We start from the raw sequence: 68,845 nt of genomic DNA on the forward strand, positions 1-68,845 counted from the left end.
TTCTTTTTTCAACCAGAAGCCTCGAGCAGCTCGTTGCTGTCTGTGAGCCTTTTGTAAGCAATTCCAAAGCACCTTCAAAGCACACTCAAATCTTGTCAGCACCGCAGCTCTTTGTAAGGCACCCCAGGACAGGACAAAAGATGCTCATGCAGGAGTGCATGAGGTCATTTAATCAGCGTGCTGCCTTCTGAAGGGGTGGCGAGGTGTGAGTGCTTCCCAGCGAGGTTAAATTTCACTTTGTAACTCCTTAAGGATCTTTAGCTGCCCTCCCCTGCCTTGGGTATCCTGTCCAACGCTCTGTCTGCTTCTGCAGGGAACAAACCTGCTCCCAGTGCTCCTGCCATTGAGCAGGAAAAGCCAAGGGATGTGTGCAAGTACCTGCAGAGCAGGCGAATCTTTAGGCTGACCTGGGCTGCCTTTGAAATGGCTTCAACAGAATCAACCAGCTGCCACCTGAACATGTTGAATTCAATAGCATAAAGATACAGGAAAAATTCTGTCATTTAAAGGCAGCACAAGTTCAATAGCACAGACAAATTGCAGTGCCTAGAAAACGAACAGCTGATCTCCAGTAAACTGCTATGTGTTCAGCATCAGGAAAGAGAGGGAAAAAAAATCCAAATTAAACAGTAGCACGTTGCACATCCAGATTTCTTTTTATCTAGAAACACCACAAGCTGACTTTTTGAAACATCACCCCAAAGTACAGAGTTAAGTCTGCATGTAAGGCTCTGTCTGGGCCAAACTCCAAATTTCAGTAAATTCCATGTTAAATTGGGTAGTATTTGTCCAGAAGTTTTTCCCACATATTGAACTTGTGCTGCCTTTGAATTACAGAATTTTTACTGTATCTTTATTTATATAAGATTTATAAATATTATATACATAAATATAATATTAGATAAATAATTACAATATTATGCTTTGTAATATTTATTCATATTTATAATTATTACTATATTTTTTACTGTATCTTTAACTGGGAATTCTGTGACAGTAATAAATGGGTGGAAGTGGGAAGTTTGAGGACAACCTGCACCTAAAGAGGCACAGACACCTTCTGGCCCTCTTGAGGAAGCTCAGTCTTGTCTGGTACAATTTGGCTTTTTGAAACATTTTTCTGGTACTTGTAGGCTGAAAGGGATCTTGGTTTCCGTATCTGGAAAAGACTGGGATGAAAATTGCCCTGGAAAGTCCTTCTAAGACCTTTGCAAGTAAAGTTTTCCTTTGTCATATCATCAGAAACTGCTGTGTAAGAGAATGTTTGCACCTGCTGTGTCTCCCATAGCTATCCTGAGCTCAGCACAGGATTTTGTGTTCCTATTTTTAAAAGCCATCTTGCTAAAAAGGTACAGAGAATGTTCCCTCTGGAAGGGGAAGGGAACAGCAGGGCAGCGCTAGTGAACTTGGCATGCTTTGTATCAGCTGAGAGAGTGAAAGGAGGCAGATAAGAGAGCTGAATAAATTAACATGGGGTTTGTGTGCACCACACTGACTTGCAACTCTGAGGAAAAACTCTTTTTAAGTCTTTCATGTAGCTGTGAATCACCTGAGGGAGGGCTGGAATGCCTCTGAAGGAATTTATCTTGCCTACTGCTTAAGATGGAACAGATAAAGCTGAGGAGAATGCCTGGCTTGGCTTGCAAGGTTGGAGTAAGTGTCTGCAGCAAGAGATGGCAAAGCAGGGAGATTGCAAGCAGCCTTGAGCCTGCTGCTGCCAGCTCTGGAGTCCCTTTACAGAAGCGAGCAGCCTTGCCTGGAAAAAGAGCCAGGGAGTTGTTACAGCTTTCAGGAAGGCAGGGAAAACAAAGAGAAGGGAGAGCCACACAGAGCTCCTGTTTGGACAAACTGTGTTTGATTGGGCTGAGTGTGTCTGGGGAAAGAAGTGGGGAAAAGCAAAGTTACAGCTTAGTGCTTCCTCCCCCCTCCCCAGCCTTTTTTAATGTGTGTTCAGCAGCAACTCACTGCAGGGCTTGTCTGTGCTTAAACTTGCCTGCTTTAATTAAACTGATCATTTAAATTGATGTTAATACCTGAGTGTGTGCAAGCATTCAGTATTTTGTATGAGTTTTGTCTGCCTCTGTAAACTACAAAGCAGATTTAACCTGTTTGATTAATATTCTCCAAATATATTTGGAGTGTCTAAATTACCAGCAACCAGTTTTTCCCATTCTTTCACTTTGTGTGTGTGTAAATGTTCTGTTTTGGGAAGTGTGTTGTGCTGACAGTTCATTTGGGATTATTCATGGCTGCAGAGATTCTTTCTGAAACTCTGTAAGTAATAGGAAGTCTTTTTGTGTCTTGATCTTTGAGCCTTGTCTTGATTTATGTTGGCTTCTGGGAACTGGGCAAAGATACTGGACTGGAATTCCAGGGAAAAGGAATTGCTTGCTTACTTTTGTTTGACATTTTGTAGTCTGTGTGCATATGAAGGATCTGGAATCTGTCATTGATTTCTCCTCCAGCATGAGACTGGCAAAAGTGCAGCTTGCTGCTTGGCAAAATGCTGATCGTGATGTCAGAGCACGCACCCACCCCATTTCTATGTGTATTGAAAAATGGGAAGTGGTAGCTACATTAAATGAAGTGGCTTTTAAGGGAGAAAAGCAATAATGAATCTAAATAAATGATACAGAACTCCTCTAAAAGGATCATAAAAATATAAGAGGGTAGAAGCGTGGGCTGTTTCAGTGGTGTGATTTAAGAGTGAGAATCCATAGGAGATGAAATATTTAGAGAGAGATGAAAACTTGGAGTTGCAATGAATATAATCAGGTGAGAGCAAATGTGGAGAATGTGAAAAAGTTCTCTCCACTTGTATTTGTAATAACGTGGGGGAGTTTTAGGCCGTTTTATCCTGACACACGTTCGTGTATCCAGTGTTAACTCCCAGAAGTACATAAAAGTACTTTATAAAGTTCAGCTGCAGCGTGGCAGATGCACAAAAGAGCAGGGAAAAAGGAACAGTGGAAGGAAGTTCTGAGTGGTATGAGTGGAATCATTCCAATGTGCAGGTGAGAAACATCTTCATCTCCTCTATTAATTTGGCTGGAGGCTGTTATTTGCTTTTGTTTGTTGTACATTTAATGAGTATTTCAGGAGGGAAATTGAGAGGAAGGCAGCTGTGGAAACTATTTTGTTTTTTAATATGAGCTAACCCAAGTTGTAGTCTGTGTTACTCTGCTGTCACCATCAAAAATTACCATTTTTCTTATGAGTAAAGAAAATCCCCAGTGGGGCTGTGTTCCACAGGAGAGGTCTCATCCAGTGCAAGAAGCTTTAGAAAGGGTCTCCACGTTTTACTTCCACACGAGGTAACTCGAACATGCAGGGCTGGGAGCAGACCTCAGCCCGGATCCTGGAATGCACCAAGCAGCTGTTTTGCCTATAAATAAACCCAGAGCCTCTTCTCGAGCGAGGCTTTTCTCACAGATATGCCATGGAAATGAGCTGCCACTTTGGCTGCTGGTGTGTAGAGTTAAAGTATGTGGTAGTGGCAGGATTCGCATTCTGATGTGTGAAAGTCACGCTGGCATCAGCTTTCAGCCTTGTCGTGGTGGCACCGCGCTGCGGTGGAGCCGCTTGTGCTGCAGGAGTTAAATCTGTCAGCCCTTCTCTTCCCCGAGCGCCACAGCTTTGGATCTTCGCTAGAAAGCAAAACTCCGCTGCACTTAGTCAGAAACATCTCCATGCACCGCTGATTTTGCTTCCATCTCTTTGTAAATACCTACATATCTTTAACATTTTAACAGAGAATTTTACTGGGGGAGTATCTATTTGATCTCCTGGGCTGGTTGGCTTTTTTTTTTGCCTTTTTTTTTTTTTTCTCTCTTCGGTTTGTGGTTTGGTTTTGGTTTGCTTCGTGTGGCTTTTTCCTTCTCGGTTTTCACGTGAACCCAGGGAGAAGCAGCAGCAGGAATCGCACGGATCTTGCGGGCTGGCTCGGTGCCTGGGCACGGCGTCCCGGTGAGCGGCGGGTCCTGCTCAGAGGAGCCCCTGGCTGTCCGCAGGAGCTGGGGCTCTGGCACCGACCCCAGGGCTGTCCATCAGCCTTTGCTACCCCAGAGCAGAAGCGCTGCCCTCGCTCTCCCATCGCCTGTCCCGGGCGGGCAGCAGCCCATACCTGCCGGACCGTGCGGCTGGGAAACAAGCAGCGTTCCCGGGCAGCGCTCCTGGCCGGGCTCCCGCTGCCTGCCCAGCGCTGGGGCCGCGGCTGCAGCTTCGGGCAGAGCATCTCCTGTGCTCGCCTGGGAGGCAGGGAGGGAGCGGAGAAGCTGGCACCCGCAGCGTGTCTGTCCCTTCTCCTGAGCGGCAGCTGGACACCAGGGACAGCACAGCGCCTTTTAAAGGGGCTCTTACCCAGTTTCGGGCACAAGGCAGAGCTCCTCCTCAGAGGAGCTCGGTACTCCTTCACCCTCTCTTCCTCTCTTCACCCCTCTTCTCAACAAGATAGCCAATTCCAAACATAAAAAAAAAATAGTTCTATTTAATAGGTCTTGGCATTCTTGTATTTCCTTTGTGACTTCTGAGATTTTGCACCCACGTGGAGGAAATTTTAAGGGGTTGGAAGTAAATGATCCTTGGGATTCCTTTCAACCCAAAGCATTTTATATTTCTGTGATTTGTCTATCCACATCAGTAATCCAATTCTTCCTTTTCTGCCTTTAAAAAACCAACCAAAAAAATCCACAGCTGTTGTTTTTCTCAGTTACAAAACCCCAAACAAAAAAAAACCAAACAACCTCCAAACTACACTAAAATAAATACTTTAATAATAATGGCTGTTCACACAGGCAGTTCTAGCCAGGTATTAGTTCTAAATTTTATTCTATTAGCCCAAAGAATGTTCTTTAAGCTTTTCTTCTCAGTTTAGCCGCTCAGATCTCAGAATGCAGCTTTCATGCTGGCAGCCCTGTCCTCAGAGGAGTGATTTGTTAATTGAATAGTCAGTCTGTTATTTCTCTGACAAAAGAACCCCCCCTTCTCTGCCACAACCTCTTGTGTCAGGGGTGTTAATGGCGGTACTTTTCTGATTACAGTTCGGCATTGGTTAAAAAGGTCTTTCAAATAAGTCTGATCTCCTCCAATGAGGAGAGGATGAAATGGGCCAGGTTTCTGCCAGCACATTTTGCTGTGGAAAAGGGGATTTCTTTATTATCTTTGTCCAGCCAGGCCCCTCTCCAGGCCAGGTTTGCTGGGGCTGGCAGCTGTGGCTTCTCTTGTTGGCCAGGCAGAGGACTGAATGTTCTCCCTGCTGGTCCCTGCACGGAGGGAAACAGGCAGGGCCCAGGGCAGAAAGGATGCTCTGTTGATAAGGTAATGGGGTCTGCAGCCTCCAGGGAAACCTGCCAAAACCTTTCCCTAGTAACTGTGGGGATTAGCCAAAAATCAATAGTAAAGGCAGTCACCAGGGGAAGGGAAAATGCATCTTCAAGGGAAGCCAAATTCTGTCAATGCTCCATGAGAGCAATCATGGCAGGATTTAGGGTAATTGTGAGGCAAATCAGACTGAGGAAAATTGTTTTAAAAGAGACCCTGAGCCGGCAATAAGGACCATATGTTCTTTCTTATCTCTGCAGAAATGGCCTTCTTTTTTAGCATAGTGACCCATGTGAGTGGCTGCCACAGGCTTCATTTTTAGCATCTACAAACATAATTGTAGTGAAAATAATACATTGCCCTAAATGAATATGTTCCACCAGTTTTTGTGGCTTTTGCCTTGTTTCACCTCTACTTGACTGTGAAGTGTGTCATTTTAATCTGCAACATGCAGGAACATTGGGATAGATTTCCTGAAGCCAGTGGAACTTTCTCCCTTTTTGGCAGGAGGTGTTCTTTCTCCCAGGTGGACAGGAGTGATGATGTCATCTCGTCTTTTTTAAACACCAGTTAGGTTTGTCTGTGTTTTTACATTTTATCCTTCCAGAGAAGCAGTGATGGCTCAGAGCACTGAAATCTCACTTTGGCTGCTGTGCTCTTGCAGTCAGGAATATCAGCTACCAAAGGGAGCTCCTTAATGATGCCATTTAACACTGCCTTAACTGGATCTGGGTAGGACTTCAGAAACACTGACTTTTGTTTCATTTCTAGGGGCAGGATTTGGACTCAAGTTACTTCATTGTAGTGTGCAGGAGCATCAGCCTTCAGGCTGCCTTGTGTTTAGATTCACCATGAAAATGATAAGAACTACATCTACCTCCTCAAAACAAACTGGTGTCCTGTGAGGCATTTTTGTGACTTTTTAAAATGTCTGCTTCCACACAATGAATGGGACTTTATAGAAAGTAAAGCTTGGTGGTTTGGGAGACATCCACATGCTGTTAAAAACCCCTGTCAATTCATCTCAGAAGGGGCAAGGAATTGTGGTTTATTTTATTTTGTCATGACTGTATCAAATCCAAAAACTTAGCAGCCAGCAGTGTGTGAGGGGCAGCTGCTACATCCAGCTCTGAGCCTTCCCAGACCTGTGCCATTAGCACTCCTCCTTTCCTTTGCCTTTCCTCCCTTTCTCCAGTGTTCATTTCAAAGGTTATTAAATGAAATCAATTTCAGCCTTCCTTTAGCCTAATGCTTTCCAATTTTTCTCCTCCGTGGCTCATGTGTCTCATCCTACAGGGGTATTCTTGTCTCCATTTTAACCAGCTCCTCGTTTGAAGTGCTTTCCTGAAGTCCAGACTGATGAGAAAAGTGATTCTTCTAAATCTAGGTAATAAAATAAATCTAATCAAAGGCACATGCCTGGTTAGCTGAGAACTGTTACAAATTGGTGTTTTATTATATTGGATCAAGGTTCAATATTCATTTGCCTGGGACACTTACCTACATTTTTGTTCTGGTTTTGTTGAGGGTGCAAGCTTGAGAGAGCTAGGAATTTTTATTCAAGGGAATTCCAAGCTTTCTACTTCTGACTGTAGGAATTCTTTATGTTATATTATAAATATTAGGTGCATTAATTTCCTTCTTAATTGTGAAACTGTACCTCATGTATCCTTAATTTAATTTATTCAGATTCCTTAATTTCACATAGGCCTAAATTGCACCTGGATCTTGGCAGCCAGGCAGAAAATTACTGATACAATTTTAACACCTCAGTGTTTGACAGAGGATATTGCTGGCCCAAAGGGTGTATTTTTAAATTATATTAAAAGAAAATTGAAAATGCTTCTTTGTTTACTCAAAGCCATAAGGAGACCTGCAGGTAGGGTGTGAATCTGGGCTTTGCCATTTCCCTAATAGCAGCAGTTTTAATAAAACATTAAAGCATTGATTAAGAGCTACTGTTTCTATTGAAAGGGACTCTTCTTAATTCTTTTTCTTTTTCCCTGGGGGAATTAGTCACACTGTAGTATTTTTCTGAAGTAGAAGGCAAAAACATTGATAAAATCAGTTTGGAATCAAGGCTAGGTCATTATTTAAACATATGCTAATGTGCCTATGAGGCTTATTTTTACTAAGAATGTAGCTTTTTCTGCCTTAACCACTTAGATTGTCAACTCTTGGGAACTATTTTTGCACTGTAACTCTGAGCACAGCCTCGGGCTCAGTGGGCATGAGGTGCTGCTGCTCTGTGGTGTGATTAATCCTGGTGATTTTATCACATGCAAACCCCTTCCATGCAGCAAGGAGAGTTGGGATTAAGGTTCCAGAACCATTTAACTTGGCATCTTTTCTGGACAGAAGTGAGCAGGAGCCCCTCCTGCTCAGGGTGCTGTCAGCAGCAGTCCCAGGGAAATACAGGAGCCTTGGGGATCTCCTAATTAAGGAAGCAGAACTTGGTGCTTGGGGAGTGATCCACTTAGTGATCCTTTTTATTGAAGGATCCTCTTTATTGAAGTGCTCCATTCCTTGGCTGCCCAAAGCTCTTCTAGGAAGTGCTGTAGAAATTATCACTTCTACCTCTCCAGATGCTGCAGCATTCTCAGCTCCAGGTGGTTTTCCTTGTGTACTAATGCTGGCATTTCTGATGTGACCATCACTGCTGACACTGGGGTGGTTTCATGTGAGACAAACCCTTGGAGGGGATGTAAAGAGTGCAGGTGTCTTGCCCTGTATTCCCTGAAATGATGTTGAACAGCCTTGGTCAGTACCAAAACCTACATCTCTCTGTTTTTTCAGCTCCCCTGGAACCTTCTTTTTATCACTTCTGAGGGCAGAGGTGTGTCAGTAAAGTGAGGTGGATGAAAATCAGACTATGGAGTCCTTCCTATTTCAAGATAGTGCTTGTCAGGCATTATGTTTTGGGGGTTTTTCTGCGTTCCTGGCAATGTTTTTGTGGCAAATTGTGAAAACTAATAGGCTTGTGATGGACAGGTGGCTTTTCCAGGTGAGTTTACCCAATTCCCAACTGAAACTTAATCATGAAGAAAGTCTTAGTGACTTTACCAGTAGAAAATCACCTCTGTGGAGAGTATAAATTATGGTTCCGTGAGACATATTGGATTTTGTTGTTATTGTTCTGATGAAAACCTGTATTGATCTTCTGCTATTCCTGTTTTAACTGAAGAAAAACTGTGCACTTTATGCTCAGGAAAAAAGGGATTACTTGGAAATTCTAATGAAAGAAAGTTAATAAAGCCAAAGTTTTTGCCATTACATTAATTGTAATTGAATTGTGGTTGGTAAATCTGCCTTTAGTTCTTTCTAGAAACAGCAAGCAGGGGCACGTGCTGACATGCAGCTTGTGCTGCATCTGAAGAGTGAAATTCGGTTCATTTCAATCTGTTCTTCCTGACTTTAACTGGTGCAAAATGGGATTTATAAAAGCTCTGTAACACCAAAGTAATTTTGAGGCTGTTTGTTACTCATGAGGAACAAGACTGCATAAAAATTCACCTCAATTCTGCTGGTGCTTATTAATTTGATTTTGTTTTGCTTCTGGGGCCCATATTCATCTGTTACAAAAATCCTAGTGTTTCTTTCATCTTCTCCTCAAAAATTAAGAGTTATATTTCCTGTTCTGCTTTTAGACCTGCTACCTGTTGATGTATGAAAGAGAGAAAAAAAATCATTGTTTCTTCTGTTACTCTGTGAATGCTTCTCAGAGAAACAGGGTGACTGCATAAGTGAAGAGCTGTAACACTGTGTGTTTAGAAGTTTAACTTTTGATAGTATTAGAGAGAGCAAGCTGGAAAAAAAACCCCAATTGGTTACCCACTTCAAAAATCCCACTTTTTAACTATTTTTGAGAAGAGATGAAGGGTTAACAGAATATGGTATTGATGGTATGGATTATATCTGCAAGATATCTTTTGTTTTTTAATAGATGCTCTCAGAGAATGAAACATGGCAGCTTGCCAACATTTTCACTTCTTGATGACATCAGTGGTAACAAAAGGCTCACAGTTCATTATTTATTTGACCTGCTGAGAAAACTGATTACTTGGAATAATACCACTGAGTTTGTCTCGTGCTGTGAATCCCATCTTAATGAAATATCTGTTCAAGGGATAGGTGTAGTGAAAGTTAGGTGTTCCTTCTTGGAATATTGGTGAGCTTTTACATCCTTTAGAAAATATTTTCTCCATCACACCAAGTAAGTCTTTCTGCACAGTTGGTGCCAGCTTTGTACTTCTCAAAAAGAGAATAAATAAACAGCACAAAGCTGAAGCATTTTTATGCCCGCTGTGTGTTCCTCTTTAGCGCTGTGCTGTGCCTGTCCCAGGGCTGTCCCTGCACCTCCCTCAGGTGTGGCACTCAGCAGAGGAGAGCTCTGGGTGCCACAGGCTCAGGGCTGCTCTGTCCGCGTTTCAAGGGATTTGCTTTGGAGCAGCCCCTTAGTCCTTGGGACCAGCTTCCCCCTAGTGGCTGGGATGCATCTCTCGGTGGGCTTGATCCCAAAGAAATCCAGTTTGCGTTTTTCCAGAGTGCATGTGCAAGGCCTGTCTGCCCAGCAGCCTCAGTGGGTATTGGGAATGGCTGGACATTATTTCTACTTTAGGAGGGAGAAGCAGAAGGTCGCTGTCCTGCTACCCCACAGAGGGTCAGAAAGAGAAACCTGAATCCTGTTTTCCTGCTCAATGGATTCTATGTAGTCACTGTATCCACCACCTTAAACTTTGTATACCAGCTCCCTTCTCTTTATGGAGGCAATTCCTAACCCTTTTCCATGTCTCCCCTTTCCCTCATAGCTGTTAGACCCGTTCTTGAGAAGGAAACAGCAAAAGAAAGGAGCATTTAAAATCCTAAAACACTCTAGATGTCTGGCAGTGAGACAATATCAATTATACATGTAGCTGTGTGTTTAGGAACTCAATAAAACTCTGCCATTTCTCAATGATCCAGAAGAACAGCTTGTTCTGTAAAAGGCATTTTCTAACTATAGGCAGGTATCAATTCCTTTATTGACTGGATTGATCCCTTCCCCTGCTAATGCATCTGCTCTCCTGATAAAGTGACTCTGACCTGTAGCTTCACTTCTTTGGTGGAAAGGGGGGAAGAAAAGTGTTTGTTCCCAGTGCTATCAGTGTACAGCCACTGCTCACCAGTGCTCTGAAACATCACTTGTGAGAGCAGCTCACCATCCCCAGCGTGCCCTCACTGCTGCTCACTTAAGCAGCACACCACCCTATTCTAGTTTCTTCCATCACTCAAACACTTTAAGAAAGTGAAAGCAGTCAGTCTTGGATCCTCCCTGAGGTTCTTTTTGTCTCTGACCACAAATGCCATTTGTCCAAAAGCTGATGAGCTTTATGTCTTTGTGGGGATCCCCGCACTGCAATGAGCTCCAGGCTCCCTTGCATTTGCCAGAGCTGCTGATGTGATTAAGCAGCTGGGAGGAACTCCAGTGCAGGTGAATTCCAATCTTTGGAATTCCTTAAGGCAGTGGTTGGAGTGAATGTAAAGTCAGTCTTGATTTTTTAAAACATGGTTTCATTTTTTTTTTTTTAAGGATTCCAGAAGTCTGAAGATGCTTGTAAATCATCCCAGCAGGAAGACCAAGCATCATAGTATTCAGAGCATTCTCTTGGCCAGAATATTCCCCTACAGCTCTGGGGAAGGAGGGAGGCAGGTTGGGAAGGAATCCTAATGCAGAGACAAGAGGTGAAGAGCTACAGTTTCCAGCAGCCTCAGCTGAGGGTACAGAGAGCCCTGAGCATGAAACTGAGCTGCAGAGCTGGAGAAAGATGGATGTGTTCCATCTCCCACACAGCTGGGGAAGGGTGAGTGCCGTGGCTGCCAGCAGCCTGCTGCCTCAGAATGGAGTCAGCACTGCACTTGGCATGGGGAAACACAGAGGGGATTTCATTAGCATTAATGGACTGGCTAAGGAAGAGCTCTGCATGCTGACAAGATAATGTACAGCTTTAATATTGCAAATTTCTACTGCTGGTGGGGACTGCCCAGCTATAACATCCATTTTCACTGTTTAAAATGAGTCCTGAGGAAGATGTGGGTGAGATGCTGTTCCCTGTTTCCATCAAGGCACCCACTCCTCTGACAAGGACCAGACTTCCCACCTCACTTTTCCAAATGATTGCTCAGACTCCTGATGTTGAGGAGAAAATATTTAAGCTCTTTTTTCAAATGAACATTTATCAGGGGGTGTCTTTCCCTCTTTTCAGGGCAGAATATTAATTAAATTGGAGGATTCAAGAGCCTGTCTGGAAGGGATTCTGGATGGAGAAGAGCTGCAAACCCAGAGGACCAACATGAAATGCAACCAGATGTTCTTCTAAAATGGAAGAGTTAAAAATCCAAGCTCAAAAGGACAAAGAAAGGGAAAAAAGGAGAAATTTTGATTGTGGAATATGAGAAGCTGCTTCTCAGAGGTAATGTGGATGTGTGATGCCAGGGTGGGGCAGTTTTCTCTCCAGTTCTGTGCTTCCTCTTTGCAGGAGAAGAGGCATTCCCTTATGTCCTGCCTGTTGATATTGAAAACAACCTGAAATGGCTTTTTAGCTTTTTCCTGGGAAAAATAACAGGAATATTAAAGGATCATATTAGTTAGGAAAGAAGCAAGCAGCCTCAACATGAATTTTGTGTTTGCTGTGGTGTGAAGAGAGGCACTGTATTGGTGGTGGCAGTGAAGATGAATTCTGGGGATGCAGGTAAGATATCCTAATGCTTCCATGTTCTCCAGGGATGCAGTTTGCAGGTCACAATCCTGGTCTGGGGCTAAGGGGAATGGATAGATGAGAAAAACCCCAATCTCTAACAGGTCAGATCCTGAGAACTGAGTGGTAATTCCTGCAAAGTCAATGGTAGGGATCTCCCTGGGAATAAATGCTTGGAAATGTGCTGTTCAGTGCTTTCCTGCCACACATCCCTCCTTTATGAAGCTGGATCCAGGCTGATCAGCATTTGGCCACTGAGCACCTGCCCCAGTGCAAAATGGCCAAGTTTATCCAGAGAGCTGAGAAGCTGCAACAAATCATCCTCTCTTTCCTGAGCTGCAGAGTTTGCAGTGCTCTGGAGCACTGGGATATGGTTGGAATTGTGCTCCAGGAAAATGTTACCCCTGGAACAGCTCTGTTAACCTCTAGCAAGTCACTTGAAACCTGCAGTGCTGGCCCAGGCATTCAGTGCAAACAAAGCACAAGCTGCTGTAGCACATTTGTGCCAGTGTTTCCTGATTCCAAGTGCAGTCAGATATGGCCTAAAATGAACCATTGTTGTAACAACGACAAGAGAGGCTGGGGTGAAAATCATGTTATTTCCTTTGGAAAGAAAAGAGTTCTATTTTTAACTATTTTCCCCTTAATCTTACTATTTTGTTCTAGCAGTGTTTATAGCAGAGAGTACAATACTTCTTGTGTGATTGTTCTTTGTGTGACTGGGATATAAGTAGATGTTCTGCAGCAAATTCTCTGTCTGGGATACAGAGTCCAAAGAGATTATGCTGCAGGAAGTTCTAAAAAAAACCCCAAATCCTTACACAATCCCCCACTCACTCCCTCCAAAAAGCCATAACCCAAACAAATAAAAGCCCTGAAAGACTGTCATAGTTCCAAAATAACCACAAAAAATGTGTGCTAGGCTTAAAACAGAAGTCTGGGGGAAATGATTGTCAGATCCCTGGGTGCATTTGAGAGCTGATTTATGTACATGAAACAGAAAATAAGAAACACACTCTTGGGCTGTGCTCGTGCCTTCTCCCTGAGACAAATGAACACCTCCTCTCATTCTTTGCTTCCCCATCTTTATTAGCAGTCATCTGATCTTCCCTCCCCTTCTGCATCCCCTGATCCTCACCAAAATGGCTGGAAAGAACTTCTCTTGTGCTCTGGAGGGTTTTCCTGAGATTATTTCTACTACTTCAGCGAGCTCAGTAGAGTTACTGGATGCTCAGAAGGACTTTTTGACCTGGACTTTGCAAACCTTCGACCCTGTTCAACAGTAAGTAGCCAGGGGAGAGGAGAGGGACTGCTCCCTGCCACCTGAAGCAAACTTTTAATTCATTTCAAACAGCTCTTTGAAACCAGATATTGGTAAAAGATAAAAAAAAAATCACAGGTACTCTATCAAGATGTGCTTCTGCCTCAGCCCTTTGCTCTCATTTATGTATCCACAGCCATCTGTGCACAAATTACAAATAATTTACCAGGCTATGATCTTTTCCATTGTTTTGCAGGATGCTGCCTGAAGGAAAGAGCAGAGCTGGAGGCTTGTGTGGAGTGGGTGATGTATGAAAGGGGCTTGTGGCAGTGAGTGAGGATGGAGCACAACTCACAAATGAAAGGGAAGCAGACTTTCAGCATCTCTGTGCCATTGTTTAGATAATGTGTTTGAGGTTTTGATAAAACTGGTATTTAAAGAAAAATCCCCAAATCTAACCCCATCGTGGAAACTACCTGGTTATCACAAGATGATTTGTGTAAGTGGACAAATTAGGAGGTGCAGCTTCTTTAGATAATTTTGTGCTCTGATCTGAGAAACCTTCAGGCATCTCATCTACAGGCTTGGCTCTTTTATCCTAATATTCAGCCCTTCCAGAATTTCTTTTGCCTGAGGAGTTCAAAGCTTTTTGCAGACTTTGTAGAGTTTTCTTTGTCAAGACACAAGACCTGTGAGAAGGGGGTGGAAAGCAGGGAGGGTGCTGGAAGGTCCTGGATGTTCCCCTCTTGGTTTCCCTGCCAAGGAAAACCAGCAGCAGCAGGGAATGGAAATTCTTTTGGGATGTGGCAACTCTGACTCAAAAAGAAGAGTTCTATTCCACAGAACCATCTTCCAGGGTGAATTTTATTTTCATTTGGGGTTAAATCGAGTGCAGTCACAGGTAAGCAGGGCAGAGTTCAGCCGGGTGCCCTCAAATGGGATTTTGGGATTTTCCACATTTTGGAATTGCTGGCTCTGTGTGAGGGTGGGAGGGCAGGGAGCTGAGCTGGGTGTGGTGCTGCCTGTGAGGTGTCTGAGAGAGAATTGACTGTTGCATAAACCTGCACAGATTTTCCTAGTTACCCTTCACACAAAGTTGAATATTACCCAGGAGCTGTGTGGCTGGTTGGAAACTGAGGGCTTTTCTGGGCAACACTGAGCTGCCTTTCAGTGGGAAAGGGAGGAGAGGGAGCTGTGGGAACAGGAGGGGCTCTGTGCCAGTTCTCAGGGTCAGGAACAAGCTGGAGCAGGCAGACAGGTACCCAGCCAGCTCCACCAGCAGAGTTCAACTCAGCCTCAGCTTGCTGGGCCTGAATTAAATCAGCATGAACGGAGCACCAGGAGAAGGAAGGTTTCACCCAGGGATGAGCTGTGAGTCTGCTTGACAAGCAAGGGATACAGGAGCTCTCAGTGCCCTGGGAAGCCTGGCAGTTCTGCAGCACCACAGATTTCATGAAGCCATTGCTAGGTGTGTGTTGGGAGTGGGGACTTTGCAGTGGCACCGTGAGCAGCCCCTGTGTGTCAGTCAGGTGAACTGCAGCACTTTGGGCTGCAGTTCTGCTGAGCAATGGCTGCAGTTGCATTTTTGGTTAGAAAACTCAGAGGTCAAAGATATCCTAGTGCTTCCATGTTCTCCAGGGATGGCAGTTTGCTGGTCACAGTCCTGATCTGGGGCTAAGGGGAATGGAGACATTAAAAAACCCCAATCTCTAACGGGTTCAGATCCTGAGCACTGTAAAAAGGACCCCAAACTGGTCCTTCTCTAGTGCTGCTCCCTCACGCTCAGCTCTTTGTGTGGCTGATCTGAGAGCTCATCCCTGGAGTAGCTGGGATGGTGCCCTTGGCAATTCCAGTGCCTTGGGGATGAAGGTGTCACAGGATGGAACTCCCCAGAGCAGAGCTTGATCAGAATGTCCCACACCAAAAGCTGATTTTTGATGTTTTACTACTTATGACAAGCATCTTTTGTGTGTCTTTCACCCACCTCAGAAAAACATGGGATGGCATGGAACACACATTGCAAAGCACAGCAAGTTACCCTGAGCTGCAGGTGCACCTGCAGGTGTGCAAGGCTGGCTCTGAAATCATCTGAATAACGTGGTGTGTAGCAGCTCATTATCCTGGCAAGCAGAATTTCCTGCCTGTGTTGGTAGCCTGGTTGCTGCAGTTAATCAGCAACCTGCCTAATCTCACTAACCTTCTTTTTGTAACCTGCCTAACTCTTGTGTAATCTGCTTACAGCACTGAGCCCTGGCTATTAGGAGCAAGTTTGGAGCTGTGCAGGTGCAAATATTTTTATTTTCTGTCCTGTTGACAACTGACTTTCCAGGTGTTTGTGCTCGTGAAATTCAACCTGGTCTCATGGTGGTAATGAGCAGAAAATCAGGGGATTTGTGGCCTGTTAACATCTGCTCCTCTGTGCCACAGCCCTGGGCCTGGGGAGTGTCCCAGGGGCTGATCCTGGGCTGCAGCTCCGTGGGACAGGGATCATGGCTGGCCACAGCTGCTGGGGGACACCTGCTGGCCCTGTCACCTGCTGACCTTCACCCTGGGACTCTCTTCATCCGAGTGCCCTGCTGTGATTTTAGCAGACGGGAGAGACAGGAATTTGTCTGATACTATTTGTAAGTCTTAGTTCATTCCTCAAATTCCTGGAATTCCTATGAAGAAAGAAGCAATTTTGAGTTTTGCTGGAGTATGCAAGGGTGTTTGCTGTTTTTTTGGTTTTGGTTTTTTTTTTTCCCTAAAGCCAACTAATTACCAAAAGAGATGTAAAACTATAATACCATTGAAGGGTGAGGAGGACATGCACCAAACCATTTAAAATTGTATCCATTTTATTTATCTAATATCATTTATCTAATTTCATTAGTTTAATGAAATTAGCAGCTGCCATATCTTGCAATAATGGACTAAAGAGTACTCCTGGACAAATGTATTCTGTATAAAAAACTCATGTTTGACTTCAGCTTGTGTGCAATGGGGCAGACACACTGTTAAAAATAATTTTAAATAATCTATCTTTAGAGTGCCTGTTATCTGCCAAGCTCAGGCAAATGTTTTGCTTGCTGCCATTGAGGATTCTACATGAGAGCAGAATGAATTCCAAATCAGGGATGGCTTTAAACATTTGCTTCAAGAATTGGAATTCTTTTGTTACTCTCTTCATCTGGAGCAGCTGTAAAAGGTAATGCTGTAATAATTTCTTCCTCAGAGGAAAAGAGAACATAACCTGCTTGTTGTTGTGATAACCAAGGACAGGAGGGGATGGTTTCTAGAGGAAGCAATATTGTAAATACAGAAAGTCCCTCAAAAAGCACAATATCCCAAACTTCTGGCTTCTTGCTCCAGAATATAAATATAATTATTATATAGATACACTATTCTTGCACTGCAAAATAATTTCATACTACAGTTCACATGCAAAGTTACCTCCTTCTTCCCATGTGGTATTTTAAATCCTTTTTTTCAGATACACCTTCCTCATTTTCTTTGCAAATTTTTGAACATGTTCCTACTTTTGTGCTGTGGCCATTAATTAAGATATTAAAAACAGAATATTCAGTAATCTGTGAGAAACTTTCCTATTCCTCTCCCTCCTGCTAGGTGGCTTCCCTGAAAACATAACTCATCAGCATTTCTCCTCTAATGAGCTTGTGCCTTAAAATGCTTCTATTACATCACCTTTGGATTTTGATTTTCCTGTTGAAGTTATTGGGGTTTTTTCTTTAAATACAGTTTTGGGGTTTTTTCCAGTGCTCTTGTCCTGTTAGTTATTCTGCATTTTCTACATTTAAATCATTCTCCTTGCAAAAAGAAAAAAAAAAAAAGGTCAAATAATGACTTTGTTCTTAGGCCAGACTATTTTTCATCTCCTGACAGGTGTACATGCCTCTTCTTTGTTTAAAATATTTTTTACTGCTGTACTTTGCTTCATGAGGTTTAATTCACCCTGACCTGTGTGTCTCCATTTCTGTTCTGTCATCTCTGATTTTTCTTTGCTTTTTAATTCCTTATTGGAATGTTTATCCCTTGATGTTTGTAATGCAATTTCTGAACAGCTTTTTTGACTTTAATCTCATTATCCTCCCTGTTTGAAAACTCTGCTGCTCCAAGTGATTTCCATAAGTAGTTCCTTTAATACCTCAAGGTTTCTTCACCCATTCATGAGGATCTTTCTTTTCCTACAAAAAGGTTGGTCTCTCTGAGATATTTTGTAGCACTTTATTTCCTAGAAATGCTTCCTGGAAGTCTTGGGAAACCCTAATCAATTGGATCTCCTTAGTCCACACAATTCTGCTTTTCTTTTCCAGAAATCCTAAAAAAAGCTGAGGCATAACCTCCAAAATCTGTCCTAACCCTTCCTGGTTATATCATGTTTATCATGTTCATTAATCCTGTTCTTATTAAGGTTTATATTTAAAATATTTAAAAGCCAACGACAAACTCAATCTAAACACAGGTTCCCAACCCCTTCTAAAACCTTAAAAAACATTGGCTTTGCTACTTTCTCTCCATTCACAGGAATTTTAGTGCTATTTTTAATCCCCAGTTTAGTAGTTCAATAATTACATATTTGTGCTTTTAGAACACTTAGCTGAGTGCTGTCAAACCTTAGAAACAGATTTGACTTTTTTCCTTTGAAATCACTTCAAATCATCTGAGAAAAATAACATAATTTAGAGCTCCTCTGCCTTCTTTCAGAAAAGGATTTGATTTCCTAAAGGGAAAGTACCATCATTTGTGATTGGTAATTGCACAACTCCTCAGAGTTACAGAATATTGACAACCACAAGCAAGCTTCCTTGTGAAGCAAGGATTATAATTTCACAGATACTTTATTCAAGTTTTAAAAAAGTTTCAAATTTGCATTAGTTATGTTCACACAGGAAAAATAAATAAAAGTAAGAATGCTTAAAAAACCTCCAAACACAGAGAAGCTATGTAACAAAATAAGGAGGAAAAAAGAATGACAGCTATTTTAGCAAGAAAGTCAGTAGGGGAAGGGAGTACAGATACAAGAAAAAATCCAAATCCCAAACATTTTTTTTGGAGTTTTTTCTGGAGCAGCTGAAGTCCTGAGTAGCCAGTGTGTAAGAAGAGGCATTAAAGCACTCCCTGCACAGCTTCATACAACTGGAGTTCCCTGAGGTAAAAAGATTCCCCTTTTCCAGGGATAAAATGGCAATTCCTGCTCCAAAACCTGCCAGCCCCTGGGAAGAGCTGGATTGGAGCCTCAGCAGTTACACAGCACCCTGTAATTCATTATTAATTTATTGTGTAACTCAGAATTAAATAATGAGGCTGCAGCTCACTTTGGGAGCACAGGTGCACCAATATCACTGAAGAGTGCAGCAAAGAAGAGTAATACAAAAGTAAATTATTTTCTTGGTGAAAACTACCAACCTGAGCTTTCTGACTGGAAAACAAACAGAATTCCTGCACTGGCAGGTCTCTTAAACTAAGAGGTACAAATTCACAGAATTTTGGATGTGTAGCAAAGCCCCAAGTTTTTCTCTGGTGTCTGATACAATTTTTAATAATATATCTTGATCTTTAGGGTGCCTGTTATCTGCCAAGCTCAGGCAAATGTTTTGCTTGCTGCCATTGAGGATTCTACATGAGAGCAGAATGAATTCCAAACCAGGGATGGCTTTAAACATTTGCTTCAAGAATTGGAATTCTTTTGTTACTCTCTTCATCTGGAGCAGCTGTAAAAGGTAATGCTGTAATAATTCCTTCCTCAGAGGAAAAGAGAACATAACCTGCTTGTTGTTGTGATAACCAAGGACAGGAGGGGATGGTTTCTAGAGGAAGCAATGTTGTAAATACAGAAAGTGCTCCAAAAAGCACAGCCAGCAGTGCAAGAGGCTCCTGAGCCCCAGCCCTTCCTCAGTGCCCTTCCTCATCACTGGGCTCCTCCTCAGAACCATCACTCTCATACTCCTCATCCTCATACTGGAAGGCACCCTCAGCTTCGGGCTCAGACTGAGCTTCCTCTTCATGCTCAGGGGGCCTGTCAGACTGGGAGCTGGGTCTGGACTCATCCTCCTCTTCTTCCTCCTCCTGGGAATGGTCCAGAGATGGGCCTGCCTTGGCTTCCTCCTCCTGGGAATGGCCATGGGGTGGGCCTGCCTTGGCTTCCTCCTCCTCCTCTTCCTCCTCCTGGGAATGGCCATGGGGTGGGCCTGCCTTGGCTTCCTCCTCCTCCTCTTCCTCCTCCTGGGAATGGTCCAGAGATGGGCCTGCCTTGGCTTCCTCCTCCTCCTCTTCCTCCTCCTGGGAATGGTCCAGAGATGGGCCTGCCTTGGCTTCCTCCTCCTCCTCTTCCTCCTCCTGGGAATGGTCCAGAGATGGACCTGCCTTGGCTTCCTCTTCCTCCTCCTCCTCTTCCTCCTCCTCTTCCTCCTGGGAATGGCCAAGTGACAGGTCTGCCTTGGCTTCCTCCTCCTGTTCCTCCCCCTGCTCACTGTGCTGGCTGGATTCAGGCTCAAGGACACCAGGGCTGGCCCTGGCCTCACCCCCATCCTCCAGGTCACTGCACTGCTCATCTGGGGTGGAAGTTTTGACACCTTTTCCCTCCTCTTCCTCCTCTTCCTCCCAGGACTGCTCAGACTGGGGACTGTCACCAGCTAATTCCTCAAAGAATTCAATTTTTTTCATTTTAACCTTGGTGATTCTGAAAAGACAAATTGCATGTGGGGTTTTAGTCTCTGGGAATATGCTTTCCACCCTTCTGTAACCCAGGACAAAGCCTGGTAGCCCTGGCTGGGGGGTGGAACTGGGGAAGGGAAAAGGAAGGGGGGACACAAGAGTCTTTTTTTAATGCTAGAAATATCATTAAATAGTATTATTTATATATTCCTTTTGTTTTTTCCAATTTCTGCTTCCTTTCAAATGATAACACCCAATAGATACTAAAAAACTATTTTTAATAAGATTCCCTTTAAAAATTCAAAATTTAAAGGTAGTGACTTTTGGATGAAAGGAACAAACAAAGAATATTTTTCTTTTTTTTTTTCCTTTGAAGTGCATTACATAACAGTTTGGTTAAGCAGCTCTCCTCTGTTTTACAAAATAATATTTAATTCAGGAAAAACAATCAAAAATATATAGTAATGCTGACATACCACATAGTCATATAGTTCCCTGGAAAATCCTGAAAATCATTAAAAACCCTTAAACATACACATGGAAAACTTTCTAATTATTAGACACATAGTGGGTAAAAAGAAAAAGCTTTCAGTCATCTGTACCTTGCTCTGCCAGCAATGGAGGTGAAATCTCCAGCAGTGGAGAACTGCAGTGATTTAGCTGCTCCTCCTTTCTTTGAAACAAACTCTGGGCAGATCCCCAGTGCTCTCAGTCTGTTTGAATAATACTTTTCTGCAGCTATTCTGGCATTTTTCTGTAGAAAAACCACAGTGGTTAAATGTTATCTAATGCATTAAATGCCTGGCTTTTGATACTTTTATTTAGATCAATCCTCTGATTCATTAATTGCTGCTGACAAGTGGAAATGATTATTCACTGCAGGTAAGAATGACAAAACAATATCTGAAAATTTTATCCCAGACTTTACTTTTCTGTACCAGCAATGCTTGGTTGTGGTCAGAACTACTCATGTTGGAACTGAACCAGACACATTTACAACAGTTCTCAGTTCCCTGTGCAAGCACATCTCAAAAATGACTGATATTTACATGGAGATGGGGCAACAGAGACTGAAATGGGGAAACACTGCCCTGAAAAGTGCTTTTGAAGTATCTTCTAAAAATGTCAGGGCACAAATGTCTTATTCAGTATCAGTCAAGATTAATTAGCAGTTCAGAAACAAGGCAACCTGAGTGACTCTTTCAAAAAGCAATGGCATTTGTTTTACTCTTTCTTCCATTTCTTGCAATTCTTGCAAATATTCCTGCCTTCTCTGCTTCTCGTTGTTCCTAAGGGGAGCAGAGTACAAGAGAAATAATTATTAATTTATAGTACAAGGAGTCATTTTCTACAGCAGTTAAATTGCTCATAACAAATTAAATGTTGTCATACTTCAAGACACATTAGAGGTACTGAACAATTCATCTCTGAAGGAGTCACTTTGGCTGGGCAGAGACAGGTCCTGGCTACTGCACATAAACAGAGGCTGAGTTTGGATTCTTGGGGTTTTTTGTTAAAAAAAAAAAAGGGTATTTAGGATTTTTTATATGCTGATTTCATACAAATCTTCCAGTGGTTCTAAGCAAAATTAAACAGAATACACCAGAGGAAATGAGGAGCATTAAATAAAGATCAGTACTTTTCAAGTCTGAAGGTGAGAATCTTGCTGCTTCAGCAGCTGCTCACCCGAGAGAGGTGGGCACGGCCTGGATCATGGAACACCTTTATCCTGAATGGGTTTGTCAAGGGCCCAGTGAATAGAGCAGGAGAATGAAACTGTTGATTCATAACTGAAATGATGCCTGGGATCACAGGGAGCAGTGGACAATCCAGGTGGAATGGGTTGTAACCCTTCCTCAGAGCGGGACAGGCAGCTCTGAGACGTGCCTCTGAACTGGGCACATCTGCCACTGCAGCTCAGGCCCTTCAGGGCAAGGATGAGATCAAGGGGGGCCTTTACACCTCTGCTTCTTCCAGCCTCTCCCCCTGATCATCTCTAAACTCCTCACCACGCTGGGAAGTGAACTTCCATTCCTTGCTCTGAATGTCTGTCTGTCTGCCACTGACAGACAGCGTCAGTGTGACATTGCAGCTGGGCTGAAATGAGCACCATCAGGTTCAACACCTGCACCAGGGAAGTGATCTTGCTCTGCCACAGCAGCATTTTACACCCAGACAGGAGCTCCTGACATCTGACTAAGCTGAACACTGTAGTGTGAAATTTGCTGTTGAACAAACCCAAATCAGATCTACAATCACCTGTTGTGCCCCTTAACTCTCTGTCCCAGAGTCAGCAGATCACCTGCTCGAGGACACTCGGATTATAAAGCTCCTGTTATTAACAGCATGCCAGTTCACTGGAAATTGGGATTTGTGCTTGCTGCCCCAGAATCCTGCCCAGGCATGAAGCAACAGGGGCAGAGCAGCCAGTGCCTCTCACCATCCCCACATAACAGCACCTTAAATTGACAATACTGCAGCAGCACCACCGTGCCAGGCCAGACCACAAACCTCACTAAAGACTTGTTCAGACAGGAATTATTTTTCTTAGGATTAGAGAAGCAGAATGGGTTAAATTAGCCCAAAACACAAGGCCAAGCAGCAGTCATGGGGTTAGAGCTGTGTCAGAGCTGGAGCCATCTGGAGTGGCAGCTTACAGCACTCCAAGAAGGCCCTCGTGTTGTTCTCTGTGTCAGACACAAAGAGCCTGTGCATTGCATCTCTACTCCAGGGAACCTGAGATCCCATTCCTCCTGAGCACCAGCAGCTTCCTCACTTGCTGCTGTTACACTGGGAAGTTAAAATATTCCTGCTTTTATTTCCCTCTTCAGTGGGGACCTGCTGGGACAAAGAAGCGAATTGTGAAATGTTTGCTGCTGCACCAAAGTTGTACCAAAGGCAGCGCAGTATTCAGCTCTGCAAGGAGATTCTGATATTCTGCATCCACACTGTTCCCTTCTGATTTTTACAACCTTTTCCTCTTCAGCTGATACATCAATGGAGAAAGCACAGGAACTCTCCTGTTACTGAGGCTATAACAACCTAATGTGGAATATATATATATATATTTCTATATGCTATGTATTTCTATACTCTGAGTTCAATATAGGTTGGTGTCAATTTCTCAGCTGAAACACTAAATTTGGCCACTTTTTCACCAGCTGCTTGCACCATGTTAAATTTACCACTTGTAAGTATCTAAACTTAGACTATGCTATTTTTTTTTACACACTGTATGTTTAACATACAGTGCAATCCCAAACCTCTCCTCATTGTTGAATGAGGTGTTTGGGATTCAGGGGAATGCAACAAAATACCTGAATGTTTTTAATCTGGGTTTAGACATCTGAGCTAGGCTCTGATGTGGGTCATTGGCCTCAGCCCGAGCCATCACAATTTTCTGGAATTTTTTCGTTCTTTGTTTCTGCTTGTTTCTGTTCCTTTTTTGTTGTTCTTCCAGCTTTCTCTTTTCCTCAAGGGAATTCCTGGTGGGGAAAATAAACTAAGGCTGAATTCAGTTTAAACCTAGAGCAAGACTTCAAAGGAAGCTTTGGCAGAGATGATTCCAAAGAGAACGACAGGGTGAAAACAGGGTTGCTATGAGAGGACACAAGATATGTGCCATTTCAAGGGATTCAGGATATCCTGGGAAACCAGGGGCATTTGTCTTCTCCTTGGGGACATGCTGACAAAAATGCACTAGTGTTCCTCTAACAATAATAAATACTAATTAAATCCTATATTTAAATATTTGAAAAATTATATTATAAGCCCTTAAATTAACTACTATATTCACTGCATGGAAGAATTAATTACATATGTAGAAATACCAAAAATAACACCAAATAAAATATCAAATAATACTACTAATAAAAAAAAGTCTACTTTTCAAGTATACACAAATAGAACATCTCCAAGCAGTCACCTCAGGGCTTGCAGCCGTCGCCTGGTGGATTCTGTGGTTTTGGGAGGTTTGGATTTTCCCTCTCCCAGGAGATGAGGCTTTGCCCCTGACTGAGGCTTCCGTCTCGGAGAGGCAAATGGCCACCGTGTTTCCTTCAAGTTTTCCTCGTCCTCTCGCATGTCCTTCAAGATCTTGTCCTTTTTTGAGGGGATGTATGAAGTGCAAAGGTCAAAAGGCTCACAGACCGTGAGGGGTTTCACTTTTTTTTGTCGCAGGAGGCGTCTCTGGAATTTCTCGTGCAGGACTTCAAAATCGGGAACGCTCGATTTGACCCTGAGCTTGTGCTCCATTTGCTTTGGTTCAGTGCTCCTGTGTTTCTTCTTTTTGTTGGTCTCTTTTAAGGCCAGTCTGCTGTTGGGTACAGATGAATTTCGTAGCAGCTCCTCAGCTCTCATCCTGATCCTGATTTCCCTGCAGAGCTCCTCCTCCTTTACCTTGTCATGGAAATCTGCACTATAAACACATTTGGGGACTGGCTTGGCTCTGAACACTTTGGGTTTAATTTCAGGTGGGGAAAGGTCTTTGAGCTGCATTTTCCTGGCTTCAAGCCTTTGCCTCTCTCGCTCAATGAACTTAAAGGGCTTTTGGGTGGCCAGGAGCTGGAGCCTGCTCCTCTCCCTGACAGACCTCCTGCGCTCCTCGTTCCGCTGCACGATGTCCCGGTACAGCGGCAGGAAGACGGCGGCGGGCACGGGATTGGCTCGGAACTTCTTCTGACACTCCGCTTCCTCCTCCAGCTGCTTCTTCAGCAGGTGATTTTCCAGCTCAATCTGTGACTTGGATTTGACGTTCTGCTCTTTCTTCTGAGCTTCTCTGATGGTCATCTGGAAGGGCTTGGGCACGGTGACTCTGGGGGACCACACTTTCTCTTTCTTGTGCGCTTTCCTGCAGGCTGGTGAGCTGGGCAGGCTGTGCTTGGCATGGGAGATGTAGTCTTCCAGGCAGAACCCATCCCACATTTTTTCAATCTGCTGTTTAGCAAATGAGGATGATCCAGCTTCGCTGCCTTTCTCTTCAAACACTAACTCTTCATCAGACACGTCCGAAGCGCTTGAGCCCAAGGGATCGCTCAAGTCTGAGTCTGAAAAGGATTTGTGCAGGTTAAGAGGCTGATATGAACTCTTGTCCCAAGTTGGCCTTGAAAATAAAGGGGGGAAAAAAACAGCGTTGGTTTGAGCCAGTCCAACATTGATGCAAAGCCGGTGACTTCCACTCTAAGGAATCATCACTAGAAACAAAAACGAGTGCCTGAGGGGGAGAGAAGGGAAAAGAGCAGAGCTCAAAGCAGATCCTGGTTTTAGTGCTGATCACCAAGTCAGCACTTCCTGACTTGGGAAAGGTCCTGCGCTTTCCTAAATGTGCTGCCCAATCCCTGCTGCACACCCACCTCTACATCCCACAGACCATTAGCAAGGTAAGGAGCATTTCTGTCACCAAAACTGACTTTTCTCTGATTATCTGGTTCTGAGAGGTGGGGAGTGGAACACTTTCCAGCCCAGAAACACACCCTGCTGTTCTACAGCTGCCTGCAAAGCATTTGGGAATCTTCAGCTAAAATGTGCCCCCAAACTTACCTACAGCACTTTGAAGAGGTGTCGTTTCTCTTATCCAGGGCTTGTACTCCTTTTAAATACAGTTTGTTCTGATACATACTTTCCAGTTTTGCCATGGTCTCCATGTGGGCATTTTTCAACTCTTCCAGCTTCAAGTAATACTCTTGATTTGAATTGTACATTTTGGAAAAGTCTATCCACTTGTCACAGTCTCTCTTTGGAGGGGAGGCCTGCTCTCTGTTGGTATTTGAATCCAAGTCGAAGCCATCCTAGAAGAGATGTTTTTAAATTTTTTCTGCTAGAAGGAAGGGGAACAAGGTTAATATTGCTTTATCCTAATTAAGTCTAAGGAATGGTAAAGTAACACAAATAGAGACACCTAGATACGAATGCTAATGTAAAAGTACATGGAATAATCTTATTGCATATTAATTTTTATCCTGAGGCTCCTATTTAAAGCCTGTAAAAACTCCCAAGTCTGCCCTCTAATCAATATATTTATAACAGGAAATAAGATCAAAAGGACTTACCAAAAGAAAAAATTAACTATTTTGTAAAGTGTCATTTTTCCTTGATTATTCTGCAGCTCTAAAAATGCTTTTATTTACAAGCAAACAGAACCTTCTCTGCCTCCTAGTTCCATAACCACTCTAAAAATAAATCATTAGAGATGTGGTGCATAAATATTTAAGCCATTTCCATAACTTACTGTGAAATGACAGGGATTCTGCACAGCTTATATTTCCAATACTGTTTGTCAGCTTCAGATGTGCGCAGTTAATATTCTTTAAGCATTTTTAAAGCTTACACAAGTCAGAGAAGTTATTAAAGTCAGTCAGCATCACAAAAGCTTCATTTTGTTCTAAGCAAAAAAAAGTCATCGGCCAGTTTCTTTATAAATATAATTAGAGTATTACTTTTCTACACAGGGATATTTTAATAAGCCCTGACATTCCAACAAAAAAAAGAATCTTTTTTATGTTTTGTCAGGTTTTCACTGCAAAAATCCTGAAGCGCTGGGATCCAGCACCCTGCAGCTCCCGGAACCGGCGTGTACAAGCCCAGCTTGTTTTCTCGCCCCGCGGAGCGGCCCCAGCCCTCCCCGGGCAGTGCAGTGCAGGGCAGGCAGTGCTTCCATCTGCTCCGCAAGCGCATTAAAGGATCGGCGCTGCGCCCGGGCCGTCTGCCAGCTGTCCCCCGCCTGTGTCTGTCTGTCTGTGTGTGTGTCTGTCTGCGTGTCTGTGTGTGTCCCCCCGTGCTCGGGCGGCCCGCGCGGTGCCGGGGGAACACCGAGCCCCTGCGCAGCGCAGGCTCGGGTGCCCCGCGGAGCCCCGCAGCCCGGGCCGTGCCCGCGGTACCTGCGCGGCGGGCGGCGGCGGCCCCCGCTCGTAGAGCGCGGCGGGCGCCCGTGTGCGCGGGTCGAGCGGCGTGCGGAGGCAGGAGGCGGCCAGGCGGGCGGCCCGGTGCGCGTCCTCCATGCCGGCAGCGGGCCGGGAGCGCCGGGGGGCGGCCCCGCTGCGCTCCGCCTCGCGGGGGCGGCCCCGGGGCGGGGCGCGTTAACGCCCGGCCCGAGCGCCGCTGGGCTGGGCTGGGCTGGGCCGGGCCCCGCTCGCAGCCGCTGCCCGTGCGGAGTTGTAGGTGACTTCTCGCAGGATTCTACTGGGAACCTCCAATTCTCGCTGGCGAGCCCGCGGTTTTTGCGCCCTCAAGTTATTAAAGAAGCTTTTTCCGTCTTGATGTTTGTACTTCAGGTAAGTAATATCAGGGTAAACCAGGATTAGCAGGAGCATTCTGTCCTAGGAATATGCTATTCTAAACCAGGATAAACAGGAATATTCTGTCCTAAACGAGGAACATTCTGTCCTGGGAATATTCTATCCTAAACCAGGAGAAGCAGGAATATTCAGTCCTAGGAACATTCTGCCCTAGGAATATTTTATCTTCTGTCAGGACAAGCAGGATCATTCTTCTTCTACAAAGAGGAATAAATGTTGGATGGACCTGTTAAATGTAGTGAAATTACAAATACTTTTTCTGATGAAATCATACACAAGTGTTGCTGGAATTCTTGTCAAGAATTGTAACTCTGATAATGGGGGATGAAAGCTTTAATCATAGTACCCGAACTAAGATCATTGCTGGATGTGACCCTGTGGGGTAAGGCACTGTTTGCAATTTTAAACAGGCAATGAATAATTAATGCAGAGCATTAATGCCTAAATCGATTGTCTAATTTATTAATTAGTAGTTGAGTTATTCTGTTTGTTCTACTTGGCAAGTCACAACGGCAGGTCAACACCATGGTGGAAATTTACTCAAAAGCTCCAGCTCCAACCAGTCACGAATGGAAATGTGAGAAGAAATTGAACATTCTCCTTTGAATATTAAAAGGAATCATGTTGTTTCAATATAACAATAATGGAGATGAAAGGGTTAATTCAAAATGTCATGCTAAGAATTACAAGTTGGAAAGGTAATGTGCATTATTATAAACAGTGTAATTTTGACTTCTCAGCCAGCTTTGGGAAAGGCAATTATTCTGGGGGCAGGGGGAGGAAGGCCTGTGAAGAACAGCCTCTGCAGGGCTCTGGATCATGTGATAACACCAGGAATTGCTGCAGAGCTCAGGAGAGCAAGGAATGGGAGGTGCTCCCACTGCAAAGATCCTCCTAGAGGCATCACTGAGGGCAGTACCACCCCTCCCTTAGGGAAAGCTTTGGGAGAGGCAGCTCTAAGCCAGCTAAGTGTCACTAGAGTGCACTTCAAGGGTGCTTTTAAAATATATCACAAGAGGTGATCAGTCACCTTCAACTTTTCAGCCCTAAAGAGGAGCAGAAAAAAGCAAGTGTAACCAAATGTTACAAACCCCAACTAAATTGTACAGCAAAGAGTCAGGTAGACTACTGCGTGTTTATTGATAAAACAGCATTTTCCTTCTGAAAACCAACTGTTACTTAAGTTAAACCTGATCAAAGTACATCAGTCTTGGTGGAGTTTAAGACAATTCACACAGGCGCTTTTGGTGAGGAGTCCATATTCCAGCTACAGGGCAGGAGCTCGAGGCCTTGGTCCCCACCTGTGCTCAGCTTATCCTCGAGTGTTCACCTGCAGGGAGGACACACAGTCAGGCAGAAGAAAGCACAGGATACATCACAATTCCTCCTTTGATAAAGATGCTGGCCTCTTGGGGACTCTAATTCTTTGCTTTATGGTGCAGTATTTATAATTCATTAGCTGCACTTATTAGAAGGCTGAATGGCATTTAGCAGCACATGAACTGAGAATACACAGTAACTGCATTTTGAAGCACAGCAAGCGAATGACAAGGTGCTGGTGCTCGTGAAGGAAGGATAACCCAAACCACGATGCCAACACCACTCACCACATCATCAATCTTGAGAATGCTGCGCACGGTCTCTGTGGCAAGGGTCAGTGCACTCAAGGACACCAGCAGAGGCTGCACCACCAGCTCCTCCAGGATGTTGGAAATGCCACCCTAGGGGAACAAGGAGCCTTCACTTTGTGCAAGACACACTGCAGTCACATTTAGCACTTTTTCTTTTAGCAGAATTCTGAGGGCTATCAACTCCTGGACTATCACAGGGCTTTCACCTGCACCAGGGGCATTACAGCACACATCTTCTCTTCCCAAGCACTTAACATATCCAGTCAAAATTAGCCAAGAAAAAAGGTCAACAGTGCCAATTGAGACAGAGCTGTAGTGCTACTCCCAACTTACGACCACCTTCCACTGCAGATCCTACTGATGGATCTTTTATTGTAGCTGAAACGCTTTTGTGGAGACATGAGATGTTTCCTGTTGTATGCATAAAGCCTTTAATAGCTGCTATTATCAAAGCTCAGGGTGACCTCCTGAGAGAACAAGCTGTAAGCTCCCTCTGCTAATTTTAGGGAGGCTACCACTGTGAGATACCACCTTGCCCTGTTCCTAGTCCAACCCTTGGGTTAAGCATTTCCCCTTGTAACATCCAGCTAGTCCAACCCCTCATTACCTTCCTGACATTAATGCCAGCAGTTTTCTCTCCTTGGGCATGTCTGTTTCGGAGCTCTGTTACCGTGGAGATGGGGTTGAGCCCTGCGTTCTCAGCCAGGGTGGAGGGAATGACCTCGAGGGCATCCCCGTAGGCACGGACACAGTAGGAGTCCATCCCCTTCAGCGTCCGCGCGTACTCGTTCAGCCGCAGCGCCAGCTCGATCTCTGGGGCTCCACCGCCAGCAATCAAAGCCCTGAGGGCACAGGGATGCCCGTCAAACCTCACCTCACACCAGTGCACACACAGCCAGGCCCTGTGAGTTACTAATAACCCAAGGGAGAGTTACCTTTTCTTCACCAAGCACCTTATGACACACAGGGCATCGTGAATGGAGCGCTCGGCTTCCTCCAGCACCAGTTTGTTGGATCCGCGGACCACGATGCTCACGGTTTTCCCAGGGTTTGTGCAGCCTGTGATCTAAAACATAAAACCAGATACTGACACTGGGGAACAAACAAAAACTTGGGACAAAAAGACATAGCTATTGGCACTTTCAAATTCTCCAACAGCACTGATGTCTGCCCAAGCAAAACCACTGCACTGCTGAAGCTGGCGGCTACTCAGAGCTTAGAAATAGGTATTTAAATGTAATAACTTCCACAGTAAAGAACATCAAAGCTACCAGTTACTGAAATAACAGACAGATGTTAAGTAGGATTAACATTTTTGCCCCTCACTCACCTTTATTAGTTTCCCAGAACCGTTCAAGTTGACCTCCTCTGCCAGCTCAGCAGAGCCCAGCATGTCAGGGGTGAACTGGTCAATGTGAGCCACAGGCTTAGTTCCAATTGTCTGAAAAAATAATGGGAAAAAAAATTAATCCAGAGGCTGACTGCAGAGTCAGCAAGTACACTGCATGTTGTTGTTCTGCATATGACAGTAAAATGCAGAAGGGACTGTAGCTTTTACATCTGTCCTGAATCCTTCTATAGAAGTGTGGCTGCTCAGCAGAGCAGGAATGCTTTTTAGGGCAATGTCTGCTCTTGCATTATAGTCAAAACATGAAACTTGTGAAAATGTCACAATAAACTGGCCCTGGCTGGACAGTTAGTTTTGGGGTAGATTTTAAAACACTGCTGCTCATTTATATGATCCACCTTACCTTACATATAAACTCAATGTCCTCTCTTTCAATGTCTTTAACCACCATGATCTTAACTTTGTTCAGGAAATGGAGGGCCAGGTCACTGAGAGCATCCCTGAAAACAAGAGGGAAGGAGTTAGGTCCCAGTGCTCAAATTCTTCAAAACACAAAGTAAGGATGCCATCAAACTCAAAATACAGACAGTGCTGCTGCTTTTAAAGGCACAGCCACTGCTACTCTGCCGAGTGTGACTGTGTTTGGCTTCAGTTTTCCACACAATTCCAATGGTGCCTGGGTATTAGCATACCTCAGGATGGACTTCTGAATGAGCAGCACATTGCAGCCAGCCTTCTTGATCTGCTTCACCAGGTTCAGGATGTAGGCTCTCTCCTCACGCAGCACTCTGTCCATTTGAGCATAATCAGAAACAACAATCTGGTTGTCCATCTGTTTCAAATAAAAAAGAGAAAAGCGAGTGTCAAAATGTGTGTAAAATGCTGTAATTCTAAACAAATAAGCATAACAGCAAAATGCTATTAGAGACAGCTCAAGTAACTCTGAATTGAAGTTTAAGCAATTTTTAACGTAATTTAAACATAATTTATAATTTAAACAATTTTTTATACTAACTGTAATGTTTTTTAGGACCCAGCAGCCCATCAGTCTAGCTGTGGCATAGAGTTGACACCACAGCATCATAAAAAAACATCTGTTATTCTGTTAGCTTGTCCCAAGTCTTAAAGGATGAGGATTTGCTCTAGCCACAGCCTGACTTACATCTGTTTTAGGAGCAGACAAGCAGAACTGAATGAGGCCTATTTTGGCTTTTTCCACTCTGGTTACGCCAGTGTTTGCCACCTTCTGAGTCAGGACGAGTCCCTCAACCAGTTCACAATCATCAATTGTGCCCCTGGAAACAAACACAATCCGTGACTGCAGCACTCTGAAAAGTGAGTACACAGAGACAAAAGCTGTCTAATTACAAATTGTTTCTTACCCCAACTTCTTAACAATTTTAATATCTCTGAGGTCCACACTATTGGCTGTAGTTGGGTCAATCACCTTCATCACTGCATCCACACTCATTGGAGAAAGTAAACTGGAATACTGACACACAACCTAAGGGATTCAACAGTACAGAAACCATGGTGAGAGACTTCACACTGATGAACAGCAGTTTCACAACAATATTGTTATTTTGTTTCAGTATTTGAGGCCAGAATTTTGCAGCAAAGATGTCTTAACAAAGCATCTTCTTCATGGCTGCTCCATGGCAAGGACAGAGCAGTGATGCTGGGGGAAACCCACCCCAGGGTTGTGCAGAAAATGGAACTGCTCTTTCTTAGAGCTGAAAAGCTGCAGGGCCTGGCTGGGCTGGAGCTGCCAGTGCAAGTGCAGCTGTACCTTGGAGTTGAGGGAAGTGGTTGCACTGTTCAGCAGGGTCTCCCTGTCACTGAGCTCCACGGGCTGGGCCATGTTGGTCAGCACCTCGATCCCTTTATCCAGAGCCTTCTGGAACGACTCCGAAATGATGGTGGGGTGAATTCCTGTGCAGAGAACAACACGTGCCTGTTAGACACTCGACCCTTTTCAACACCTGTCTTGGTTTTTCTTCCCCATCTCCTTCCATTCTAAAGCTCAAGATGCTCAGGTCAGGATAAATAGAAGGCATTTCAGCAGAATGTTCTTCACCAGTGTATGACCTCCCTTCTTATTTCCTGCCATTAAGCCTGAAGGGGAAAGCTGTAACATTCCAAGTGACTTGTCCTCACAAACAAGTCCCCCGCAATCCCTGACATCCCAGAAGCACTTTCTCCAAGTTCTCTTGCCATTCCTAAAGCTGCTGCTGTTCAGCTGATGCCTGAGAGGAGGCTGACACTGATTAATCTTCAGATTTTCCAAAACTGCTTTTCCAGTCCTGTATGAAACTCCCCAATTTCCCTGGAGTGTGGGATCCACCCTTTATCCTTCCAACTGATTACAGCTGCTTTAAGCTTCACCCCACACATGCAAGAAGACAAAGTGACTGCAGTACCCACAGTCTCTGCATGTCACATGAATTTATTTACCTTTCTGAAGGAGTCTGGAACAGGCATCCAAGAGAGCTCCAGCAATGACCACAACAGAGGTGGTGCCATCACCAGCTTCAATGTCTTGTGCTTTTGACAGCTCTACTAACTAAGGGAGAAATTATGGCAAAAAAAACCAAACAAACAAACAAAAAAGAGAGCTGTTTACCCATACCAAGACACTTCTCTGGCCAAATACAGCTAGGGTACAGTGAGTCACTTGCAGAAGCAAAGCTTTTTTCCCCAAATTTAAAACTGAACACACCTATCTAACAGGTTTACCTTTTTCTTCCCTGGAGGAGGGTGACAGGAAGCTCATCTCCATCTCCAACCACAACCCAATCCATGAACACTGAACATCTCCAAGGACCAGCTACTGGATCCTCAGACCACCCGGTCATACCTTCACTGGTTCCCTTCTGTCCTAATGGTTTGGGACATTTATTTTTCCTTCTCAAATGACACATGAAGGTCTGGGCTACATTTTCTTAGTATTCTTTCTCAAAATTTCATTTTTCTTGTGTTTTAAAACACATCTAATTGTGCATAAGGCCCATGGGTAATAAATAATGGTTTTTAACTCTTAAGCACATGCCACAATCAAAATAAATGTTGCTGGAGCACAAGGCACAAAATCTCCTGCTCTGTCACTATCCTGGGTAATGCTCCTCAAATCCACACAAAATGCAAAAGAAACCACTCACCATTTTGGCTGCAGGGTGCAGAACCTGCATTTGTTTCAGGATGGTGGCACCATCGTTAGTGATTGTCACATCTCCCTTAGCATCCTGAATCTGGGAATAAAGGGCAGGAACACACTTCTGATCAGCAGCTGCAAATCTCTCATTTGAGGTTCAAAATATTTTTTAATATGGTTTTCAAAACCAAGATGTCCCACTTTCAGTTCCCACTTTCCCTTAAATACCTGGAACATGGGAAAGAATTGAGGCAAAAGGTGGCATCCTCTAAAAGACATGTTGAATTTACAGTACCTCCAGTAAGCTTAACGTTTTGAGAATTCAAAATACAAAATTTACCATTTTATCCATTCCCTTTGGTCCAAGGCTCGTTCTAATTGCATCGGCAACAGCTGGGAAGAGAAGAAAACGTTTCCAAGCTCATTTAAAGAACTACAAGCACTGCACCATTCAAACGTCTTTTCCAAAGAGACAATTCCTGCCCCTTTGAAGTCCTCAGGCAAACTAAAGGATCCCAACGAGCAGAACGATGTAAAACGCTGCAGTCTCAGGCCTGATTTCCACAGTTCTTTGTTTTTAAAGCATTATTCTCCGACCCCTTGACTGCAGCCATTTTAGGTCTGGGCACCCACAAAGGATCAGCACGCAGCGCGCCCGGGGCTGGTGTCAGCGCCCAGTGCCGCATCCCGGGCGGCTCCCGGCTCTCGCCCCACGCAATCCCCGCCCGCAGCCTGGGGCACGGCCCGGGCGGTGCCAGCCCCGGGGATCCATCGCCCCCCGCCCCAATCGCGGCCCACCCGGGGCCCGGCCCGGCTTCCCCCGCGGCCGCCGCACCTTTGCCGGCGGCGATGTTGCTGAAGCGGATCTGGGCGGGCTTGTCGCGGTCCTGGTAGGTGCCCTTGGCCCTGCCGCCGGCCCCGGCGGGGGCTCTGCCGGGCACGCTCTCGGGCATGGCCGGGCCGGGAGCGGAGCGGGACCGCAGCGGGACGGGCCCGGGATGCTTCCAGAACGGGGCCTTCCGCCGCGCGTCACGCGGGGCTGCCCGGCGCGCGCCTGCGCGCTGCTCCACGGACGAGCGAAACGCCCCCTTCCACCCGCCTGCCGGCGAACGGCGCGGACGCCTATAGAGGAGCCGCGCGCTCGCTCGGGGGCTTAGGGGAGGTTTTCCCGCCTGGCTGGGCCGGGCTCGTCTCGCGCTGCGCTCGTGGCCGCTAGGGGGCGCCAGGGCGCGGCCGGGAGGGTCCCGCCCTCAGCCCTGAGGGAGCCGGAGCTGAGGGAGGGATGGGACTCACAGCACGGGGAATGCCGCCCTCAGCCCTGAGGGAGCCGGGAACTGAGGGAGGGATAGTGCAGGATAGGGCTCACAGCACGGGGAATGCCGCCCTCAGCCCTGAGGGAGGGACGGTGCAGGATGGGGCTCACAGCACGGGGAATGCCGCCCTCAGCCCTGAGGGAGGGACGGTGCAGGATGGGGCTCACAGCACGGGGAATGCCGCCCTCAGCCCTGAGGGAGGGATGGGGCTCCCAGCCCGGGGAATGCCGCCCTCAGCCCTGAGGGAGGGATGGGGCTCCCAGCCCGGGGAATGCCGCCCTCAGCCCTGAGGGAGCCGGGGGCTGAGGGGGGATGGTTTGACTCATCGCCCGGCAGCCCCAGCCTTTCCCTTTTATAAATCTCTGTGGGGCGCCTTGCAGCTTTTCCCTCCTTAGCTCAGGACCTGCTGTGTGCCGTCCCACCTATCCTCGGTAGGTTTTGAAGGTATGTTTTTTGCAGAACACGTTGCCAAAAAGGGGTTGAAGCAGCAGCTTTGTCACAGGTGAGCTTAGACAGGATTGCCTTAGAGGAAAAGAAGACATACAAGGTATATTTTTTGTAACAGCCTGAACTTCCCATGTGTCCAAAAGGCTCAGCTTGTATCACCATTGTAAAGCAGTAGCCTTTATCCTCACTAAAAATAAGTCTAGATTTGAAAAATAGTTTATACCTATTAGGATGAGCTTAACCACAGTATTGCTATAAGAAGCTCCTGTTTTTTGGTGGTTTTTTTTTTCTTTTCTATTTTATATTTCTGAATAGCAATTTAAGTTATTTTCTTCACTGTTAACAGAATACAAATGTAATGTAGTTTAGATGCAAAGCACATACTCGAACCCACAAAGTGAATTCATTTTGTATTGTGCTCACAGTAAAACACAGCGGCTCAAAAAAGAGCTCTGACTAAAAGGAAAATGCCCACATAATACCTAAACCCTATAATTTTATGGCATATCTTTGGCTGAGTGTGAAAAGCCAGGGTTAAAAGTGCTTCTGTGTAAAGAAAATGATCCAAGAAGTGCTCCCCTCCGCCAGCAAGGTGTAAAAACAGGTGGAGAATGGGAGCTCTTGAGGTTGTTTTCCATTTTCAAGCAGCTGCACCTATATCAGGAGCTCATTGCAGGTGAAACACAACCTCATGTGAGCAGTTTTCCAGTGCCTGCAGCAGCTTTGTATGGTGAGACATCAAAACCCAGCATTTGGACAGTTGTCAAAATTGAGAAATAGGGAAAGCATGACTCTATCATCTTTCAACCATTTTTAGCAGTTGCTTTTGGTTTTATTTCTTTGCTGGATTTATGCACCTTTGAATAAGAAGATGATTTGGGAGTGGATGATCTTTGCCTTTTTATATTCAATTTTTAGCAGGCAGAGAGGACACCAGTTTTTGTATAAAGGTAGAGAAATGCAAACCTAGGTCATACACAGGGGAAAGGTCTACCTAGTAATAGTCTGGATGCATCTGGATTTATATCACCTCTAAAATTACCCAAACACACCCTAAGCAACCCAAATCACTGTGAACTCTGAGCCTGCTCTTCAATTACGAGCCAGGATGGCAGCAGTACCAAATCCTGGATATTTAGCACTAATGCAATGTTACAGCTGGAATCACTAAAGAGCCAAGATTTTAAAGGAGCTGTTGAAGGTTTAGGCTGTGGTTGGTCATGTCCTTGTTACCTCAGGTTAAGGATCATGTAGGGTTTGTTGTGTGGCTCAGGAAGTTCCTGGTTTCTCCTGGGTGTGTATAGTCAGTGGCATGGCTACCTCCGAGGACATTGTGTAAATTTGGGTGGTGGCAGATGTCATTTCTCTGCTGCTGCTGAGCTGGGCTTTGGGCTTGGTTTTGCCTCAGCATGCCACAAATGACCTGAGAGGAAAACGCAAAGGGATTGTGCATGCTACCAGGAGTTACCAGGTGGTGCCCTAGGGCTGGGAGCAAGGCTTTTCCAGGATTTGGAAGGAAATTTGGAAGGTTAGAGCTGGTGCTGTCCCAGCCACCTAGTTCCACAGGGCTCTGTGCTTGGCCAAAGCAGCTCCTCCCGTGCTAGGACTCGCTTGGAGCAGTTTGTTCCATTGCTGAGCAGAGCCTGGATCTCGAGGGGGTGTAGCAAGCGGCTGAGCTAAGTTTAGAGCTGCTGTGGTCAGTGGGTTCCTTACCAGCAGTTTTGGTCTGGCAGGGTTCCTTCCCTGGGGCTGGGCTCAGGGCAGGCACAAGGATTCATCAGCCCTCAGGGATGTACTGGATTATGCTGAATTTAAGATGAGTTGTCTGGCTGATTTAAGGGGGTTTCGTTATTCTCTTTTGTTATCCCCCGTCGTCCTCACCTGCCTCGTTCTGTGTCCAGTATGAACTCCCTGGCCAGGGGTTGGCTTCATCTCTTGCAGGTGTGAAGGTGGCACCAGCTGGGGACTGACCCAGAGCAGGCTCTGTGGTTTAGGACTTGCCATGTCAGGGTAAAGGCTGAGCTTTCAGTCATGGCACCCAAGGACCAAATGTGTTTAAAGCCAGCACTCCCTGAAATCTTTTGGATTTGTCTTAAGAGCTGAGTTTAGACTTGGAGTTGCCTGCACTTTATATTGTTCTCCTTACCCTCTTATCATAATTTCTGGCTATTCTGACCTTTTCCAGCATCTCCAAGAAGCAATGAGACAATACAAATCCCACTATAAACAACCCCACCCAAGATCCTGGGGGTGTAATGGAGTTTTTTAGCTTAGTTTCTTGGAAAAAAAAGAAAAAAAGAAAAAAAAGAGAAAAAAAAAAAAAAAAAAGAGGTTTGTGTGCTTAGTACTCTGTTCTTCAAACAGAGCCTGGATCTAATTTTGACTGTAGATACTCTGCATTTACTGAGGACAGAGCTCAGTCCTCTGGGGATGTTTGTTGCTGACACAGTGTTCCCGAAATGGAGGTTAATCTTCCAGGGGATGTTTTTTGCTTCTCCCTGGAGATGGCTCGCTGAGAATCCTCGAGGCAGCAGTGATGACAGCAGGAGTGATTGCCACAAACAGGGTGACATCATTTAACCCCATGGCCTTAGATAAGTTATTAAGGGCCATTCCTTAATCATGCCCTGATAAGAGTAGCTTCTAAACATTGAATGAATGCAATACTCAAGGCTTCACAGCATGAAGTTTTTTGCACAAGTAAATTAGTTTTTCAGAGAAGTCTCTATGTAGAGAATATTTTTTTCTTCTTCTGTCTGGAGTTTCATGCCAGAAGTTTTGGCTCGTGGTGCCTGAGGCTGAGCGCTGCAGGAGCTGCCAGCCCTGCCTGCATGGGATGGCTGCATGGCTGCTTCCACCTCCTGGAGAAGTCAATGAATGAGGGATTCTGGATTTTATGGATTTTCTTGGGATTCTTTTACTTGATTTCTTCTGGTTTTCTTTGTTTCCTTCCTGCTCTGGACTACGTATCGTAAAGAGGCTTTGTCCCTTTCATCCTACTCCCTCCATTTGTTATTAACATTTTCTGAGGGTTTTTTTCTCCCTTATGTTCCTGTAAAAAATCTAGTCTGCCATCCATAGATGAAAAGGCTGCTCACACAGGTTTTTCAGTGAGGGATCTAGGAAAAATGGGACACACTGTGCGAATGTGTCAGGAAATGCATGCAGTGCCATACAAGTATTACCTTACTACATGCACTTGTAGGTAACGTCACCCAGCACGGAGGGCTCTGCAGCAGCACAAAATACAGGGCTGCCCTGTGGTTTAGGAGGGAAGAACTCTCTATCAATAGTGATTTTGTTCTGCTAAAACATCAGTGGAAACATTGCTATTTATTTTTCCTCTAAGTGCAATAAATGTGATCTAATCTCGGCTTCTAAATCTACAATAGTTAAAAAAAAAACCTTACTGCACTTGTAGACTGATTTTCCAGTTTTTCCAGGCAGTAATTCCCTCCTTGCTCTTACAGAAAAATATACATTTTTCCTTATCAGTGACAACCTGGTAGAGAAGTTCCTGGTCATAAGGCTACAAAAGGAATGAGAGGCAGGGACAGACAAGCTGCTGAATAAGTTTGTGGGACTGGGTCTGTTGCTGCTGTTAATTCTCAGCACTTCTTTCCCTTCACACAGGAGTAGGTGAGGACACACAGGAGCACACGCGTAGTGTAAGTCAGTGACCCTAGGTCTGCAGGGTGAGGCTGAAGCTCTTTGGTGAAAGAATGAGTATTCCTTTGTGGGAATTCCTGGGGAGATGATTCCCCTCTCTCCCTCTAGGTGCCAGCAGAGCACTAGCCTGGCTGCGAGGCGTTGCCTCCTGGATGTATTTCAGAATGGTGTTAATTTGTAATGCTGCTTGATTACTTTTTAGAGAGGTTGGGATTAACGGATTGTCCTGTTCAGAACAAACTCTCCAAATCATCCTTTGGAGAGCTGATGAAAAGAAAAAGCACTGGAGTTTAAACATGTTCTTTGATGAATCTGTTCCTGCAAATACTAAACATGTTTTCACCTGTGATGTATCTCTGTATTTCACAGGTAAAGAAAGAATCAGAGGCTTCTTGGCAAGCAACATCCTGAGCCCTCAGAGGCGTCCTCGTTTGTAGCTCCACACAACGTGTTGTTCCAGAGATCCCTGGGGAGGAGTATGGCTGTTCCAGGGCTGTGCTTGCTGACAGAACATCATGGTTGAACTTGTGCATCCTTCCAGGAAGAGGCTGATGGAGCCTGGGAAGTGGTGTGAGCTCCCTGCCTTGGGCTATGTCACCTCCCAGCTGGCCCATTTAATGCCTGTCATGCTCTGGCCTGGGACAACTGAGAAGTGGGATCCCTTCTGGTGCTGAGATGGATCAGGCTGAAGCACCTTGTCCTGCTGCTCTGGGCTTTCCCACATGCCTGCTTACAGGGCTCTCAGGGACTGCTTCTCTAGTGGCATTCATTGCACCAAAAGCAAGGTGTCCCTCCCAGCTCCCTCACAGTCAGCAAGAGTTCTGGCCCTTAAAGAGCCTTTTTTTTCCTGTATGGAGGGCATCAGCTCCATTTCCCAGAGTGTTTCTGCTGAGAGAGACTGTGAGACTCAGTGATGATTTGCAAGTGCTCTTAGAGATGGAGCATCGTGCACTTCTGCCTTGACAATTAGGGGGTGCACCCACAGGCACTGTGGGCTGTTGTGGACTCTCTTTGCTTGGACTTGGTTTTTGGAAAGAAGACAAACACAAGGAGAAGGATCTGAGAAAGAAAAGACACAGAGAAAGCTACACAAACTGTTCAAAAACTGTATTTCAATGCTTTCTGCACTTTCCCCATGATCTTCCTCTCCGAGAAACAGAACAAGTGGAACTGCGTAACAGTAAGTGAAGTTTTAGTTATATTTTTTAATATGTTGGCTTTTGATAGATATTAAAAATTGTTTCAGAGATGTTTGGGTATTCCAGCAACGCTGCCATAGGTTGATGATTTGAAGCTGGAGGTACAAACAGGATTTGTTGTTGGGCGCAATCAGGAAAAGGGGCAGGAACAAGTGGGCGGAGCAAAGCTGGGCTGCTCCCTAAAAGGGCTTTATCGGGAAAGTTTCCGTGCAGCCCCTGGGTTGCTTTGCTCTCCTCACTGCCTCAGTCCTGAGCAGCTCTGAGAGCTCCTTTCACTGGAAAAAGTTTAGTTGGTCATTACCAAAATGAATCCTGGTGAAAATAAAAAGTGGTAGTAGCAAAAAACCAAAAACAACCCCCAAAAAAACCCCAAAACCCCTGCGTTTGAAGCACTGATACTTCTCATAGGTGTTGATAAATACAAATCCCATGTTTTTAACCCTGCTGCTACATCTCATACATTCCTCTTGCCACTTGTGGAAGGGTTGAGTGTTACCAGGCAAGAGGCATAGCCCCTGGCTGGGGCATCTGTGCTTCAGGGTGGTTCATCAGCTCCGATGGAATTGGGCTGTTCAAGCTGGAACAAGTGGGGACTGTGGGAGCAGGACTTGTATATTTGTGTGGCTCCCAGTTGTGTGGCACTTTAAAAGAATGGGAGAGTCTGATGTGTTCCTTTGGCTGTAAAATTCAGGAGAATCTGGTGCGAGAACTGCTTGGAGAAATCAATTGTGATGAACTTCCCAGTTCAGTGATTATGAGCTGTGGTGTGGTAAAGGGTAATGAGATATGTCCTCCCAATACCTCACTTTAAATGATGTCCTCTTGCTTTGGACTAACTCATATTTAAGTAGAAGCAATCTTTATTTTCAGTTGCGGTATCTTTTTTTCCTGCCCTTCTCTGGAGCTAATCTTTGAGACAGTATAAATTGCTTTTCACAAATCTCTTATTTAGCTTTGTTTCTGGTAAAACCAAACACCCCAGTCAAGGTCTCCTAGAGCTATGCTGTGCAAACACAAGGGAATGCATGATCTCTGCCCCAGTTTGGGATAATGACCCTTTGGCTCACTTGCTCACTTCAGATGACAATCATATGTACCCGTTCACTAAATCCTCGAGAAAACACAGGAAAAGCCAGGCCAGAAATAAGTATAAAAACCTAGGTCCAAACAGAGAAAACTCTGAACTACCAGAATGTGACAGTAAGAGATTTTCAAAGCGAGAGGTCACACCATCCTGTCTTCTTCGTTTGCATTTCACTTCTATTATGAGTTTGAGTCATGGGGCTCAGCCAAACTTGGGACACACACGGCAGTGATGGTCATTCCCAGTGCAGTGCTGGGGAGAGGACAAATTTCCAGGAAAGGACTGCAAGCCCATAGTGGTGACAAAGGAGCAAACCTCCTTCTGCCGCATACAAAATGAGAGCTCTTGAGACATCAGAGAACACAAATCTAACATCATAAAAACATTTCTTTACTACATGTTGAAAGTTCATTCCAAAACAACAAAAGAAGTTAATTTCTCAGGCCAAACATTGTAGATGGTAAAGACAACACCAAGATGCATGTCTTTAACAAAAAACCAGAACATAGCTCTGTGGCTTTTATTTCAGTAATACTGAAAGTATTAAAAACCCCGAAAGAATGGAACAGACTCTTTTACACACTACAGCACCTTCCCCTCAAAGTTCAGGGGGGTTATTCCCTGTGTGTGTACAGCGCTGTACAGCAGCAGGAACAGGCAGCTCCTGGAACTGAAGCCTGGGGAAATATGGGATTGGGACACCTCTTTGGATTCCAATGGCAAGCTCAAAGTTGGGATTGTCAGCATTTCTTACTATTATTGTACAGAAAGAGTTGCACCCAAGAGTTCATTTGAAAGGTGTCTGCAGAACTGTCTGCTGCTAGTGCAGGGGATTTGGGTTTTTCAAGCCTCAGCAGCACACGCATTAAATTGTTCTTTACTTGGCTTTTTGCCTCTGTATGAGGTAAATCATCAGCTGCTAAATCTGTAGATGGGATGGATGATTGGGACAACATCCTCTCTGCTTAAAATCCACTGGGAAGCAATTAACATGCTCCCCTCCCCTCTTCTGTGGGTCACTGCTGTACTGCAAACCCCCCACTGCCTGTGAGATTGTTTTGGGGAGGCACTTGGAAGGCTCAGCTGTGAACAACCTCATAAAAAGTCAGAACAAAACAATTACCCCTGCCCTAAGGATCCCCCACAGTCTTGTGACTACAATTAAATTTCATGTTTCTTTTTCCTGAACTGAAGTTAGGTTGATTATCTGCATCCAGTGCATTTACTGCATTTGCTTAGAGGAGTTAGATCTGCACAATACCTTGTCACTGAGCCCACTCACTCCTTTCAGCTATACTCTCTTTATGGATAATACCTTTAAAAAACCGAACCCCCAGCTTTGCTCTGTGAATCAAAGCAGAGTACTTGCTAAGCTTAATGCACCTTGGGTTGCAACTCTCATCTGACTGTGCTCATGAGAGATACTGGAGGCAGACAGCTGGCCAGGCAGCCTCTCACAGTGTGAAATTTATGCTACTCTATTTGTAGGTGATTACAAAAACAACTTTTCAAGCTTAGTGTCCAGGCTTGCTGCTGCTTAGCACAGGAACAGGAGTCCAAAGACTTTTTTCTGGTTGACTAATTTCATTATTAGTTTTTCTCTTTCTTTGGTGGTTTTCTCTCCCTTAGAAACGTTAGGGTTATGGAATCTGGTGGTTCATAGTTTTGCTGAAGGACACTTTCAGAGTCTCATAAAAACACTCCAAGGTGGTGGAGATAATGAACTCTGTGTAGAACCATCACCCCGAGCTAATTAGTGGTTTGTAGTTTTAAGGGATAATCGAATGCTGGGTTCTTGTAGGACACTAAGTGTGTACCATACTGCTCACTCTGAGGCTTTTTACATGCCTTACACAGACATACAGACAAAATAATTGTGGTAATGAGAAAGAGTCCACTTGCTGCACACAGACCAGCAAAAACATACTTGTAGCTGGGTTTTGTTTTAAAGCTGGTGCACGAATTACCTGGAATTCCCTGGTCCGTTGTCTGGCTTGACCCTGCTTTGTTGGAGGCAGTGACACAGATCTGGTAAGTGGTGAATGGAAGCAGGTTGTAGAGAGTGTACTGCCTGGCCGTGGGGTAGATGTTGTCCATGACAAACTGCCTGTCCTCGTTGTCTTGGGCACGAAGCATCAGCTCATAGCTGTGAACAACTGAATATGGGGCACACCAGCGGATCTGTGCAGAGCTGTCAGTGATTTCAATCACTGCTCTGAGCCTGGGTGGGTCTGGAATCTCATCTTCCCTCGATGTGCCAGGACATGAACACTGGGATATGTTCTGGAGCTCCCTGCACGGCCTCTGCAGGTGTCTGCAAGGATCGTAGTCACAGGTGACGTGGGCCGTTTGCACCGGGGCTTCCTTCTTCGGCTGTTCTTCGTAGTCGTAGTCATCGTCATCGGTGTAATGTGGCGATGGCGTGGTGGGCGCAGGCTCTGAGTGGGCACGGCTCCTGGTGGAATTCAGCTGTGGAGGGCTCGTCTGGGCGGCGCCTTGCCTGGCATGGGTGGCAGAGGAGTGAGTGTGGTGGTTGGTGGTGTGGGGGACTCCTGTTACTCCAGCAGAATAGTCACTGGTAGTCTGGTTGAATGGCCCTTCCCGGCGCAATGTCGTGTCGGTTGTCCTGAGCCCTCTCTGTAGCTGTTCTGTTCCAGCTGGACTTGGGGAGCTGTGGTCTGGGGACTGAGCAAAGAGCTCTTGGAGAAAAACTGGGAAGGAGGTTACAGATGCCAAGGAAGGGGGATTGCTTGTGGGTGTAGAAACTGCCTCCACCTCGTGGGAGGAACTGTTGGTATTTGTTAGGATGGGCTCTGTTGGGTTGGATGCTACTGTACTCCTTGCATCCCTCTGGATTAGGGAGCTGGTATAGGTGTCCTTGGTTAGCATTGGGTTGGATGCTACTGTACTCCTTGCATCCCTCTGGATTAGGGAGCTGGTATAGGTGTCCTTGGTTAGCATTGGGTTGGATGCTGCTGTGCTCACCACATCCCTCTGGATTAAGGAGCCGGTGTGAGTTAAATCTGTGGTCAGCAGAGCTGAGTCTGTTGTTACTACAGCAGAGGCATCATCACTGGTGAAGCTGAAAGCATCACGATCAGGAAGGGCTGTGTTTAAATCAGGCTGTGTAACATTGCTCTCTGACTGGCATTTGTTGTAGAGCTCCAGCAGTGAAAAAGGTGTTGAAGGTCTGCCCGAATCTTCCTGGGATGTACAAAAGGTCTCCCGAGCCCTGCAGAGGGAAACCAGAATAGTCAAGATCCAGAAGAACATTACAGGTTTCTGTAGGCTGCCTGGATTGGAATTGGTGACCTGCTGTCAAAACCATCTAGTGAGAATGTGAAACCTAGACCAAAGCTAGATTGCCTTAACAACAGTCCAGGCAGCTTTCCACAGCACTGACTGAGGAATTTAGCTGGAACTGGTTTTTTATTTTTGTAAGATGCAGGGATATCTTATGCCCGAGGGGAAGTGTCCTTTGGTACAACAATGGCTGTGAACTTTAGCAAAGGGCATTGGGATTCAGCTTGTCTTAAAGGGTCAGACTTGAATGCAGCAGTAATAGGGAGGAACTGTTACAGCAGGGAGCTGTAACAGGATTCCCAGGATTTCTAATTCATCTGGTTTAGGCAGCTGGAGGTGGGCTGATGTGGGACTTTTAAATCACTAAGATCGAATTCTTTATTTACTCAGCCACTGAAATTCTGGTAAAGAATGCAACTGCTAAACCCATCCCGATGAAAAACTGTCTAATTTCAACAATCTACTTCCCTGCTCTCTGAGTGATTTGATGACAAATCTTCTTGGTGGCCTTTGAAAAGGAAGAGAGACCATTTATATGCAAATATTTCCTTTAACTGCAGCTTACTGTAATTAGTCTGTAAAACTGTAGGGGAGCATGAAAACAATAGGTGAGAAATGGTGCTGTTTGCAAGGGATTTTGTTGACTGCCGGTGGTGATGTAAGCTTTGCAAGTAGCTGGGCGAGGAGAAAATAATTTGTTAAAGATCTTCCAAAGTTTCCCAGTTTTTGTTCCCGGCACTGGCACATCGAGACAGCTCATTTTCTATATTTAGCTAATACGGAAACATGTGAAATATGGTCCAAAACACAAAGAAAATATTCTCACCTAAAAGTAGAATCCTGAGCTAATAACACCTTACGCTTTGTCCCTGATAGGGACATTATTTTGCATTTCTACCTCTAGTGGAAGGGAAGAACACACAAGGAATTTGAATAACTCAGTGAATAGTGGTGAGTGTCTGGTCCCCAGACAACTTGCACACTGAAGCTGTGTGTGAAGAGCATTACTTGATCTCTTGAGCTCACTCACTTTTGCAGAATAACTGGCTTGGACAGCAGCCAGGAGAGCTGGCAGTTACACAGCAGAGGATTCCCGTACAAGTTGATGGTGATGCCATCCGATGAATTGGTGTTCCACGGATTAAAGAAACTCAGGTTACAGCTACAAGAAGACAAATGCAATAATTAAGAAATGCTGAGCTACCTTCCAACGACTGGAGCGTGCTTAGTGTCCCTTACCCTTAGTGTGTGTAAGGCACAAAGCAATATTCCCAGTTCCCCTGGCAGTAAGCAGTTATTGAACCCAACCACCCTGCACTCTACCAGCTCAGAAGATGCTCTCTTCTTTCTAGGACTTTAATTCCTTAAAGTTTGGGCATGATTTTTAGCACTTTGAACTGGTATTCTTGCGAGTGTTGGAAAGTGCTGTGTAAATTCAGTAGGGCAATCAAGGGGCATGGAATCCATGGGATTTTTGCTTTGTATGGGTTTATTTTCCTGAAACTGGTTTCTAGGCACAGCCAGTGCTCTAGTGTTTGTTTTCTGATATGCTTATATCTGGGTCACTATTTTAAAAGTGTTTCAAAGTGCTCTCCAGATTTTTTCCTTTATGCTGACTGCTCTGTGTGCACTTCACCTGCTCCTATTTTGATAAATCAGTTTCAGACTTTTGCCCCTCTTAGTATTTCAGGTATGTGATGTACCAAGAGGTGCTACCCCTAGAATGGGGACTGAAACATTGCTTTTATTAATGATGAACAAGGAACTATATTAAACTCTCACAGTAACAGTGGGAGGGACAGGATTTTTGTCTGCTTCGGAGATGCAGGTTTTGGAGAACTATCAGCACTCATCCTTGCAGAGCAGGGAACCCTCAGTGACCTGCTTCTCCTCTGATGGGGTATTGCTCTTGGAAACCTGGTCTTTATCACAAGCAGGGTTCAGTGGATCTGTGCTGATTTAAACAGCTGGGTGAATTCATCCATAGGACAGGGAGATAAGGCAGAGGAGTGGGAACACAATGGATGCAACCTCAAGCAAACAATTGTGCTATGAGCCCCATGCTCCCTCTTTGTTTGACATGGCAAAGACAGCGAGTCCACACCTCCTTCCTAAATCTGATAACAAGCTGTTCAATTCAGGTCCCAGGCACCACAGCACCGTGAGGCAAAGGCAGCATTATGTGAGGAAGGACAAAAAAACCCAACTCACTTCTCAAATGAGAGATGGCTCAGGTGAGGAGCACTGTGAAACATCTCTGTCTGCACGAAATCCAGGGAATGGGAGTCCTGGCAGTGCAGCTCTCGGAGACCAGGCAGGGACTTGAAGAAGTCGCTGTTGAGGCTTCTTAACCGTGGCATGTTTGTCAGGTGAAGTGATGTGAGGTTGGCCAAATCTCTGGCCCACTCTGGTTGAACTGAAACAGAAAAATATTTACACCTATTGCCTGAACAGAGCATTCCGGTGGATTTCTGCCTAGAAAAAGGGTTTGAATTCATAGATAAGAAGTATCTGTCACCTTCTGCAGCTATTCTCTTGGGGAAAGGAATAGAACAAAAGTTTGTAAACACTCATACAGCTGCATTTTTGTAATAGTCCCTGCAGGTCAGGCTGTCATAGGGCAGAGGAAAAGAGGGGAAAATAGGAAAAAGCTGATAAGAGATATGGAATAGATTTCTTGTTGGGTGGGATTAAATGAACAAGGATTTCTCTGTTCAGGAAAGTGGTCTACAAGGTACAAGAAAGGCAAATCACTTCTTTCTCCTAGCACGGGAAAAAGAGCCAAGAGGCATGGAACTGAAAGAACGGGTCTTGTAGGAAAGGGCCTTTCTGTCCCATGACTCAGAAGGGTCACTCACTGCCACAAGACAGGCAAATTTATGGAGGAAATTTGGTGGTGCAGCTGTTTAATGTGAGTTGAAGTGAAGCCTCTAGCTTGGGGAGGCCCTAGCCCCGCTCCAGGCTGAGAGCAGCTGGGCAAGGCATCTCACATCTGTGTGTCTCAGCACCTGAGGTATAAACTGAGGCTGGCAGGGCAAAAGGGAAAAACCTCCTGTGCATTGCTCAGGGCAGGGATTGTCGTCCCCCCCCCTCAGCGGAAGTATTCCTCCGGCTGTGGATGGCACAAAAAGCCTCTCTCAATGCGGCTCTGAAAGCTCAGTGTAGCTGTGGGGACAAAGAAAGATTTCAACAGCCTGTCTGGAAAGAGAAACTAATTTCCTCCTGTGCTTCCCAAAGCTAATCCCGGGGCTGACAGGGAGATGACTGTCAGTAGCAGACAGTGGGATTAGGACGGAGGTGGGTGACTACACTGGGACAAATCCTCCTGTCTCGCGGTGTTTGGTCTCTGCCCTTCCTTTGGGAGGCTGCTTTGCTTGAGAGCGCCTTGCACGCCTGGACCAGCTGTTGGCAGCTTTCAGTGTGGGGTGTTCCCCCTGCACTCCAGGCTCAGCCAGGATGGGAGCCATCATCCCAGCAAGGCTTCTGCTCCCCTGGCCTGACCAAGCCCTGTGTTTGCACTGGGGAACCCAAGCGACTTACTTTTCTCAAAAAAGGTCCCACTCAGATCAAGCACATTGATGGAGTTTCCAGGCCTGTCCGTGGCCTCGTTGGGATCTGTGCTGATGGCAAAAGCAGAGTCCCCAATTCCTCTGCTGTCATCCTGCCCGAGCAGTGTCGCAGAGAGGTTCAGGACCTGCAGCTGAGGGTAGCAGGAAAAAGCCAGTGGCTGGATTTCAATCAGGGGATTTCCAGCCAAGGACAACCACCTCAGGTTAGGCAGGGCAGAGCTGTGGCAGGATGGCACAGATGACAGCTTATTAAAGCTCAAGTCCAGCTTGAGGAGATTGCTGAGGGCTTCAGATCCCCACCTCACTGACCAGAGGTGGTTGTGCCTCAGTGAGAGGACACGCAGCTGTGGCAGGTTTGCTATTTCTGTGCCATTCACCTCTTCCAAGAGGTTATTGCTGAGATCCAGGCTCTCCAGGGCCTCTGGAAGGCAGACTGGGAAAGCTGTCAGGCTGCTGTTGGTCAGCTGCAGGGTGATCCAGGTCCTGTTCTTCTGATCCTCACAGGACATGCTGGTGAGATTAACATTCTCCCAAGTGTCTTCCTGCGCCAGTTGGAAAAGGGTGGTGACATCCCTGGATGCTGCTCTGCTCACTGGGCCATGTGCTGTGGTCCCCAGCAGCAGTGGGAGGATGAGCAAGGGTGACAACATCCTTCTCCGAGGTGCTTGCAGTTTGCAAGATCTGTTTCCTTTTTGTTTCAGGGAGGGGAAAACAAAACATCAAATTTAGAGCAAAATTAAAATCCCTCCAGTCATCTACAAGCTATTTAAAAGAAAACCAGTTTATAAGCCCTTTCCTATTATATCCGGACAGTGATAAGTGATAATTAATAGCTCTTCTGTAATTAAGCCTAAGTAAACATGAATCCTTGGGGACAGAAGTATCATGCAGTCTTAGTCTAAGTGTGCCTACAGTTGTTCATGCAGGAAGCATGAACCAAGTTGTATTCCACACGAGGACCCTGTGCCAGCAGGTTGCCCTGCACAGTGTCCAGTTTGGCCAGCCCAGTGGGAAGAGTTTTCCAGTGGGGTGATGCCCAAACAACCGGGTCCAACGTGCCTGTGACAGGGAACTGTTTCTGTGGGGTTGTGTAAAGCAAATGAATGGATGTGAGGACAGAGGAGAATTGCCAGACTTTAAAGCTCAGGACCCCAGACTGGGCTGACTTGTGTTGGAATGGGCAGGTAAAAGTGCCTTTCCTGTGTTAGGAAGGACTTTCCTTAGTCGGAGCTGCAACAGAAAAACCAGGGACTTGTGTGGGCTCTGCAGGGAAGTTCTGCCCCATTCTGAGGACAGTCCCAGTGGGGACCCCACAGAGCTCCTGAGTGGCTGGCAGTACCCCAAAGCCTGTCTGCCAGGCAGCGGCAAGGCCGGGCCTGCTGTGGATGAGAGGCACACACAGGCTCTGCACGGCCCAGCTGCTGGGAAAGGATGCGCTGAAATTGCAGCTCCCGAACCACATTTCAGTGGAAGTGGTCAGAAACTAAGTATGCTCCTGGAACGGGGCCCCAAAGGCCTGAGCGCCAAGAAACATTTTATTTAGTGTTACAGCTGCCTCCCTGCTCCCTCCTCCTACCCCTGCTTTGGTCTTTGTGAAAAAAAAAAAAGTCCTTAGTGACTTGTGCGAGGTCCCCACAGGTAATGTGTGTCAGAGGAAGGAATTAACCCCAGCCCCAAATTCGTGCTTTCCTTGTTGAACTGCCTTTCATGCTTCCCGGCAACAAAATGACGATTCTTCGTCCAGAAATATATTACAATCTAGGGTGGTAACCGAAGCCCCACGTATTATGAAATATTTTAGACTTATTCCAAAGTTTAGTTGCTCTTTGCTGTTCCCTGAATGATGCCAGGTCTTGCCCAGACCGTTATCCTTTGCTGCCGTCCCAGGTTTGAAGTAGGGACCAGCAAAATAGTATACACCAGAACACCCAAATAATGTGTTATGTTTGCCTGTGTCCTTTTCGTCAGATAGAGCCATGAAAGATCCGAGCAGCCTCAGGGCTTCCCGGTCACCGGAGCCGCTGGACCTGCTGCTCCGCAGCACATTGGCAGGGAGAGGAGGGGAGGAATTGGGCCGCTGTATTCCAGTCTTAGATTTAATCTTAATCCTTGCCTCTAAACCGCATCCGCTTGCACGTACCTGTCCAAAAGTCCCGGTGCCTCGTGCCTCCGCTCCGAGTGGCTCCGGCTGCTTCGCCTTGATTTTATAAGCTTGGGGTGAGTCAGCCGGCAGCGTGAGCTGCCCCTCTGCTGCTCCCAGCTTTCCCTGCTCCCGGCTCTGCCCACAAGCTCAGGCGAGGTCTGTTCCAGGCTCGCTCCCCCGCATCCAGCTTTGAGAAGGGGCGGCTCCGGGCAGCTTTCCCCGCTGCCTTGGCCCTAGCAGGAGGTGGGCGGGAGGGCTCTTATTTCCCAACACTCAGGCAGGGCTGCTCCTGTCCGTCTTTGTCTAAGCAGAGGGGGGGTAAAGGGAAAAGATCAGTGTCAATAGTCCCGACTCTCACATCTTCCACCGACGGGGGGAGGGAGAGGAATTGTTGTGTTCCTTTGTTGGCAGGTCAGGATGATGTAAAGCTGAGGCTCTGCCTGCTGACATGAGCTTTGGTCTCTCTTTAGGCGCCATTGAGGGACTTCAAGTGTTTAAATTTCTAGGACTCTTGCTCTTGGGGAGTAAATTCTGCAAAAGTTCACGCAGGACAAATTACTTTCTAAGGAGGCCCTTAGGATATGTCAGAAGTGAAACTCTCACCTGCTTCTCCCGCAGAGAGGAATTCTCTCTGCCGATGGAGAGGGCGTAGGGCATCTCACTCCCCATGTGACGGCCTTTGGGAGGCCCCTCCTGGTCCCGCTGTGCGTGGGTTGTGTTCTCTGTCCTGCATCTGTGTGCCACATGGCTTGGGACAATTCCCTTCCTGCTACTTCTCTCATCCTTTGCTGGATAAGTAAAACTGACAACATAAACCATCTCCCACTGAGGGACCTGCCCCAGCTGGGTTTTTCAGCATTCCCACAATTCAAACAATAATTAGGTCGAGAGCAGAGAATAAAGTCAGGGAAATGATACCAGAAAGGGATGAGTTGATGGAGATTGTTCCAAAGTAAAAGCTAAAGGGTTGTTGTTCTGTTGCTACTGTAGGACAATTAATTGTTAAAATTTCCAAGGAGAACAGTAGTCAGTGCTTTTTCTCTATCGGGGCTACAAAACAGATCCCTGATATGAAGGCAGCACCGACCTGTAAACTTCGGTGCTAAAGTGCAGATAAAGGCCTTGCTTGCCCAAAAACGTTGAGTCTGCAAGTACACATTGGGCAGACCTTATCTATTGACCGTGTGGGTCATCATGAGCGTGGGGAGAGAGCCTTGAAAAACACCAGAACATCCACAGAGCAGAGATAGGGGCTTCCAGGAGGACTCTCTGGAGCCATGGCCGTTCCCTTGGAGGCCGGGCGAGGTGCACATGTTGTTCCCCTGCGGATGGGCTCTAGGGCAAGACAGATGGTTCCTAAATGAGGGGCTAATCCCACCATTGACCCTGGTGGCCAGGCCGAGCGCGGCACGTGCGCGCCCGCAGGTACCTCCAGAGCTCTGCGGTTCAAAGGGCAAGGCGGAGCAGGTTACAAAAATCTGAAGAATTTGGTATAAGGGGAGGAAAGCCCAGCGCCAGACAGGCCGGTGGAAACCCTGCCTTCCCTCTGGCTTGGCAGATCCGCCGGTTGCGGCACTCCTCTTTGGGAAGCCGAGGAGCAGGGAGGTGGCCTGGCTTTGCCCTGGATTATTAAATACTTGAGTTTGCTGCCCTTAGCTATTTACAGACAGTGAATTTTCATTGCTCATTTTAGGGTTATTTGCCATCTTATTGATTTTAATATTTTTCAAAAAGTACGCCAGGAAACTCGGTGAGCCAAAAGCTGCCTTGGTTTTAATGAGTTCATCCTTAATGGCTTTATTTTGGAGACTGAGTCGAGCAGACTGTCAGACTGGGAAAGCGGCTGCTCGTTTTGGTGAAGGTGGAAGGGAGGTAGAGGTTTTCTTTGCCCGGAGGCCCTTGATTTCTGAGTGATACAGAGAACCTGTTGCAAGAGGCAGAGGACCCTTGGAAAATGAGCTTTGGTTATTTTTAATTTCCATCTTTGTTTCTGCTTTTTTCGTTGGCCAGTTTTTGTGGCAGGTATTGTATTTTCCCAGCTCTTTGCTTAGCTGCAAACTCTTATAAAATCAGAAATATTTCTGCTGTGGTGCTACAATCTCAGGCAGCTGCCCAGGTGCTGGTGGAGGTTTCCCAGGGCAGGCAGCAGCCCTCGTTCACCAGTTTCTTTGAAATATCTGCTAACAGCAGGCAGAGATTTCCCCTTTGTGATTCACTTTGGCTTGTTCTCATGTCATTCTTTTTTCCGCTTTTCTGAGAGTTTCGGTGACAACCTGAGGGAGCTGGTTAGCAAAGGCAGGCGTTCCTGTCAGCCTTTTCACACGGGCGATGCAAAGAGAGCTGAAGCAGACGCCCCCTCCCCGGGGGCGATTCAGGGCTGCACAAAGCCCCTCTGCCCGCAGGAATTCTTGGGCTGAGCCCTGCATTCCTTAGTGACACCAAGATAAGCAGAGCAGGAGAAGGTGAGGATGGTACCAGGCTGTAAAGTTTAAGAGGTGAATGTTTCCTTCTTCCTGGCCATGATCCAAGTGATGGTTAAGAATGAAAATATCCTGAAAAAAAAATCTGGAGAAAGGCTTTTATAGCCAACAAAAGAACTGTTTCACGGGTCTGTCCACAGAGCAAGCACAAACAAGATATCTCCCTACAGAGAAAGGGGAGAGAATGGAAGAACAGGATTATTTAGCCTGAGGTTTCAGAAAACGATGGGGTGTGTATCTCCCAGCCCAGGCTGAAGGCAGTGGTGGAATTTGATGTAAGAGCAGCGGGATCCATCTGACATCGGCAGTGCTTTAGTTAAACCTGACCTGGCTTGGGTTTAATTAAGCACCATGTATAAAACAGGGTTGCAGCTGAGCGGAAGTGTAAGTTTCCTAAAGGTTTGTTTTTATCTAAGAACATTCCTGCCCAGGATTTCATCTCTGTATTGCAAAACTTCAGGGCAGGCGCCCCTCTCTGCTTTCACTTCTTCACTCTTTCACTCACTCATTTTTGGGAAACCTCTCCCACATCTGGCACTGTGCAATTAATAACGTGGTTTCTACAGCCCAGCTGGTCTTAACCCTGTGTATAAATAGGTGTGATGAGCTCATGAGAGCCGAGGGTAATCGGGTTATTGCACAAATTAGGCGGGGTGTGGAACTGTGGAACTCCAGGTGCATTGAGGGAATGTCCGGAGCCTGGTGGGACGTGCTGGGGGGGATGAAAGATGACTCCAAGCTGTGGCTGGTGCAGGTGACAGGCAGGGCAGGCTGGGGCAGGCCTCCTCTCAGGTGCTGCCCACCACATCCAGTCTGGAATTATGGAAGTGCAGGAATGCCCTGGGTACTGCCTTCCCACTCCAACCTCTCCAGGAAGGAGTCTTCCCACTGAAACCTCTCCTCATTGTAGGAAGAGGAGCTGCAGTCATATGCAGCACTCAAAGCAGCTGGATAAAAACAGCTTCCTTTCCCACCTATTCCCCATCTATTGTGAAAAGCCTTGCAAAGTGAGTGGGGCAAGGAAAAGATACAGCCGAATGACCTAAGGAAATACAGAGAGAGGGCATCAGCAGGGGATCACTCTCTTAAACCTAAAACGGCAAAGGATAGGGCTTACAGCCAGCCAGGATGAGCTGGCAAAAATCCTTGCAAAGCAGCCGTGAAGGATTCAGTCGAAAGGCAGTGACACATTGGGTAAGATCGAAGGAGGGGCAGGAAAGAAAATGGAAATATTTGCTAGTTTCGCTGAAATCCCAGCAGAGACGGCTTGAACTGCAAGTGAACGTGCTTGTTTGGTATGAAATGAGCCACACTCTGCTAATGAGAGCTACGCTTAGATTTCCCTGTCTCTGCATTCCTGTGCTCAGGTCACGTAGGCAAGTGGCGACTACAGGGCCTCAATGCAGCACTCTGGGACAGGCTCTGCTCCGAGAGTGGCAGGCATGGGCTGTGCCTCCCAGGGAGCAACCCACAGCAGTCTGGCACTGCTCATTGCCAAACGAGGGGCTCCATGCAGGCACGGGCAGCATCCCCACTGCAAAGCCTAACTGCAGACTGATCTGGGAGGCAGCTGTCTGCAGAAGAGGTGCTGGCACTAATATGAGGATTTAGCTCTCCCATGGCACCCTTAGGCAGGCTTTAAATATGGCCAATGTTTAGACTTGGGTGGATCTCACAACGTGAGGAAAATACTTGGCTTGTGTCAAGCAGGTGACAAGTGGGTAGGTTCTCTTCTGAAGGAAAACTGGGTGGTCCCTCAGCCTGTTAAAAAAATGCTGAGGAGAGGGAAGAACAGAGGGCTGGAAAGCAGGCTGTAATTTTTTATTTTTGCAAAATGTAAAGCTGTAGTTTAAACTGCACAAACTAGGAATGATTCCCCTGAAGCCCATTGACAAGGGCTGGGGAAAAGCAGAGCACATGGCATGAATATCAGGGCTCTCAGTTTCCAGTGATGTTTATGAATTTATGCAGTGATTTCTGCAGCATCCCTTTATGATATGACAACACTTGTCCATTGTATTTCTTTAGATATGTGAAACCAGTTTTGGTTTGTCCAGTAGTTTCATGAATTCTCCAGGTTTCACTCTGTCCTTGCTTTACAGGGTAGTATCACATTTCATCCACTTCGGTGGATGTGTGTGGATCCTTCCAGCAGGCAGAGCTGCTGGCTTCAGATCTGGTTCCTCAGAGACATCCACAGCTCCTCTGGGAAACCTGTGCCGAGACCTTACCGCCCTCCCAGGGAAGAATTTCTCCCCAGAGTCCTGTCACTGTGTGCCCTTGGCAAAAGTCCCTCTCCAGCCCCCTCATAGCCCTTCCAGGGGCTCTAAGAGCCTTCTCCTCTCCAGGCTGAACATCCCCATCTCAGCCTGTCTCCAGAGCAGAGGGGCTCCAGCCCTCAGAGCATCACTCTTTGCATTTGCACACAGGTGAAATCATTTCTACAGGCTTTTCAGAGCCTCACATGGACAGCTTAGTTCAGTGAGATGTCACAGTGAAACAGAGTAACAGAGACAGAAATAGAAACACACGCAGAGGCCTTTTTAATAGTTTTAAACAGTTCCTAAAGCACACATTTTTCAACCAGGAAAGTAACAATCTTCCTCAAAAGATGAACCTTTTGGATCCAGTGTTGCTAAGATGAAGGCTTTGTGGCTTCTCTGGCTTTCAGGAAACCACTTCAGTGGATGAAGGTGGACAAGGTTCTACATTTTTGAGAACTGAGTAACCACTATAGGAGTTTCAATAGCTTAGTCTGCAGGACTTTGGAATGTTTTATGTTCTCAGGGCAAGTGTTAGACAAACCATGGAGTTTTAAAATACATATTTATTCAGCCTTAGTTCTGATAAATGCTGAGCTCTTTAACAATTGCCAGTTTAACAATGAAAATTGCCTGGCTGTAACAGAGAAGAACATTCATGTACCATATCCTCAAGTTACTTGTTCTGGATACCTAAACAGATTGTTGCAATTAAAAATACTAGATTAAAAAACTGAACAGTGCTAGACACTGTTTAAAAACATTGAGCTGTACAAAAGGAAAACAAAAGTTATTAAATCTTCTCAAGCACTGATGATGGAGTTGCCATACTGCATCCAGTGACCTTAATTTCAGCATTTAACAAAAACTGTAAACCATCGCAGTTATAGTACAAGACATGTACACTAATTAGTAGCCAGCAATCAACAATCAGAGATATTTTTGTTTAATCTCTGATAGTCTTAGCTATAAGAAGAAGCAGGCACTGGGAAGAGAGTTTACTTCAACTCATTCCTGACCTCCAGTTAATTTGTGGAAGAGTTCTTCATCCAGCGTTTCATTGTGGTCCTTGGAACGTGTTGACAAGAAGATGTAGCCCCCAATATACTCATGGATGATTTTGCAGTCTGCACTCAGGCACGTGAAAGCAATGGACACATTCTGGTCAAACTCGATGGCAACCTATGGACAACAGATGTGGCAAAATCAGACAGAGATAAGCTGGGAAGAAAGAGAAGTGTGAGAACACAGCTGGATCACAAACACTGTGATAAAGCACTACCTGCCCCTGCTAACCAAGAGTTCTGGGTCTGCTGGATGCTCGGGGTGTTTGGCTGCTTGGTTTTGGATTTGCTGCTACAGCAGGGCCCTCTTGTGGTGAAATATTTTTGCTTGTTCAAGCAGGCAACAAAATCTTTTAGTTTTTTCCCAATGGGATATAAAGTGAACGCTGGGAAGAGCAGGAATGGTATTCCTGACTCTTTGTCTAATGAATAATGTTTAATCTGCCCATTGTTATGTGCTGACCTTAAATCTGCCTTTGAGGTCATGGTTTTGGTTTCCAGCTACTATTAGCTCTAAAATGCAGCTAGCTGTGTGGATTCTGCCTTTTTTGAGAGTGATTTAATGTAAACCCAGCAACCTGGCCCAGAATTACAGGTGCAGGGAGTACTGCAGGAGAGCAGTAAAGAGTGTATCTGATCTCTCCTGGTTCCTGCAAAACTCCATAAGCAGGAACAGTTTCCAGGCTGCTTCAATTTACCCCAGAAATCTACAATTTATAGAGCTGGATTCAAGCTTTGAAGCCCCACATCAGCGACCACACATGGACACAGAGTTGCAGGCTTTGCAATCTCAGTTTGGGATTTAAAAGACAAACTGGGCTCCTGTATCCTCAGTCTGTAATAGAGACTGAACCACCACAATGTAGAGGATGATGCAGGAGAGTTAAAATGAGATTTTTACTGACAGAGCAGTAAACACAACATCTTGGAATTCACCTTGGAGTCTCTATTTCATCCCATCAAAATCAAGGGCAACTTGTCAAGAACAAGCTTGGTAGGAACCTTTAAAACTGGTGATCTTATTGTTTCTGATTTTTGACAACAGACTCCACTAAGAAAAACTGCAGACAGCTTATTTAATAACATGTCACAACACGTTCAAAATCTTTTCAGTGAGGTTTAAAAATATTTTCTGAAAGCATCCTTGAGTGTGTGAAATGCAAGGGCTGAAGGCAGAGCTGTTCAGGTTTACCTGGCGGATTTCCCAGTTCACATTCCACTGCTTCATGTTGGAGAACCTCCACGTTGTGATAGGATCTCCTGTGGCCATGTCTATCCGTATCAGCCTGTTATAGGAGACCCCAAGAACATCATCCTTCTTGCTTCCTTTGAACCTGAAAAGAACCCAAAGCCTCTGAGCAGATCTGCTTTGCAGTGATTTCTGGCTAGAGAAACATTTCAGCTGCTTTCCTCTAGAAGTGCAAAAACGTGGGAAAAGTCACAACTGCCTGGAATTGAGGAGACCTTAGACCTATCTTTAGAACAGGATTTGTTATAAAGCAAAAGTGTAGGCTGGTGAGCCATGGTGTAAAGTGGAAAATAATCAGGAAGGTAGACCTGAAATCTTTCAATTTCATTGTTTCCTGCTAAAAAAAAAAGCTGTTCTTTCCAAACACACGAACTTGATTATGTTTTTACTGGAAAAAATGCCAACAATAATTTTTATTGCTTCATTTCTCCAATGTTGGAACATGTTCCTCTAGTTATATTAACCTATATTAACCTAAATTATATAATCAAAACAACTGATAAATACCTGGTTTTGAGTAAATCACATTACAAAGTTTCTGAGGCATTTTAACATTTCAACCTTCTTCTGATTAGAGATGAAAAATAAATACAAAAATGTCAAAATATTTGGGGACAAAATTTTTTGAGTTGGGAATAGCTAGGAACAGATTACTCTGGTGAGGAAACCACCTTCTTCTACCTTCATGCTGAAAGCTGAAATCTGCCTGCTGTGAGTACTTTCAGTATTTCTGATCCTGTTTGTGAACCTTCTCTTTAGATGTAGCTGGACCTTAGGGAGAAAATGTGACCTGGACATATTTTGTGCTTTGCTTAATGCCCCACTGAGATACTGGCAGCAGTTTGCAGCAATTCACCACTACAGAATGCAGCTCAGGTGTTGGGTTGGTTTGTGCCTTGAACAAGATTAATGGTGACAGATGGGGCAAAAAATCTGTACCTGTGGCAGTAAATTCAAGAGGATCAGGGACCATTTTTGGGCATGGAATTCAGGGAGAATTTTGGCTCCAAACAAGCAGTGCTCTCTCAAGTGACTCCCAGGCACAGTCTGGAACCTGGGACATCCAAGGACCAGCACGATCTCACAGTTCACATGAGGCTACTGGATTTCAGGAGGTCACAGTTCAATAGTGCAGATCAATTTGAACCACAGATGATTCCTAGCCAGCCCTGGAAGGGGTGTTAAACATAAGTTAAGGAAGGTCCCTCCAAGTATGGTTGTGTCAGTGATTTTCAGCCTTTTGATGTTTTGTCAAGAGAAAAGGCTGCAGGTCTGACCTCTGCTGTATCCAAGGAAGCTGCTAGGAACACAAGGGGACCTTTCTTGTGCTCACTGCTCTTCCAGATTAGCCTTAAAAAGGGATAATTTGCTGTTTTCTTAATGAAATACAAGAGGAATTAGCATTTTATCATATTGCAATGAACAAGGGTGAGAGTGAACACATCTGCAAACCTGAGCACATCAATTAGACATGCATTTTACACATTTTGGAGAGTTTGTGACACTAAGGGTTTAATGCTAGTGAGAGGTTACTTCAGGCTGAACCCAAGAGGTCTGTACCAAGGCAGATGTAATGCAGAGTCTCACTGCAGGAATGGAGATACTGGGCGCTGCTCCTATAGAAAAAACAGCAGTATAGAAATCACAAAAATTATAAGAAGTCTGTGGAGGGAAAGCCAGAAAGTATTCTTGGAACAGGGTGTCAAAGAACTTCCTGCAAATCACTGAGCATGAACTCCTTACGGCAGCTTGACGTGAGTGAGAGTGCGGTTACCTTACAACGTAGTAGGACAAACCAAACTCAGGGAGGGACTGCCAGGCTTGGATAAAACGCAGCTTGGCCTCCACCAGGGACATCTGGGACACATTTTGGTGGGCTTCCAGAATACGGGCAGTCAGCTGGAAAATACAGGAAGAGAGAAAGTTTTCAGCTGACTGGAGAACAAAAATCCAGTTGCTTTCACTAAATCAGAAATCATGAGGTCTGGTGCTGTGTTCAACACTTTGTTGTCACTGTTTGTGCAGATGCAGCACAGAGGGCACCTGGGGACACATCCCCAGTGCAAAGGGCAGAATGGACTGCAAGGTCTCAGGTCTGGGATTGTGAGGCATTGCTCTGGCTCCATACACTGCTCTGGGGACCCTCCTCAGGACAGGGAGGCTGAGCTCTTGCACAGCAAAAGCAGGACAAGGAATTAGGTGGAGAGCACAGAAAGACTTGAAGGCCAAGAGAACCTCTTGATGCAGATGGAAACAGTGGCTTGCAGTCCTTAAAATGCTTCCTTTGTTACTCTGAAGAGACTTTCAGGAACAGTGTTATCAGGAGCAGAACATCATGGGTGACTAAAGCCAGGGTACGGATGTGGGAGAGGTGCTTGGAAGAGGTGCCAAAACACCTGTCCCTGTGCTCAGTTTGAAGAAAAGGCCTCTTGTAAAGGGACACACGACTGTTGCAGGGAGTAGTACTGCATGGCTTCCAAATGCTGCTTTGATCCAGCCTCATCCCTAAGCAACCCCTGGGATGGCCCACGCCCAGCCGTCAGCCACACTCAGGATACCTGCTTGGACTTGAATTTTTTGGTATAACGTGGTGAGACGAAGCATTCGGGTTTCATATCTACATTCTCTGGCTCAGAGGCAGCCTGGGAACACATGGTCCAGTTCTTCATCTGCAGGAAGGAAAGAATCTTCTGGACCTCGGGCTGGTAGGAGCTGTCGGCCATCGTTCTGCCCTTGGAGGCCAAAACACAAGCAGCCATCCACCGAGCATACTGATCCTCCTGAAACAAAGACAATGGTTTGTTACTGTTCTTCCTTCCTCGCTGGACTACTTCCAACTACTCCTGGGTTTTAAATTTTCTAAGAAATCCAGTACCTTGAAATAGATTCTCTTGGAAATCTTATTGCATGACTGCTTTTCACCTACTGAACACTTTTTACACAATTTGATCTGATACATAAATTGAAAACTAATGTAAGATCCTTATCATGCTCTCCTCATCTGAATGGGGAGAGTTCTAATTAAGAAAAAAGAAAACAAAATCCAAACTTCAATTCTATGGCAACATTGGAACAAAATACTGTAACTTCTTTACTTATTTTTCTTTTTTTTTTTTGGTAGTTTGTTCTGGCTTTTTTCCTACCAGCCTTACTTGGCAACTGATGGTAAGCACAAGATTGCTTATTGTCCTTATTATGTATTTAACAATTATGTATTTGTTAGGCCACAACATCATTCTTAAATTTTCTAAAGATTTAGACAATAAACTCTCTGCAGCATCCTCATTTTTCTATACAAATTCTGGAGCAGGACAATCTGCCATAAATCTTGAATTCAAATTTTATCTTGTCTTATTACTTACGTTATCACATCTTAAATATACTTCATTCATGCCATCCGCAACAGGAATTAGTAATTTGATTCCAAACTTCTTTGCTGCAACATTTACATCTGGTACAACTTCACATCCTAGGTCACAGGGAATCAGAAGGAAATTAATTTATTTCATTGCTATATCAGTAACTTTAATTACTGCTTCAATACTAAGGAACAGTGCTTCGTGGTTGTTTTTCTTTGAGACTAAGGGCCAAGACTTTAAAGCTTAGGCCCTAATGAAAGGGTTTTGTTCCAGCTCACTGCCTGGTCTGGCTTGTCAGGGTGATGAATGCTCTGAGCTCAGGGAGCACGTGAGCCCACATGGAAGTGAAAGGATGGGAGTGCTCCCAAAACCTCAGCCTGGTCTTAGGAAATGCTCAGCACTCAAAATGGAGAGGAACTGCTGGGAGAGGCTACTTGGTGAGATTCCAGCCACTCTGGTTGTTTTTCCAGGCATTCTCTGATCTACTGAGGATAGGCACGTTGGGATGCAGAGCCATTTGTTCACAGGGGTCAATCTTGTATTTGAAAGGTTTCTTCTAGGATGGGTGCTGGGCATCACTGGTTCCCTGATGCTGAACAAAGAATGTCCCTGCAGGAGCAGAGGTAGATGGAGGCTACACAGGGTGCTGGAGTCCGTGTGCACAGCCAGGGCTCCTCCTCCAGCAGTGGCTGCAGCCAGGGGAATCCCCATGCACACACAAACAAGGCCCAGGGAAGGCCCTGGAGCTGTCCCTGCTCAGCAGAATGCAGGGAGAGCCTCTGGCATTCCTGCCCATGGCACCATCCCTAATCCTCTGCTGCCGCTGTGTGTTTGCCAGGGACATGGGGGAACACTCCCTTTAGTGTAGAGTGAAAGTATTTGGAAATAAAGCATCCCATAAGCCACATTCCCTACCTGACCCAGCTTGAAGAATTCAGCAGTGCAGGGGATTTAAAAGTCAGGCTCTGATAATCCCACCTCGGGTCAAACTATTGAATCCTTTCTGTTTAAGCCTCTTCTGCAGGTGCAATCTGCCTGCTTAGGAGTCTCAGGAATTGAAAAGGCTCCCAGACTAAATGCTGCTGTGCTTGCCTTCCTGAGTCTAGCAGGGATTTGTTTTATTCAGTTCATAGATGCAAAAGAAAAATCAAAGAAAGGAGAATTCCTACCTTTTAGGTTTAGTTTCTCAATAGGTTCTCCCTGTGCAGATTCCTTGTTTTTAAAATAAGATATTGAAGTGTCTCTGAAGACGAACCAATATGTCTTGATAGCTTTAAGTGCCAGCTTCTTGGGCCTAGCAGAAAAAAAGAAATCCCATTTGTTTATTTCAACACACAAAAATTGCTGAGTCCCTCACAAATATGCAGAGCCTCTGAAATTCAAGGCCACACCCATGGCTTTGGTTGGGTATGACACGTCTGTGGGAAATGCCTGCATCCAGTCCAGGCTATCCCAGGTATGGACATGGTTTTTACTCCACATTTTAGCTGAATCCCATCTATGATTTTTTCTCATTTATTTCCTCCATTACTAATCAAAGCTATTCCCTTCTAACAGACTAATTTTTCCCATGAACTCAGTAATGCAAATGTAACCCCTGATTTATTGACATGAATTTGCATCAGTTTTCATAGTCCCTTATCCTGAATATCTCTGCACCCATAAAACCAACTCGTATTCATTGTAAGGAAGCAGAGATCAGCTTTTCTGGCTTAATCTGAATCATATCTAACACAACAAAATTCTATTTCTTCACTAAGTTTACAGAAACTTTGTAGCCCTCCAGGAGAGGAAACCAGAGGTATTAGCATTTGAGTAGAGAAAATTTGAGTGGAGAAATACTTCATAGCTAGTGACAAAGGTCATCAATGAACTGAAGAAGAAAAAAGAAAAAAAAAATCCAGTATTTCCCTTTAAATCTAAGAGGATGGTACAAAAAGTATAGAACTAGCTGGAAAACAGAGATTTATATATACTCGTATTATATATACCCCCAGACCCTCTCTAAAAATCCAAGTTTAGAATCCTTTCTAGCAAATGGCAATTTTTATGTTTAAATTAAAAAACTTTGGATTTTCAAATGTACCAAATAATTTGGCTTTTAGTTTTCCAATACAGCAACATCCTTCAAAAATAAGGGACTAGAATTTTTTTAGACAGATAAAATTATTTTTCTGTCCCTGAAAAAGTTGCTGAAAACTTTTTAGAAGGCTTTTTCTTGTTGTTTTTGAAAAAAATGTTGCAATTCTCCACAATACTGTCCCCACGTGAAAGTAGCATTTGCTGTGGTGCATGCTGTGAATAAATAGGAATAAAAGTTCACCGTAGGAACCGTAAGCAGTGGGACATGCACAGCTTTGCATTCAGGTTTACAGTTAATCAGGTAATTACAGCCACAAAGTGTTGCTGTTTAAAGAAGTTTTACACCCTGCCTGGATTCTACAATGCCTTAGGCTTGCTAAGTGATTTATCCTTTATATAGGAACTTTTTCATGATTATGAATAACTGCTGAATGCTTATAAAAGCAAACTGTTCTATTGCTGGGGAAAAACAAACAACCCATTGTTAAAAGCCTTAATTCCCTTTCACCTTAAGCCACCTTCATAACAAGAATGTCAAATAAAATCCCAAATTGGAAATTAATAATTAACAATTGTTAGCAGTTAACAACAGTTAAAATGTTTCAGGGGCAGTTTTCAGTTCCTAGATTAAAAGTACCATCTGTCAACCGATGAATCTGATAAATACTTGTACAACAGAACACTTTATCTTTCTAAAACACAAAGACTGTTTTGTGATAAAGCATTACAGACTTGAGGTCTCTACAGTCATTTAAATCACCCATAAAACAAGAGACTACAATGGGATTACAGAAACCCATTTTGATATTAGAAAAAACAGACTCCACGTTCAGAAAGAAAGGGGTAATTTGGATATTCCTTTTGTTTAAAAAATACATTCTCTGGGTTACTTTCAGAAATTCTGCTCAGGGAGAACTGCAAGTTTCTTCTGGTTTCTTACTGGCAAAAAAAAAAAAAGTAAATATGATTGAAAATAGAACTTAGGCTCTTTTGTTTAGAGATGGTGACTGATGAACACTAGGAACTATGGACAGCAGGGTCTGTTAATAGGTACAAATACAGCTACCCAGCATCCCAGGAGTGGGAGAGATTTGCCAAGGAACACTGTCAGAAGCAGGGAGAGAAAGATTGGAAGAGAATATTATTAGGCTGGTGAGACCTATCTGGGGTGTCTGTCAATTTATAAGTGCCACATGTACTGTTAGATTAGAATGAAAAACTCAAGAGATCTCTTGTAAGGTTAAGCTTTTGGTTTTGTATGTTTTATTGTTAATTTTAACAACTCACCTAACTAGCTTGAGATTATCAGCGAGTTTTGGGATGTCTGTGATGTCCTCCTATCAGGAATAATTAGGAATAGTTTTAGTACAATGCACTCTGTAATCAACTATTAAAAAAATCAAGAACCAGGAAGGCCCATGAGAATCAACAGATTTGGCACAGCAAAAGAAATTCTGGGATCCCAAAGGACATACCAAAATGTTGCTTTTACTTCCACCTTCCAGTGTCACTTCCAGATTGGAAAGGGCGGCTTCTACTTCATCCACTTCTGATTCACAGGTGGAATCTTGTGTCTCTGATGATAATGATAACTTGCTTACATGGTACTAAAATAAAACATCAGCATCCAATAGTCAATGCATCGATTATCAACACACAATCACAGTGTTTCAAAACAGATCATTTGGTCTTGGACAACTGTGTGAAGTTCTGCAGGAATCAGGGGGTTTTCCCAAGGAAACAGCCATGTCCACTGTGACTCCTGTGCAACGGCTGATTATGGTTTCCTATTTTAATGATCAGTGTTTGTATTTCTCTGCTGAATAATTGTCCCTGTTCTGGGAGGCTGCTACATTTGGATCCCTAGTCCTACCATCCATACAAGGGGGAAACTTGGAAGCAAGGTGCTCAGGTGCTCTGCAGTGACAGGCTGTGAATTCCTGGCAGCTCTGTTTACATTTAAAAGGAAGGAATTGATTATTAAAGCAAGTTTGTGCTTTATTACCTATGGTCAGAGACTAAGCCATGCTCGGCCATGTTAAATTCCCAAGTACTCCACAGTGTCCCTATCTTCACATTGTGCTGTGGCTTTTTTCCTGTCTGTTGGGAAATGTTCACATGGTGTACACATGGTGTATCACAGGAATTTTCAGGAAGAAGAGATGAAGGGATGGTAGCTGGTATGGGAAGCCACACTTCATACTAATACTCATATCAAAGTTACATTCTGGGTGCTGATAATGTTAGTAAATGTTTCCATAATTGTGTGAATAATGGCGTTAGTGCTGCTACTGAATTCAGTTGCTTTAGCTGATGGATGCTGCCGATTGTTTCTCACCCCAAGAGAGACCCCCAGTGCAAGCAGAGCTCCTGGACTGGGCTGTGTCCTAGTCTTGTCCTAACCTGTGCCTGCCTCTTGAGGGAACGGGTTTTGCCCCTGGGCTGGGGTACGTGCCTGCAGCGCGGCGAAGATGAGCATCTCCTCCTCGGTGCAGTCGATCTCCTCCAGCAGGATGGCCCAGCGGGCCTGCTCGTAGATCTGGTTGATGCGCACCGCGTCGTACTGCAGGCAACAGCAAACAGGGGACCTCAGGCACGGCCTCGGGGCCAGCTGCAGCTGATCCACGCCGGCCTGAGCCACAGCGCTTTGTGCTTGTTTCCTTCCTCCTCCCGCCTCTGCTCCCTCCGTGCCTTGCACCAGCTCGTGTGACTGTCTGCATGGTCCCACGGCTGGCTGAACCTACGCAAAACCAACCAGGAGCCCCTGGCAGAGGCAGAAGGTGAGGCCCAACATCCTCTTTTGAAGGAAGCCTTGGACTGGTGTAACCAAGATGTGAAACCACACTCACGTGACACAGCCGACTCAAGTGTGACCTGCAGAACTTTCTTGTTCCTCACTTCCTTTCTTCCGCTCTTGACTTTTTCACTTCTGGTTCTGTCTGGCTTTGCACTGGCTTGAGATTTGCCAGATCTGCTTTAATTCACTATCTGGTTTTTGGATAGTGATTATTCCTTATTATCTACTTGGTTAATAAGCTGAAGTGACTCACAGAAATGTTCAAGCCCCAGAGCTGCTGAAATGTAGGTGATGGGAGGGTAAACCTTGGAGCGTGACCTCTCCCAGCAGAGGTGAGATATTAGGTTGCCTGAAGCTCTTTTGGGCATTTCATCCTATGGCTCCAAAGCTGGCTGGGGCAGAGAAGGGAAATGTTTGGGCTGCTGAAGTTGAGACATGTACTTGGATTTTAGTGGGGGTGCCACTTCATCCAAAAACATGCCAAATAAACTGGAAAGCGCCCTGATTTCTTCTGAGAGCTTCAGCCCAGAAAAACTGTGAAATTCAATGAGGACAGTGCAATAGTAATGTAATTTTAAAGCCAAATTTCAAAAACAGGACTCCTTACATAATTCAGGTTACTGCTAGTCTAGTCTTCCCCTTAATTTTTCCTGTTAAAAGAGGCACAGAAACTAAAGCAGCCACTCTGGAAATAAGGATACTGTTTATGCTGCTCTTCAGACCCTCTCTTTAAATTTCAGATCTCATTTCATGTGAGGAACAGTGATTCAGCGTCCAGAGGGTAAAAGTGCAGCCATAGCTGAGGGAGAGAAGCTGAATTTGATCTCTCTGAAGGGCTTGTTACAAATCCTAGCTAAAATTCTACATAGAGCTATATATGTTCTATATTGCTGTATAGCTCCTTGACATGAAAGCAGGCAAACAATGAATAGCAATAAAAACAAGGATCTTACTTTTGGATTCAAATCAAAGAAAGTGTAATATTTAAAGCGTAGAAGAAGTTGATCATCCTCCTGAACATCTTGTTCCATAAGTGATCGAGATGAATCCAGCCAGCTGTGGAAGAAAACAACCCACAGATCCATTTGTACAGGAGAAACCATCACACCTGCAGAGCTCCAGTGCAATTGTGAAAAAAAAGTGGGAACAAACAGCTCTAATTCCTCTAAATCTAAGGGAAATTCATGTAACTCAAGAAGGAGGAGCATTCATATAGACTTCCAACGTCCATTCTCTGTGTATATACAATAAGCAATTTTAATTTGTGCAGAACTCAGTCACCTATTTTAATGCAAAATTATTGAACTTATCCAGGTCTCTCTCCACTATCTACTTAAAGCCTTTGGAGTTTGCCACTGTCTGTTAGCTGTGCCCACTGTGCTCAACTGAATTTGCCCTCATCTAACAACAGACTTTAGCCCAGAGCCTGCACAATGACATCATTCCTCATTTTAAACCCAAAGGATCTCAGGGAGGCACCTTACCCTGCATTGAGCTTGGCTTTGTCAGCCAAAGTCCGTGGCTGGTACATCTCTGCCAGCATCTCTGGGGAGCAGGTGGGATGGCTGAGGGCCAGGATGCTGCAGCTCTGCTCAGCCATGGAACCATCACTGAACCAAGTCTTTGTGGAAGAAGCTGGTGACCCACTGACAGGATCATAAATGGGTGTCATGGTCTTACTGTATAAACCTGGATTGGCTGCAAGTTAAGAGCATCATGTTACTCCCAGGACAAATGGTCTTGTCCACTACTTTCCATCATAAAAACCCTTTTCCTTCAAGACAGTCTCCTATCTCTGCTGTTTCCAGCTGGCCTTGTCCTTTCACAGGTGAGTGACCTGAGGGACACTTTGTTGCTCTGTGAGACCTCAGTTGTGTTGGAAACACATGTTTTCAAGCCTTTATTCCTCATTTTCCTTGCAGGTTGCCAAATTTAATGAATATTTTAAGCGTTGTCCCGCTTTTTCAAAGGGCAGCAGCACATGGTGTGTGCAGGGCCACAACCTGATTTCTAGTGTGGCCTTTCTCATATCAGTGCAAATGAACCCATTTCTAGGGACAACAGGGAAATACTGACATATTGGAGATTTCCTGAAGCCACTGATTTCAGGCCCACTGTGTCTCCAAGACCGTCCTACGTGAAACTGGCCTCCTTTGTGTAACAAAGAATTTCTTCCTCCTTTTGACTTCCAGTCAGAACAATAAAATCATATTGATTTTTCATTACCTGGTAAACCAGAACTCACTGGAGAGTCACACAGGTTTAAGACATCTTCTGTAGCTGGTTCTTTGCTGTTCTTGTCTTTTTTCTTTTTCTTTTTGAGTGTGCCTTCTGATTGCTTCAACAAAGAGAGTTCTTCTGACCGCCTGATATCTACAAAGGCAGTTTGGGAAGTGAAGCAAGATGATTACATCCAAAAGAGCACCCATGGTTGGTAACAGCATTTCAGGAAGCTTCATGTTGCAATCTGGACTTTATTTTTAGCAGGTTGAAAGTAGAAGCTGTGGAAAATCCACTAATTCTATAGCAAGGCCAAAGACTTTGGGCCATAAGAACGAGTTTGGACAGGATTTAAATCTCCTTTTGTAGGAAGTATAACTGCATTTTAGAATGCCAGGAAAAAGCTCTTTCTCCCTAACAGCTCTGCAGTCACCTATGAGCATAATAACCTCTGTGAAATATCTAAATTATGAATAAGCAAGAACCATTGTAATTGAGGTTCATGCCTTTTATTATTCAGTGCATTTCTCATACAAGATTCTGTCTTGGTTCTCAGTGTTCTTTAATGCACTACTAATCCAGACAGGTATTTCCAGTCACAAACCTGGCACTTCATTTCTGAAAAACTCTTTTACCCTGGGGTAAGCAAAGACATTTTTGACAGTATTCACTCATTCAAAGTTAGAGTGTTTCTGTGCTGACTCAACCTGGAGGGAAAATGTAGAAATATTTAATTTGGCCAAATGCCAGTTTGACAATTATGGCATCATTATATCAGAGTAGTTAGGTGTAATAAAGACATTGCACGTTTCACAATCTACTGCTAGGAGATGAAATTGAAAGTGGATCAATATGAGGCAGTAAATATCTCCTGAAGATGAGTGTGTTAATGGACTAGGCTTTGAAGATCTAAATTAAGATGAGGAATTTAATCTCTGTTTTTACCCTAAACCAAAGGGATTTTGAAGACTGCTTGTAAACTCAACTGATTCCCATTGATCACAGGCACATGTCTGGCATGCTCCAAACCCTCTACTTGGAAATGCTCCATTTTTGGGCAGAGTGGGAGACTCTGTGAGACATTCACGGGCTGGTCTGAGGTTCTTAGATGTGCCCTGACCTGAACAGATCTGGGCATACAGAAGTCTGGAACATTTAAAACATGCTACATCAGAAGTGAACGCATATAGGCAGAGTTGGATATTATTAATGTTAG

The 68,845-nt window shown here is 45.0% G+C and overlaps 4 protein-coding genes and 2 long non-coding RNA genes across 9 annotated transcripts in view; 2 read left to right on the forward strand and 4 right to left on the reverse strand.

Annotated features, from left to right (window-relative positions):
- The first annotated feature begins 1,514 nt into the window (after nucleotides 1–1,514).
- On the forward strand, nucleotides 1,515–14,256 carry LOC311151531. 2 transcript variants are annotated; one of them, XR_014616005.1, is made up of 7 exons: nucleotides 1,515–1,653; nucleotides 2,881–3,014; nucleotides 6,616–6,706; nucleotides 10,889–11,159; nucleotides 11,562–12,047; nucleotides 13,147–13,335; nucleotides 13,571–14,256. It is a non-coding gene; the product is annotated as an uncharacterized lncRNA (long non-coding RNA). The 2 variants fall into 2 exon arrangements; XR_014616006.1 differs by lacking the exons at nucleotides 2,881–3,014; nucleotides 6,616–6,706 and having other exon boundaries at nucleotides 1,516–1,653.
- A 156-nt stretch (nucleotides 14,257–14,412) lies between these two features.
- Nucleotides 14,413–26,630, forward strand: LOC311152549. 2 transcript variants are annotated; one of them, XR_014616089.1, is made up of 5 exons: nucleotides 14,413–15,938; nucleotides 16,342–16,501; nucleotides 18,875–19,034; nucleotides 20,794–20,850; nucleotides 26,476–26,630. It is a non-coding gene; the product is annotated as an uncharacterized lncRNA (long non-coding RNA). The 2 variants fall into 2 exon arrangements; XR_014616090.1 differs by lacking the exon at nucleotides 26,476–26,630 and adding an exon at nucleotides 24,148–24,265.
- Nucleotides 19,030–27,920, reverse strand: FAM161A (FAM161 centrosomal protein A). The gene is made up of 6 exons (XM_084203748.1): nucleotides 26,844–27,920; nucleotides 25,507–25,754; nucleotides 23,894–25,069; nucleotides 21,158–21,257; nucleotides 20,571–20,722; nucleotides 19,030–19,993 (listed from the first exon to the last, which is right to left on the reverse strand). The coding sequence occupies exons 1-6, from the start codon at nucleotides 26,961–26,963 to the stop codon at nucleotides 19,207–19,209; spliced, it is 2,583 nt and encodes an 860-aa protein (XP_084059874.1). The 5' UTR covers nucleotides 26,964–27,920; the 3' UTR covers nucleotides 19,030–19,206.
- A 462-nt stretch (nucleotides 27,921–28,382) lies between these two features.
- Nucleotides 28,383–34,411, reverse strand: CCT4 (chaperonin containing TCP1 subunit 4). The gene is made up of 14 exons (XM_084202556.1): nucleotides 34,226–34,411; nucleotides 33,731–33,783; nucleotides 33,398–33,487; nucleotides 32,694–32,802; nucleotides 32,029–32,171; nucleotides 31,622–31,743; nucleotides 31,402–31,534; nucleotides 30,932–31,071; nucleotides 30,643–30,739; nucleotides 30,222–30,332; nucleotides 29,827–29,957; nucleotides 29,499–29,733; nucleotides 28,868–28,981; nucleotides 28,383–28,590 (listed from the first exon to the last, which is right to left on the reverse strand). Exons 1-14 carry the CDS (start codon nucleotides 34,341–34,343, stop codon nucleotides 28,573–28,575), a joined length of 1,614 nt encoding a protein of 537 aa, XP_084058682.1. The 5' UTR covers nucleotides 34,344–34,411; the 3' UTR covers nucleotides 28,383–28,572.
- A 7,066-nt stretch (nucleotides 34,412–41,477) lies between these two features.
- LRRN4 (leucine rich repeat neuronal 4) lies at nucleotides 41,478–48,624 on the reverse strand (the record flags this gene model as incomplete). The annotated part of the gene is made up of 5 exons (XM_084201731.1): nucleotides 41,478–44,012; nucleotides 44,157–44,334; nucleotides 45,436–45,567; nucleotides 46,617–46,821; nucleotides 47,946–48,624. 5 exons carry the CDS (start codon nucleotides 48,622–48,624, stop codon nucleotides 42,852–42,854), a joined length of 2,355 nt encoding a protein of 784 aa, XP_084057857.1. The 3' UTR covers nucleotides 41,478–42,851.
- Nucleotides 48,625–55,187: 6,563 nt separating this feature from the next.
- The window catches only part of FERMT1 (FERM domain containing kindlin 1), an 18,926-nt gene continuing 5,268 nt past the window's right edge, over nucleotides 55,188–68,845 (reverse strand). For both annotated transcript variants that reach the window (XM_084202443.1, XM_084202442.1), the window contains 12 exons: nucleotides 67,636–67,782; nucleotides 66,894–67,107; nucleotides 66,363–66,465; nucleotides 65,068–65,175; nucleotides 64,088–64,219; nucleotides 63,900–63,949; nucleotides 61,700–61,824; nucleotides 60,534–60,640; nucleotides 59,730–59,951; nucleotides 58,946–59,070; nucleotides 57,115–57,256; nucleotides 55,188–56,040 (listed from right to left, as the gene is read on the reverse strand). In XM_084202443.1, coding sequence (XP_084058569.1) covers nucleotides 55,867–56,040; nucleotides 57,115–57,256; nucleotides 58,946–59,070; nucleotides 59,730–59,951; nucleotides 60,534–60,640; nucleotides 61,700–61,824; nucleotides 63,900–63,949; nucleotides 64,088–64,219; nucleotides 65,068–65,175; nucleotides 66,363–66,465; nucleotides 66,894–67,107; nucleotides 67,636–67,782 — 1,649 coding nt within the window. In that variant the 3' untranslated portion in view covers nucleotides 55,188–55,866. The remainder of the gene's footprint in view (nucleotides 56,041–57,114; nucleotides 57,257–58,945; nucleotides 59,071–59,729; nucleotides 59,952–60,533; nucleotides 60,641–61,699; nucleotides 61,825–63,899; nucleotides 63,950–64,087; nucleotides 64,220–65,067; nucleotides 65,176–66,362; nucleotides 66,466–66,893; nucleotides 67,108–67,635; nucleotides 67,783–68,845) is intronic.

The sequence above is a fragment of the Fringilla coelebs genome (genome assembly GCF_963513975.1).
Source record: "Fringilla coelebs genome assembly, chromosome: 3".
Classification (NCBI taxonomy): Eukaryota; Metazoa; Chordata; class Aves; order Passeriformes; family Fringillidae; genus Fringilla; species Fringilla coelebs.

Bases quoted from the DNA above. Each gene is read 5' to 3' on its own strand.
- FAM161A (XM_084203748.1), bottom strand. From the start codon at position 26,963: ATGGAGGACGCGCACCGGGCCGCCCGCCTGGCCGCCTCCTGCCTCCGC. The intron at 25,070-25,506 runs GTAAGTTTGGGG...TTTATTTTCAAG, and splicing joins ACCTCTTCAAAGTGCTGTAG to GCCAACTTGGGACAAGAGTT. The intron at 19,994-20,570 runs GTACAGATGACT...TTGTCTTTTCAG, and splicing joins TCCATTGCTGGCAGAGCAAG to AATCACCAAGGTTAAAATGA.
- CCT4 (XM_084202556.1), bottom strand. From the start codon at position 34,343: ATGCCCGAGAGCGTGCCCGGCAGAGCCCCCGCCGGGGCCGGCGGCAGG. The intron at 31,072-31,401 runs GTAAGTCAGGCT...TATTTGAAACAG, and splicing joins TGTCTGCTCCTAAAACAGAT to ATGGACAACCAGATTGTTGT. The intron at 29,958-30,221 runs GTGAGTGAGGGG...TTTATGTTTTAG, and splicing joins GTTCTGGGAAACTAATAAAG to ATCACAGGCTGCACAAACCC.